Source organism: Desmodus rotundus, chromosome 3 (assembly GCF_022682495.2).
Source record: "Desmodus rotundus isolate HL8 chromosome 3, HLdesRot8A.1, whole genome shotgun sequence".
Lineage (NCBI taxonomy): Eukaryota > Metazoa > Chordata > Mammalia > Chiroptera > Phyllostomidae > Desmodus > Desmodus rotundus.
Window position 1 is genome coordinate 14,053,179 of NC_071389.1, and position 55,208 is coordinate 14,108,386.

Here is a 55,208-nt window from a genome sequence, read left to right on the forward strand (position 1 = left end):
AAGCCCTAGGTAAGCCCTTCTAGACCCAAGTGTCTGCAGTTACTTAGCATTGCCTTTTTAAGAACTGCTTTCAACTTTTGGCTTGGAGGAGGCCTAGGTGTGACTTTCTTCTGTCATCAGAATCCAGGTTCATCCCACGCCAGTAGCCTCCACCACACACTGGCGGTGACATGTCTGCCCTAGCCCCCAAGATCGGCCCCCTGGGCCTGTCTCCAAAAAATGCTGGGGATGACATCACCAAAGCCACTGGTGACTGGAAGGGTCTGAGGATCCCAGTGAAACTGGCCATTGGGAACAGAGAGCCCCAAACTGAGGCCATGCCTTCTGCCCCTGCCCTGATGGTCTGAGCCCTCACAGGATGGCCACGGGGCAGAAAGAAGCAACAAAACAAAAAAACAAAACACCATGGAGGTGTAGGCAGATACACTGTGCCTCCTCACACAACCAAAAGAACAACAGCAACAATTTAAAAACAAAAAACAACCAGAACTGACAGAAAATCGAACTGTATGGAAGTCTGACAACCAGGGAGATAAAGAAGAAACATTCACCCAGACCAATAGGAGGGGCGGAGACAGGCAGCCAGGGTGGAGAGGACTCACGGTGGGACAGCGGGGCGGTGGCTGGCAGACCCAGAGAGGTGGTGGATTGTGGCTGGATGTCTGGCTAGCGAGGCAGCAGCTGGTGGACTGAGTGACAGACCTCCCAACCAGGAGTTCCAATGTGGGGAAATAAATCCTCAAACCACTGAGTGAAAACACCTGTGGGGTTGAGGCGGCAGCAGGAGAAACTCCCAGCCTCACAGGAGAGTTCATTGGAGAGACCCACAGGGGCCTAGAACGTGCACAACCCACCCACTCGGGAATCAGCACCAGAAGGGCCCACTTTGCTTGTGGGTAGTGGAGGGAGTGACTGAAATCCGGCAGAGAGTGGAGCAGGCGCCAGTTGCTCCCTCTCAGCCCCTCCCCCACGTAGGCATCACAGTGCAGTGAGGAGCGTTACCCCGCCCTGGTGAATTCCTAAGATTCCGCCCCTTTACATAACAGGTGTGTCAAGACAAAAAAAATGGCCCAAATGAAAGAACAGATCAAAGCTCCAGAAAAAATACAACTAAGCGATGAAGAGATAGCCAACCTATCAGATGCACAGTTCAAAACACTGGTAATCAGGATGCTTACAGAATTGGTTGAATTTGGTCACAAATTAGAAGAAAAAATGAAGACTATGCTAAGAGAAACTAAGGAAAATGTACAGGGAACCAATAGTGATGGGAAGGAAACTGGGACTCAAATCAACAGTATGGACCAGAAGGAAGAAAGAAACATCCAACCAGAAAAGAATGAAGAAACAAGAATTCAAAAAATGAGGAGGAGAGGCTTAGGAACCTCCAGGGCATCTTTAAACATTCCAACATCAGAATCATAGGGGTGCCAGAAGGAGAAGAGGTAAAGCAAAAAATTGAAATCTTATTTGAACAAATAACGAAGGAGAACTTCCCTAATCTGGCAAAGGAAATAGACTTCTGGGAAGTCCAGGAAGCTCAGAGAGTCCCAAAGAAGTTGGACCCAAGGAGGAACACACCAAGGCACATCATAATTACATTAGCCAAGATGAAAGAGAAGGAGAGAATCTTAGAAGCAGCAAGAGAAAAGGACACAGTTACCTACAAAGGAGTTCCCATAAGACTGTCAGCTGATTTCTCAAAAGAGACCTTCCAGGCAAGAAGGGGCTGGAAAGAAGTATTCCAAGTCATGACAGGCAAGGACCTACACCCAAGATTGCTCTATCCAGCAAAGCTATCATTTAGAATGGAAGGGAAGATAAAGTGCTTCTCAGATAATGTCAAGTTAAAGGAGTTCATCATCACCCAGGCCTAATTATATGAAATGTTAAGGGGATTTATCTAACAAAAAGAAGATAAAAAATATGAACAGTAAAAATGACAGCAAACTCACAGTTATTAACAACCACACCTAAAATAAAAACAAAAGCAAACTAAGCAGAACCACAGAAATGGAGATCACATGGAGGGTTATCAACAGGGGAGTGGGAAGGGGAGAGAGTGGGGAAAGGTACAGAGAATCAGTAGCATAAATTGCAGGTAGAAAATAGACAGGGGGAGGGTAAGAATAGTATAGGAAATGTAAAAGCCAAAGAACTTATAAGTATGACCCATGGACATGAACTATAGGGGGGGAATGTGGGAGGGAGGGGGTGTGCAAGATGGAGTGGAGTGAAGGGAGTGAATTGGGACAACCGTAATAGCATAATCAATAAAATATATTAAAAGAAAGAAAGAAACAAACAAACAAACAAATTTTGCAGGCTAGAAGGGATTGTAAAAAATATTCACAAAAAGCAGGGACCTATAGCCAAGATTGCTCTACCCAGCAAAGCTATCATTTAGAATCAAAGGGCAGATAAAGAGCTTGTCAGACAAGAAAAAACTAAAGGAGTTCACCATCACCAAACCATTATTATATGAAATGTTGAAGGGATTTTTTAAAGAAAAAGAAGATCAAAACTATGGTATAGTATAGTATAGTATAGTAAACTATAGTATAGTGGTAAAAATATATATCTATCAACAATTGAATCTGAAAAACAAACTAAGCAAACAAGATCAGAGACAGAATTATGGATACAAAGAGTGTTTTGATGGTTGCCAGATGGGGGGGGTGGGGAGAAGGGGAGGAAGACGTGAGAGAATTAGGAAGTACAAATAGGTAGTTACAGAATAGCCACGGGAATGTAGAGTACAGTCTAGGAAATGTGGTAGTCAAAGAACTTATACACATGACCCATGGACATGAACGATGGTGTGGGGTTTTCCCGGGGGAATGGGGGTTGCTGGGTGGAGGAGAAAGGGGGAAAATCAGGATGACTGTAAGAGTATAATCAATAAAATATAATTAAAATAAGAAGAAAAAACCAGAAAAACAAAAACACCATTAAGCGCAGGGGAAATACCACTTTTAATGAAATTGTTGACATTGCCCAACAGTTGTGTCGCCCATCTTTAGCTAGATAACCCTCTGGAAGGATTAAAGGGATCCTGGGGACTGCCCAGTCTGTGGGCTGCGACCCTGATGGCCACCACCCTCACGACGTCACCGATGACGTCCGCAGTGGCACTGTGGGTTTCCCGGCTAGTGAACAGATACAGAGGGAAATATTTCACTTAGAGGTCATTTGATAATAAATAAACATATTTGGTTTTCCTCACACTTTCACCCAGTTCCCATTTTGAGATGTATGACAATAAAAGAAGGCAAGACCCCTGCATTACCAGGGCTCAAAGGACCCCAGGGAAATGAGTCCAACCCCTTCATGGCACTGATGGGAAGACCGAGGCCCAGAGAGGCCCAGGCTTGCCTTGTTCAACTGTTTCAGAAACTGTTGGCACCCATGCATGTTCCCTCTGCCTACCTGCCCTCCCTGGAGGTCACCTGCAGGCAGTTCCTGGACGGCTTCTGACATCTCCCCACCTCTCTGCCTGAGGGCTTCCAGACATGCTGGAAGAGCTTGGGAATTGACACCCCCAGTAAGGACCTTCCCCACCAACAAGAGACCTGCCCTAACCAGTGTGGCTCAGTTGGTGGTTGGGTGCCGTCCCACAAAATGAAGCGTCGCTGGTTCGATTCCTGGTTGGGACATAAGCCGGGATTAGAGGTTCAGTCACCAGCCCAGGTGTGTATGAGAGGCAACCAATCGGTTTCCCTCTCACATCGATGTTTCTCTCCCTCTTTCTCCCTCCCTTCCCCTCCTCTAAAAATAAATAAAATCTTAAAAATAAATAGACCAGAGTTGGTGGTAAAGACACCGATTTCTTCACTCAATGGGACAACTTGAAGGCATGTTCTAATCTATCCGCTCGCTCTCTCAAAGGTCTCCAGTAAGGTAAGCCCTGATCCACAGGCAGAAAGCGCCTCCTTGACACACCCTTTCCTGCTTCTTAATCTTCTGTTTAGCTTCCCTACTCCCTCCTATGCTTCCTGGGATCACTTCGCAAAATAAACTGCTTGACCCCAAACATCTGCTTCAGGGAAAATCAAATTGAGACTAGAGACCTGAGCGGAGCTAAACTGCAGGTCTCCGCGCTCCTGGACCAGTGCTCTCTCCTCCACTCCAGGGTTTCTCCTCAGTGGCACTGTTAACATTCTGGACCAGAAAACCCATTGCTGTGCGGGGCTGACCTGTGTATTGCTGCGTGTTTAGCAGCACCCCTGCCCTCTAGGCACTAGAGGTCAGTAGCACCATCCCATTGTGTCCCTTGAGGCACAATTGTCCCAGGCTATGTCCCTTACAGGGTCCAGATAAAGATTTCCAAGCCCTAAGGTTCTCTCTGCTTCCCTATTACTTTTCAGATCATGTAAATAAAACACTGGGATGTACCAAAAAAAGAAAAAGGAAAAAGGAAAAGAAAAGGCATTTTTTTATTAGACATGAGTGGAAGAACAAGTATAGACACTGGGGGCTCAGAAGACAGCTCTGTCCCCGTTGAGCGCAGAGCAATTGGGTCTCCTGGGTAAACAGCCCGGCCTCGGGGCCAGGGTGTGGTGCTGACCACTGCCACCCTCTGGCCTCCCCTCGATGGCCTGGCCCATTGGCCACTACAAAGCAGGGGAGTTAGACCCTGATGAGGGCTTCGTGGGTGTGTTTTCTAATATGCGGCTGAAGGCCTGGGTGGAACTCCAAACACTGGGAAGCAGAACCATTAAGTCTCCGTCTTCCCATTCCTATCAGTGTCCTTTCACCCTTCGTGACCCTTTCCTTCCCCGAGACTGGAAGGCTCCTGAGTCAACCAAGAGAAAGAGGAGAGAAGTAAGAAGCCATCACCCAGGATGTGTCCTGCTCAGTCAAGGAGACTGGACAACGGGGGTGAGTCCTACTCCGCTTCTTGGCTGGGAATACAGTAGAGGTCCTGGGAAGGCTGTACTGCCCTTCAAAAGGAGTGATACTCAGAATATTTAGTTAACAGGCAGTAAGTGCGGCAAGGACACGGACCGAGCAGAATGGATACGGGCTGTAGACAGCCGCAATGTCATGTCAGCCTGCCCCGACCCCCAAACCATCTGCCCTGCCCACTCCCTAGCTCAGCCCCTAGGGCCAGCTTCCCAGTGAGGGACCACATCTGCAGGACCCTTGTCTTGTCCATGTGGCATCTGCAGTGCCTGGCACAGGTCTGGACATAGAGCCAGAACCCAGGGAAGGAATTCTAATGAATGGACAAGGAGATGGTCCCTGGTCTGGCAGAATCCCTGGTCTGGAGGGTGATGAAGGCAGGCTGGCCCTATTCTTGGGAAGTCCCGGACTGAAGGAGGAAACAGAGCCTTGGTCCTATGGGGGGCTGAGGGTCTGCAGTGGAAGCTAGCTCAGGGGCGCTCAGATCCAGCCAAAGGGCCCCCAGTGGGGGGCACGGTTAATGAGATAGGGGGAAAGAACCACCATCAGCCCTAACGTATTGTCCTCGGCAGGGGCAGGGGCCCATGGCAGGGAGGAAGGCCAGCCGCAGAGGCACAGGGACAGAGAGAGCAAGCCCCAAAGAAATGAACACCTCGGCTCCCCAGTCTCGTGGGCTCAAGTCCTAGCTCTGATCGTCGGGGTCCAGCAAGATGGTGGTTCACACAGGCAAGGGCTGGCCGGGAGCTAGTCTTGCGAAAGCTGCACAGAACTCGCTGCGAGAACCCCGGTTCTTAAGCCCTCTCCTTCAGTGAGGCCAACCTGGGGAGAGAAGGATGAAAATTGGCATTTTTCTAAGCACTTATTATATACTAGCTGTTTATCTCACTCGGTTTCACAACGGCCCTATGGTGATGAAATTACTTCCTAATATGGGGGTAGAGAAAAGCATCCCCATTTTACAGACTACAAAACTGAGGCTTGAAGAAGGGAAGCCACTTGCCCAAGTCTCCTCACTCTGGAGCTAGGGCTCTTATTATCATACATGCTTCAATAAGAGGCATCAGTGAAATGCTGGGAGATGGATACCTGGTTGGGGACACCGATTTGTGTTTGGTGCCTGACTTTGATGGACCGAGGATGACAATTCCCCAGAGAGACCCAGCTCCTGCCCCTCCCTTCCCCCACTCCTCACACAGGCCACCCATGCCACCCCTGAGGAATTCCCAGGGGAACAAGGATCAGAGGAGGCTTCCTTCCCAATGCTACTGGCTCTGTCCTTTGCCATTGGCAGGTTCAGCTAAATAGACGCACATCCTCTCTGCCTGAGAGCTGGCAGGCTCAGCAGATTGCAGGAGACTCCCGCACTAGGGGAGAGTTTAGGCAGACCGAGGGGTGGTACACAGCCACCCTAATCCTGCCTCGACTGCGGGGGAGTGATTCCTTCTCTCTGAGCAGCCAGCCTGGCTGACAGAGCTTGCCCATCCTCTCCTGGGGAGTGCTGGAGCTTGGGCCGCATCACCTCTGCCACCCCTCAAGGCCTGGGCTCTCCCCTGCTTCACCCAGCCTGGGCTGGAGTGGGATAAGAGGAGCCCCAGGACAGGGGATGGCCCAACTGTGGCCACCTCGGCCCATGTGTGCCCTGATCCTGGGGAGAGGTCTCCCAAGCTAATACACACCCTCTTGACCGACTCTGCCTCCCAGATACTCTGCCATCTCCCCTCAAACCACAGTACTGAGCTCCTACCTACTGGCATGCTCCTTCTGGGTAGGGGCTGCCTGGCTGAGGGGCAGTCTTCCAGGTTCTGGCGCCCCCCCGCCGATAGGAGCGAGTGCTCTCGGAGCTGGAAAGCAGGGAAAGGCCAGTGTGACCCCGATGCCCACAGAGCTCCCCCGTCCCCAGAGTTGAAAGGGCTCAGGTGCAGAACGAGGCTGGGGGGCTTAGGATGGGTGGGTAGAGTCCACGAGGCCCCCCAACTGGGTCTATCACAGGCCCCAGAGACTTGGAAATGACCTCTAGAGAGTAGGAAATTTCTGCTGTCTACTCCCCACACTCCACACTGAAAGGGTTTGTAAGGAAGAGAGGACTGCATCCTGGGTTGAAGGGGAAGACAGTGAAGACCCCACTGACAGCCTCTAGAACAAGCCACACTGATGGGACTCAGTCCTCTCTACTCCAGCTTCAGCTTTCTGGGTCCCAGATTCTTAACATTCCTGGCCAGACTCGGGAGCAAGTGTGTAAAGGGGAAAGAGGCCCAATCACCCTCCACTCAGGGTCTAGTATATCTGTACTAGTCATGGGCTTCAGGGCTGGAAGGTATCCCAGTCTTCAGGCAAACACAGTTTCGAGGTGGGGAAATAAATGGATGCTCAGAGAGGTCAGGACACTTGCCCAGGTTGCACAGCTGGGCTCTCACCAACCTGAACCTGACAGGGGGGTACATCTCCACAGGGGTGGTTCCAGATGTCAGGCTGGGTCGGGAGGTGCTCGGAGCTTCCAAGAGGCCCTCTTCAGAGCTGGGTGGAGTTTGGTTGCCACCCCCAAGTTCCACAGCACTCGTCAGGCTAGAGGAGGAGGACGCTGGACTGCCCTGGCCCTCAGGGACCCCAGGAGGCTCTGAGCTCAGGCCGGGGACTTCGGAATGATCTGGAATCAGAAATGGTAAAGTCTGTCTTTATCTTGTATTCTGCTCAATTTCAAAGTGATCTTTGGTCTCTAGGTAATCTCCCCACTCCCCACTCCTCATCTACCTGTCCAGGGCTCTCCTTCAGCTCTTCCTCATCACACTGTAGTCTTATCCACCCATGGCATTCATTCACAACAGCCAGGGCCACAGTGGTACACTGCTTGGCTTCTGCTTATACGCTCTCCTCAGTCTGGGCTCTCCCGCTCATCCCTTAGGCTCAGCTCGGAGGCCGTCCCCACCACCAGGAAGCCTTCCCAAACTACCCTGCAGTCCCAAGAGGACAAGCTCTCTCCCTCTCCTGAAATCTCAGAGCAAGCCAGTTCATTCATTCGTTCAACACATAGTTCTTGGAACAGCCAGGCAGCCGGGCACCGTGCTGGGTGCTGGAGAAGGGGTGGTCAACAGAACACTGAAAGTTCCTGTCCCCTTGGGATTCATGCTCCCTATACCGCATTCCGGTGTTTGCCTCCCCTGCTTGACTACAGCTCAGTAGCCCTCAACGGCCTCAAGACGTAGTAGGTGCTCAATGAATGCTTCTCTCTCTAAGTGAAGCATTGACAAGTTGGGAATAAAACAGACCTGGGTTTGAATCCCACATAGGGGACTTATGTAAGTTACTTAACATCTCTGTTCCTGTACTTGTAAGGGGGAGATGATAACCCCCACCAGTGAGTGATATGGACTAACATATGTACTCTGAGCTCAGTGCCCAAGCACACAGTAGGCCCTCAATGAATGGCACAATGAGCAGTTTTCTGGGAAGCCAACCATACCTCCACTGGTATGTCCCGCACGGCCTTGGACCATGGCCCGAGAAGGGTTTTTGACCGGTAAGGGTGGAGGGCAATCCTCACTCTGGCTCTGAGGGGCAGCTGATCCCAGGCTGGCGATGGCCTCATAGGTCTTGTTGCTGATGTCCATCCTCCCGCTGGCACAATGGCCCTGGGCCGGGGCCTTCAGAGGGCAGCCCTGCTGGGGCAGAAGTGTGGGAGGGAGGACAGCCTGGTTCCCCAGCTCAGCCCCACCCCTCCCCACAACAGGCCCAATCTGGTTCTTTCCTTCTACTGTCTAGAAGCCTGAGAGGCAGGGACTGGGACCCACCTTCTCTTCCTCCTCCTCCTCACTGTCAGAGGCAGGCTCTGTAGAAATTCCCCAGGAGTAGTCCACATGCAGAGGGAAGATGAGGGTCCCTGCCTGGGCCTGTTCCAGCTGCCAAAAAGAAAGCCTGGACAGTTCAGAGGGTCAGGGCTCAGAGGAGAGAAGGTCAGGGTACCCCTCCTTCCCTAGACCTCACCAGCTCCACACACTCCTTGTGCTGCTTCCTCCTGGCGATGTCCAGAGCTGTCTCTCCATCATCGTTCACTGCCAGGGGTAAAGGCAGGAGTCATAGTCAGGGTCAAAGCCGCATTAGAGCTTAGAGATTAAGATGGGCCTCTGGAATCAAACTGATTGGGTTTGAATCCTGGCTGTGCTACTTCCTGGCTGTGTGAGCTTGGGACTTAATTTTCTCATCTATAAAATGGGTATGATGGCCCTGGCTACTGTGGTTCAGTGGATTCAGCACTGGCTTGTGCACCAAAGGGCTGCAGTTTCGATTCCCAGTCAGGGCACATGCCTGGGTTGCCAGCCAGGTCCCCAGTAGGGGGCACATGAGATGCCACCACACACTGATGTTTCTCTCCCTCTCTTTCTCCCTCCCTTCCCCACCTCTCTAAAAATAAATAAATAAATAAATAAATAAAATCTTTAAAAAAAATGAGTACGATACTTGTAACTACCGACCAGGTTGCTATGAAAAATGAATGAGTGAATATGCGCAGAGCACTGGGCGCATTACCAGGCACATGTTACACAGTAAGTGGCGGCTATTATACTCACTACCATTCAGGTTCAGCTCATGTTTATTTGGTTAGGTACTTTCAGCAGCAATATTTTCTTTTACCCTCTTAGCAGGCCTTAGCAGGATCAGTGGTATTATTCCCGTTTTACAGAGGAGGAGGCTGAGGGTCAAGAGCTGAATGGACAGACCCCACAGTCTCACACAGGTGGTCAGAGGCAAGCCAGGATTAGGACCCACGTCTGACTGTGAAGTGTGTGCTGGTGACCAGCGCTGTGTCTGAGAGAAAGGCAGGCCCCCCCCTTCCCGGCCCCCGAGGGGCAGTCAGGTGTGGGAATCTGACGGAGGAGGCCTTGGGCCCCACCTGTGCCAGCGGAAGCTCTTCCTTTCAGCAGCAGCTTGAGGCAGTCGGGTTGGTCGTGGAGAGCGGCACAGTGCAGAGCGCTGTTCCCATCGGCAGCTGTGGCGTCCAGGTGACCCCTGGGGACGTGTGGTCAGGGAGGAAGGAGAGGAATAGAGAGGTGAGGGGTCAATGTCAGGGTAGGAAGAGGAGAGGAGAGGAGGGAGGGGGAGTGGGAGAGGAGCAAGGCAAGGGGTCAGTGTGAGGACACGAACAGACAGGCAGGGAGGTTCTCACCCATTTTGAATGATGAAATCCACCAGGGGCAGGGAGGCCTGGGTGGCGACTCTGACAGCCAAGTGCAGGGCGAGCTCTCCGGGTGCCTGAATACACGTCCACACCTCTGAGTTTCCCCCAGTTCACTCTCCCCCAACCCAACACTACCCGCTGGAACCCCTGCTGCCTTCCGACACCTCCAGATAAGAAGCTGCCAGAATCCCTGCGAGGTGAGACTGAATGGACAGACCTCATGTTTGAAAGGAGGTGAAAGCCCATCCCTTCATCTCTTCCTTCAGCGGCTCTGGTTCCTCTTGCCCCCAATCGAAGGTGTTTCCCAAACTTGGATCTTAGCCCTGGGCCCCTCTCTCTGCTCCTCTCCCTGCTGCCCAAGGCCTCAGCTAACCTCATGCTTTCAGCTGTCACTCAGTAGGCTATTCCAAGTTCTTACCTCACCTTCATGCTGCCCGCTCACTGCCCACTGACAGCCCCACAAAGATATCAGACAGCTCGCAGACATGCCACCCCATTTTTGATGTCAAATCAGTCAGCAACTCCTGTTGATTTTATCTTTCAAATGTCTCTGATCGCTCGCCCCCTTCGCATAATGTTTGTTCCTGGAAAAGCCATACACGGGCCTTCCTGCTCCAATCTGACCCACCTTTCTCCCCTTCTAAGGGTGTTCAAGAAAAAAATGATACTAATGATCTGTTGCACACCTATTGTGCACCAGGCCCTGCACATACAGGGCTTGACTCTCATTTCAACGCTGTGGGCACTATCACAGACCTGTTTGACAGGTGAGAAAAAACTCAGAGAAGTGACCTGCCGTGGACCGCACAGCGAGGAGCGGCCAGAGCCAGAACTCTAGCTCAGGTCCGCGTGACTGAGCCTGCGCTGTTCCCCATCTGCCCCTCTGATGGGTGGGGCTCCAGCAGATGTCCGAGGTGGGCAGCAGGGAGTAATAGCTGGTCCCGGGGACCGGGGAGTATGTGAGTGTGGGTGGGTAAGTGGTCCGTGGAGGGGTTCTCACCTGCCCCTCGGGCCCCAGCAGCAGCTGTCCGAAGTCCTGCCCATTAGCGAACGCCTCCAGGACAGACAGGAGGTCCCGGTTACAAATGGCCATCCAGAGTCTCTGAGGCTCGGGTGTGGACCGCCGGGCAAACCTGTGTTCCACATACTTGGCCACAATATAGTCCCTGCGGGCACTCCTGCCAAAGACAACCATGGGATCTCAGAGCAAAAGCAGTTTCCACCCAGCTGAGCCCTGGAACCATTCCACAGGAGACAAGAGATCTCCTCTCCCATGAATCAGTCCTGGACCCTTACAGATCTCCCCTGACTTCTGGTCCAAGATGCTTCTGGGACTTTGGGAGCTGGAGGGGCAGAATCCCCAGCCAGGACGCCCTCCATCTGAGAATCCCCTTACATGTCACTGTCAGCTGAGGGCTTAGGGCCTCCGTGTGAGGGCAGCTGGGCCTCCATGACCTCATTGAAGCGTGCGTTTCCGATGTTCAAGGCCAGCTGGAGTCACAGGAAAGTAAGACAAAGTGGTTAAAACAGTGCCCCCTGGAGGATGAGCCCCCAGAGATACCCACTCCCCAACTGTCCCCTTTTCTGGCAGGTCGCGATCCTGCCTCACCTCACCTCAGCCACACCCCTCCTCAAGCTCTGGCTGAGCCAGTCTGCCCAAGCCCGCCCCCTGCTCTAGCCACACCCCGAAACCCCTCTGTCCCGCCCCACCCTCACCAACAATTCCGAGGGGCACAGCAGGTCCAAGGTGAGGGACTGCATGCGTGAGAATCGGACGCCCAGCTCTCGGTGGACGCCAGAGCACTGGATGCAGGTGAGCACGCCCAGGTTGGTGCTGAGCCACGTGGGGTCTGCAAGGGAGGGCAGGTCCTTCCTGGAGCTGTGGGCCCCTCCCCTCCCCTGCCGCCGCCCTCTTCCGAGGCCCCAGTCCCGGACCTGCAGCCCCGCAGTCGCAGCACTGGCAGTTCCCGGGCCTGTTCTTCACCTCCTCGATGAGCAGCTTGGTGAGATCCTGGAGCTCCCCGTCCAGCCCAGCGCCCCCCCAGGGCCCCGGGCTGCCGCTGGGCTCCCCGAGGAAGGCACTGCTCAGAGCTTCGTCCTTGCTGTTCTGCAGCACCGACACCCACCTGTGGAGAGTGTGCCCGGTGGTGTGGGGAGAGTCTGGGCCCTGGGGTCCTGCCCCTCAGGCTCCCTGGCTCCACCCGCCCCACCCAAGCTGGTGGTGGGGAAGCACTCACGCCTCACACTCATGTTCATCCTCCGCCTGGAAGTGGTAGGTCCTGTTGTCTGTGGGGAGAGGAGTTGTCTGGGCCACAGAAGTCCTGCCGGCCTTCCCAGAGCCGGTGGAGCCCACACCCAAACCACTGGATCCAGGCGGAGCCCTAGACCCTGTGGGCCGAGGCTCAGCCAGCTAGGAGTGGGCCGGTAATGGCAGTGGCCAGCAGAGGGGGCAGTGCCTCAGCAGTGACCTACAAACACCTACAAAGTAGATCCCAACAAGGCTCTCTGTGTGCCGCCGGGGTTCCAGGGTCAGGGAGCTCTTCTAGGGCACAGGACCCCACCCAGCTTAGAGGCAGTGTCTCCTCTGAACCCACTGCCACCACCCCACCTGGTCCCACAGCCCCCTGTCTGGGCTCCCTGCTCTTCATCTCGTCCCCTCGCCCAGCCTGCACCGGCTGCCAGATTGTTGCAGCGGAAGGTTCTCCTCTCCCCTGCTCCAAGACCCGCCTTGGCTCCCTACTGCCAGGAAATAAGGTCCATACCTTTAAGAGGCATTCCTAGGCTTCATCTCCTACTACTCCTAGGTGAAGCCAAACTGGCCAGACTTACGCTCCTGTTTTATGCGTGTCCTCATGCCAATCCTGTCTCCTGAAACGCCCTCCCCAAACTCTCCTCCTGTGTCCTTCAAGGCTCATGCCCCATGCTCTCTCCTCCAGGCAGCTTTCCTGACTCCCTGCAGCAGGACAGGCGCAGGCCTTCCCCCCTTTCATCTTCGACAGTGCTGTGTCCATCTGCACCTCTCTTCTGCACACCCCCTCCCGGGCCTCCAGTCACACCCCTGCCAGACAGGGCTCCCTAAGGGTGAGACCTAGGCTGTTCTCAGCCCCCGCCTGCCCCAGCAAGGGCTTGCCCTGAACTCCAAAGGATGAAAAGTAAACATGTTGAAGTAATAATAATTGCAGAAGCCAAGTTACCCAAATCCATCTGACTGTGCTTCACTGAGTGTCCGTAGCAGCTGTTAGATAAACAGGTGTGGAATTGGACACAGGCCCCTAATCGCTGCTGCCTGGTTGCTAACAGGTCTCTTAGAGAAGCCTTGGGCTGTGGGGAGGGGCCAGGGACTACTCACGAGTCACCAGGTCAAAGCACTTTTTCTCCTCGGGGTTTGGCCTCACTTGGCACGTCAGCAGGGTCAGCTTCACCGGGGGCCGGTTTATCTGTGGGAAGTCAAGGGTGGAGGGCATACACGTCACCCTCTGGGCCTCCCAAACTCTTGAGGCCTCTGTTTCTCAATCTGTTAAATGGGTATAATCCAGTTCCAGTTTCATGTCTTCCCTCTCCCAGCACCCCAGGGTTGTAGAATGGGGGCCAAGACGAGGCTGGGAGCTTTGGGTCCTATCTTTCCCTTCACAGGGGTCTCCAGCAACCTGGATCCAGGTTTGGGGGCTGGTCTTAGAGGAGAAGGCTTGACACTTGTCCGCTCAGAACACCAGGAAGAGAAAGGACCTAGGGTGCTCCGAGACCGCCCTCCCCCCACCCCCGGGCCTCACCATGCTGTGTGAGATGGTCAGGCAGCCATACTTGACTCCGCACTTCCTTTTCTGCCAGACTCTTCGAATTCTAGGGCCCAGAGGGAGAGAGAGACTCAGTGACCCGAGGCTTACACCAGATTCCTCTGTGTCAGAAAAGAGTCCTGGACCAGTTCTCCAGCCCCAGCCACACCTCTTCACCTCTTCTGTCCCCCGACTCCTAAACCCCTCCCTTTTGGGGGCCCCCTTCTGGAGGAGAAGATGCAGCTCTGCCCAGAAGTGGCTCCCATCCTGATGGGGGAAACAGCCTCGCTCTCTGGGAATCCTCATTCTGAAGGGGACCATGTGACCTTGACTGCCTGAGAGCTTCTAGTCTGATGGAGGAGACACAGCCCCCAAATTAGCGCACTCCTCGTCTGAGTGGAGGCACGGGCGCTGGACCACAACAGACGGATTATGGTTAAAGACAAAGTGAGATAAATATTGGGACCCCAGAGACACAAAGAACAAATCCATGCTCCAAAGCTACGTAACACTACTGTGAATATTAATTGGTTTAACAGTTATTCTTCTCTGATAAAAACTGATTAGAAAGCAGAAACATGAACACATCCCATAGAGGACTTTGCATTTCACAGACTGGTTTTTTTACACCAGGGAGCAAGGCACAGGCGACACTTTCATTTCCAGGTATGTTCAGTATACAGTAGAGGTTGAGAGTGAGGTCATGGAGACTGTCTCAGGGGTGTCCAACCTGTGGCCCATGGGCCACATGTGGCTCAGATTGGCTAGGAATGCGGCCAGACACAAAATCATAAATTTACTTAAAACATGATGAGATTCTTTTTGTGTGTGTGATTACACGTTGCAATGCATTTACCGTGTGGCCCAAGACAATCTTCTTCCAGTGCAGCCCCGAGGCGCCAAAAGGTTGGACACCCCTGGCTAGGACATAGGAAGTGCTCAGAAAGTGTTAGCTGCTGCTATGGTTCTTCTTTTAGAACAATCAGTAACTTTTAGACGTTCCTGTGCCCAGGACTGTGATGGTTTTGCATTGCTGCAGTGGAGGGTCTGGGAATCCTCAGGGTTTACACAAATGATAAGAACAGTCTTTTTGGTCAGCAACTCCAACCCTGACACTTACTGTCTGTGTGGCTTTGGGCAAGTTACTTACGCTCTCCAGGTCACTTACCCATCACTTTTCTTGTATAGAAAGCCCACCTTCTCCGTCCCAAATTGCTTGTTGCCTTGGTGCTGGTGGATGCTGTAGCCACACCCTGAGTTCTTCCGGCTCATATTCTCCTGTTCCTCAGACATGCAAAGGTGACCTCAGGTTGGAAAGAGCACCATCCTGCAGGAGTCTCCCGCAAGGAGACTTAAGGGGACTCTGAAAAGTCTCCCTACTCTCCCCAACCCCCCACATGGTGTGCCTTGGGGGAAAGCATTCCTTTTGGGATGAATCAGGGGCTGACCTCTCTGTTTTCAAGCTGCAGCATCCCTCGGAGGGAGTCCCGGAGCTGGGTCAGCTTCTGTAGCTCCTCCTCTTGGGCTTGACGCAGCTATGGGACAGAGGACAGGACCCCATCATCAGCCAGCAGATGTGCCAGGTGCAGGGCCCAGGGCGGGAGCCTCTCTCTCTGGGCCAGGGACAGCTCTTCCACACCCACAGATTCTTCCGGAAGGACAGGGGGCTCGACCACGTGCCAAAGGGTGAGGCCCAACTTACTGCATGTACCGAGGCTGCCAGCTTCTCGATGAAAGGGGACAGGCTCTGAGCAGCCTTCCAGCCATCTTGGAAAAAGCTAAGAGGTGCGAGGCCAAACAAGGGACCAGAGGGAAATGAAAATGAGAGATAAAGCACAAGGTATGGGGCAAGGGCTCTAAGGGTTACCAGCCAGTACAGCCTGATGATCAGGAACAGGAGCCCTGGAGTTAGAGAGCCTGGGTCCAGATCCCACTTCCTATGTGTGTGAGCTTAGTAAACCTGAGCCTCAGTTTTCTCATCTGCACAGTGGGGATAATAACACTACCTGCTCACAGGGGTGCTGGGGGATTGAGTGAGATCAAGTGACATGTGGAGAGCGCTCAATGGAGAAGAGCTGTAACAAACATTACCCACAAGGGACAGACACACGGAGTCCTTGAGGGGCTGCCAGACCCTGGGCATGGGCCGTGTTCTGTGTTGCCTGACGGGTTTAGGGGCGAGGAGCGTCGGGGTAGGGCCGGGGACATGGGAAGAAACCTACTTGTGCTGGGCGTGGAAGAACTTGATGAGGCTCTGCAGGAAGTCAGGACCTTGCTTCATCTGGCTCTCCCCGGCTTTGAGCAGATACTGGGGGGAGGGCAGGATGTGCCACGTGAGCGGAAATTAAGTCCTTGGGACAAGGGGCTGTAGTCCCCTTCCCAGGCTACTCCTCTTGGCCATGAGTGAAGCTTGATGACATCACAAGGGCCACCTGACCAGGGCCTGAGCTGAGCCTGTGACTGGGCCCCTAGAGATTCAGGAGAGGCAGATAGGAAGACACATCCCTCCCTCCCCTCCCCTGAAGCAGCCGTTACCTCGCACATGTGCAGCTGGAAGACACGCCGCTCTCTGTGTGTGTCCTGGGCCACCTCCCCAGGGTTCCCTCCTGTCACCCTGGCCCGGTCCCTTTCCTTCTCCAGCCTGGTCCTAGGCCCCAAGGAAAGAGAGGTCTGAACATCTCTCCCCGGTCCCTTTCACATCTCACCATCCCTACATCCTCCTCTCTGCCATAGGCACACGACAGTGAGGGGGCCCTCCTGTGTGCCAGCTGCGTGGTAGGAAGGGGTACACAGTGAAAAAGGCACATTCAGGGAACCCACAGGCTCAAGGGGGAAAAAGACATGAATCAAATCACAGCCTTGAGGAGAGCGGTGAGGGATAAAATGGGGCACTCAACCTTTTCCGGCTGCTCAGGAATTGATGTTTGAGCTGGGATCTGAAGTCTGAGAAGTTGTCTTGGAGGAATCTAGGGCTGGGTAGGAGGACCAGAGCATGTGGCGGCCGGAGGCAGGAGGGATCAGGAGCCCAGATGGAGAGGGAGGTGGTTCCAGGTGAGCTAAAGAGGGGCCAGACCATGCAGGGCTAACTCAGACCCTGTCAAGGTTCTCGGTCTTTATCCCAAGAGCAACGGGAACAACTTCAGGGTTTTATGCAGGGAGGCGATGGGCTCAGATAAGGGCCAGGAGGGGAGCTGGGCCCCTTCTGTCTGATTTCACTAAAAGGGAGTTAGCACCATGTGGGCTAGAAGACGACTAATACCTCATTCTTCTGAGCGGGAGGAGCTTCCCATGTAAAGCTTAGAAAACCTTTGTTCTTTTCTTTGTAAGTGAAGATAGAAAGTGCTTCCTATCCTAGTAACTGAAAGTAACCTGGGCCTTCTCCCTGCAGATCACAAGGGTTGACTGTTTTTTCTCTTGGGAGGTGGGCGGAACTGTGTGTACATGGTTTCCTGGAAATCCCACACCTGTCAGACCACCCACCCCCAGCCAGGAGAGTATTTCCATCTCCCAGGCCGGGCGTGTGTGACCACGAATCCTGTAGAGAGGAGACATCTCACTTAACAGTTCTATGCCCGAGTGGGGGCCAGCCCTGGGCACAAAAGACAGACATGGGACACAGTACGAGCTGCATTACTTTTCCTCTTTGAGCCTCAGTCTTCTCATCTGGAAAGTGGGGACCCTTACCTGTACCCAGATGAGAAAAAGTGTGCAACAACCTTAGCCCATAGAATATACAACAGCTATTATTACTACAGGCCCCTCTTCGCCTCAGTTTCCCATCTGTAGGCTGAGGAAGCAATGGCCTACAATGGTCCCTCCTGGCACTAAAGCGCCAGGCCTTACTGGGGTCTGACCTCTGGGATCGTGTTTACAGGCGGAATCTGTACCCAGAGCAGCGCCTCAACCTTGGACCTAAAGACATTTTGACCACACAAGTCTTTGTTGTGGGGGCTGGCCTGTGGACGTAGGATTCTTAGCAGCATCCGTGACCTCTACCCACCAGATGTCAATCTCCCCAGTGGTGACAACCAGAAATGTCCCCTGGGGTGAGGGCAGGGGTGCAGTATCACCCTTGGGTGAGAACCCCTGCTCTAGGGCGGGGTTCTGCAGGCTTTAAATTTTTTATTTAAATTTTCTTATAAGTGGTTATTTTTCATTCCAAATGGGAGTTTGTGGCCGGGCGTGGAGTTGGGGGTAAGCGGCAGCTCTGTGACACGGGCCTGAGGATCGGGGCAGATGCTTCCCTTTGGATCTGAAGGTGAGCAGGAGAGAGAGAGGCAATGGCTGGGCCTGCAGTGTGTCAGAGACAGTAAACCCGGTAAGTCCGGCAGCTTGTCAAGCAGGCCAGGAGACTGAGTGGGCAGAGTGTCCGGGAGGGGGCAGGGGACTCTCCCAAGCATACATTGTTACTATTTCTTTCAGTAGTAAAAAATGAAAAATAAGTTAAATGTCTAGCAATAGGAAGGGGTTAAATCAAGTATGCTATGTCCCCACATAGGAATACCATGCAGCTCTTAAAAAGGAGGAGGAGGCTCTACATATACTGGCGTGGAGAGGTGTCTGCTCCGGAGCAAGGGGGCAGAAGGGAAGTCTCAATGTGATACAGTGGCTAGAAATGTGGATTCTGGGTCTGAGCGGCAGCTCCCTCCCTTACTTAATCTTCCTAAATCTTCCTAATCTTCCTAAACTTCAGTTTCTCCTTTCAAACAAGAGACGAATACTGCCGCGTTCTCAGATGACGTGATCACACGGGAAGCATTTACGGCCATTCCTGGCATAGAGTATACCCTGCAGGAAATGGCAGGAGCATGCTGATGCTCATGATGCTGATGGTTATAATAATAACTTCTGGTGATTCCTTTGGATGACTGGTTTACTATAGGGCACTTATTTATTTATCCAATATTTTAAACACAGGGTCTAGTGGAGATTAAAGGATGGGGCTGGCTAGCTCAGAATGAAGGTAAGCTGTGAAGTGTGATCCACGACTCCGTGAATTGCCAGAGCTCTGTCCCTCAGCCTCAGCTCTGAGGATTTGGAGACTCACCCTACAACATCTGACATAGCCACCTAAGATGACCTGAGACACCTCAAACTAATAGCTGGGAGTCGTTTTTACTCCACCTCCCCTGCCCCCCATCCACCCATAAAACAGCAACTCCTGTCCCTTTCCTGTCCTCAAAGGATCACCAACGTTTGTACATATGTCACATGATAGGAAGGTTTGTCTTTCCTTTGAAGGGAGCAGCAGCAGAAGGAGTGAAACGAAACAGCGAGTGAAAAGCGCTGGAATGCTGGGTACCGGGAAGACTGAGGTACCTGGAGAGGGGGGTGCCAGCAACTACACTGAGGAGATGCGGAACAGGCACTACGGGGGAGGGAGGAGCGAAGGAATCACAACAGATCACGCACCCGCCAGCCTGACCTTGAACTATCTCTCCTGTGATGCCTGTTCTGACCACCCCTCCCTTCATCCAAACAAAACCCCCTTCCTTTTCCACCACCCCTGTGCTGGTACTGTCCTTAAGGCTCTGTCACTTCGTGCTTTCCTTGCTTACTGAGCTACCTCTCCTCTTGCTTATAAATCAGGTGGATCCACCAAGGCGGGGATTGTGGTGGGTTTTCCCTCACTACTTACCTGCAGGCTGGGCATAACAGCACCTTTCCCTGCTAAGGGGACTAAACTGGTAACAGACGTAAAGGCCTGATCACAGTATCTGGTACAAAGGAAGCTCTTAAGTATAAGGATTAGCTGCTACTATTACTGATTTTTTAAGCACTCAAGCAATAGCTCCATTTTCCAGATGAGGAGCCTGAGATGATAAGTCACTTGTTCAAGTCACACAGCTGATAGGTGGTAGAGCAGGATTTGAACCCATGCCTGTCTGGTGCTAGAGCCCTGGGGATGGCCCTGGTCACCAGCGCTGTGCTCAGACTTGTGCCATCCCTCCTGCCCTGCTGCCTGGTTCCCCCAGCCGGTGATAGTCACAGTGCCATTTTTGATAGGTCATGGTCAGGAGCTATTTTCCAGAGGAGGAAGCTGAGACCCAGACGAGGGAGGTGACTGCCTGCGATCCCGAGCTGGTCAGGGGAAATGCTGGGAGCGGAGGTCTGGGCTCCTGCCTCTCAGCCCCTTGCCGTGTTATTCTGGTCCCAGTTCTGGCTCAAAAAGATGGCCAATAAGTACCTGTTGAACTGTGGTGCCCAGTGCTTTATATGCACTGCACTTATTTCTTCCCCACGTCAACCCTGCAAGGAATCCCTGGCTCTGTTTTGCAGATGGGGCAACAGACCCTCACATGGAACAGCCTTGGCTCCTGCTCAGGGCCTGGGCTTCCCTTCTCAGCAGCTCTGGGTGGAGAGGGAAACCTCCCTCCTATATGAAAAACCCAGGGACGAGACACCTGGGGGTGTCAGATACCTGCTGTCAGGGCCCTGGGCCCTTCCAGCTGCTACCCAGACTGGTTTGGTGAGAATGGAGTGGAATCCCTCATCGACTCATGGCTCATCAATGCCTCGCTGTACCTGGAGTGCTCCTGAAGGGAAACGGACACAGTCGTCTGTGCCAGGACAGGTAGCTCAGTCAATGTAACACGCATGTCAGGAGCCTGGAGACCATGTGTATGGCAAGAAGAATGCTGGGCTCAGAAGCTTTGGGTTCTAGATCAGGCCCTATTGATAACCCACTAAATGATCTCAGCCAGGCCCCTTTCTCCATCCATCACACAGAATCTTTTCTTTAAACGAAACCTTGTAGGCAAGTTCAATATATAAACCTGGTAAAAGCAGAGCTTGTTGGGGAAGGTCAGCAGGGTAGGGTTTATTCTTCCCATTTGGTACATGATGTCCCGAAAGGCCAAGGCCTTATTCCAGATAACTAAGGAAGGCCATGTGACCCACATGAAGTTATACAGAGAAAGCCTGTGTTGTCCACACCCTTCTCTAGGCCTGTGATGAGGGCAGATGGCCACGCCCATCACAGCTCCCACACCCATCACCGCAGGATCTACACCCACAGCTGGAGGGTAGATGAAGATGCCGGGAGGGAGAAGTCATGACTTTCATTCAGCCTGGGGGAGGTCCCCATGGCTCTGGGAGCTGGAGGAACAATAAAGCTCCAGGATCTACTTCGTGGCTTTGAACCTACAGAAATAATGCGTGAGAGCAAAGATTTCGTTCTGAGGATGCTTCTCCAGTGGCAGGGAGATGAAATACACTGTGGGTCATGCAGATGCCGGCACACCCTGCATCGTGTAAGGGATGTACAAGAATAGGGGATGATGTAGAGAGATGGTCACGATGCCCTTTTTCTCTTTTTAAGTTCATGCGTGTGCCCTGACCGGGATTGAACTTACAACCGTGGCAAATCTGGACGATGTTCTAACCCGCTGAATTTACCTGGCAGGGCCACGATGCATCTTTAACTACGAAAAAGATGACATAACTATTATGATGTCAGCTTTGTAAATATCTTTCTTTATATAGAGAAAAACAGCTAGAAAGATGGTAATACTTTAGCCTTGGAAATTAAGGATTTTCCTCCTAGTTTTTTTGGTAGTTCCTCCTCCCCCCACTCTTTTTAAGTGATAAAATTACTGTGCTACCCACAGCATGTAAAAAAATTCAAAGGACAGAGAAGTACTAGATACTTCCCACATGACCCTAATCCTCTCCTCAGGATAACTAAGCTTTTTTCTTCTTTTATTTCATATTTTCTAAGTTATTCATAATGAACACGTATAGCTTTTGCAAAAAGTAAGAGAAACAAATGTACAAAGAAGAGCAAACAGTGCCCTGAGGTATGGCGGGCCGGCTGGGCCCTGGCGGAGGGCTGGGCTAGGACCCGCACAGATTCCAGAAGGCAGAGCCCGAGGCATCTCCACTCAGAGGGAGTTGGTCACTGGGTGCCCGAGGCTCCTGTCCCCATGATGTCATCGGTGGTGCACATAAGAAGCCAGGGTATGACATCAACTCCCTTTTCTCTTCTATGTCCAACTAAATATTTATAGATACTACCTGGTGTTGCAGAAAGGGGATCAAGGAACACGAACCCAAGCCCTGCCTCTGCCTAGCTGTGTGGCCTTGGGAAAGTGACTTAACATCTCTGAGCCTCCAGGTCCTCTGTTAATGAGGACACTAATATCTCCCTCACAGGGCTGGGCGATTGTGAGGGTTAAATGACTAGCATATGGAGGTGTTTGGTAAAGGGTAGCTCTTGTCTCTGCCACTTCCAATGCCACCCAGCACGTGGGTCTCCACTAGCAGCATTCTGAGGTTACTTCGCAGTAGCTCCCCTTTGGTGGTCTTGTGGTGCGGCCCCCAGACTCCTATAGGCCTGGCATAAACCACCACCACCACGATGAACCCCACCTCCAGAAAGCAGGATGTCACACGCTTTTGGGCGTCACGTCCTGGCAGTGTTTAGGTTCTTCCCAAATCCAGCCTCCTGCTGCAACACAAGCGTCACTCTCCTGGACAAACCACCCTGGCTGCAACCACTTACATTTTGGCTTCAAAGTCCTTCCACGCCTTCTCCAGCTGTTTTTTGGAATCCTGTGGTTTAAAAAGAACAATTTGACCAAAGGGGCACTTGGGGTGTAACAGTACACTTTGCTACCTTTAGGGGAACCCTGCACCTGATCTCTTCCCATAGTTGCCAAGAATCAATTGGGTTTGGAGGGCCCAGGCCCAGGATGTGGGGAGATCTGGGGGGTCTGCCTGAATTTGCTTCCTTAGAAGATGGAGATTACCATGAGGATGAGGATTGGGGGCGGGGGTGAAGTTCAGAGGCCCCTCCTCCAGCTTCATCCTGCCATTTTCTCCTCCCTGGTCCTAGATCACCCTCTCAATAAGAAGGATACAGGTAGAAGAACATAAGCACAGAGAGGCTAAGAAATCTACCCAAGGCCATACAGCAAGCCAGGGTGACCTGGCTGATCCCTGGCCTAGTTTGCCTGGGCCTGGCTGCTCACACCCTCAGAACAGCCCTCACTTCCGGGTGCCCCAGTCAGCCAGGTGAAAAAGCTGCCAGTCTGGTTTGGGTGGTTCCCAATCTAGTGTCTAGCCTAGGGTCAGGAGGGAAGCCTCTGGGGGGAGGACAGCTCCTCCCCTGGGTCTTCTGGGGCAGCCTTTCCAGGGAGATTATTGTCACCTTCTTTGAGCTCCTCTCTGCCTCAAGCCAGTAGCTGCCAGGTGCAGAGAGGGCAGCCAAGCATGGGAGTCAAGAGTCCAGATCCCACACTGGCTCCTCCTGGCACTGACTGTGTAAACCCCGAGCAGGTGGCCAAACTCCTTGGGCCCCCACTTCCTCCACTGGGAATGATGGTACCTACAGAACCCACTTCATAGGGTTGTAGGAATTCCATGATCTACTTCACATAGGGCCCTGGCAGACAGTAGATCAGCCATCCTAGGCTCACCCCAGCACCAGGTCCTCCTGTCCTGAGGGTCAGTAATATGGGGTCACCACTTGCACTGTGACAGCCTCCCTTGGCCTCCCCTAAGGTTTCCTGCCCACTCCTGTCTTGCTCCATCCCACACCCTCTGGGTATCTCCCACCCCACCCCCCATTCCCACATTGAAACTCACCTGCCGCCCATCCCTCAGTTGCCCCTTCAACAGACTGTCCAGTGGGAAAGAGACAATGTTGTTCAAGTTCTGAACCTGGAAAAAGCAGACACCCCCATGCCCCACCTCAGGTGACCACCTGTCCAGCCCCAGGGCTCGAGTACAGGGAAGCAGCACGAGGCAAAGGACATCGCTGGGGGTCAAGGAAGCAGAGGAGAGAAAGGTCAGAAGGTGGGGGTGGGGAGCAGGGGATGGCGGAGTTAGCTTTCCGTAAAAGCTGTTACACCTGCCCTGGCCGAACAGCCTCAGCAGCTCACTGCCCCAGGAACATCCATGGTCAGCCCCATCTCTGTTCTTCTGCCAGGAGCACCTTCCTGCCCCTCTCTGACTCTCTGAAGTCCCCGTCATGACCACATGTGGTTTTTGTCTGGCTAGTTCCTCGCCTCCCCTTGAATGTGGGGAACCTTTTCCCTTGCTCACATGGGGTAAATACAGGAGTCAGAACTGACCAGAGCGTACCCCATCTTTAGGCCATAGTGGTTGTAACAAGAACAGGCATGTGACCCAAGCCAGCCAATCAGATCCTTTCTGGGACTTTCCTGCCCAAATCAAGGGAGAAAGACTGTGCCTTTCTCCAGGTAAGAGATGAACTGGGCCTGCTGGGCCATTTTGCCCACTGAGCAGAGACAGAGAAACTAAGAGAAAGAAGGAGCCTAAAGCCGGCTGCACTCCTGGACTTTCCATTGCAGGGGCCAACGAATTCCCCTTTTAAAAATTAACCTAGTTTGGGTCGAGTTTCTGTCATTTGGCAACCTCAGATGGCCTGTCTAATATTTCAGCCCACCTTTCAGAGTACAGCCCAGGTCTCCCCTCCTCCAGGAAGCCTTCCTGACCATGGCGTTCGTGGCCTACAGTGACCTCCCCTTGTCTGAGTTTGTGCCATGCTGTTGGTATTGCTTGGTATCATCCTGCATCTTAGTTCCTGTCTCTCCCACTAGACTGTGGCTCTCTGAGGCAGAGGCTGACTGTTTTCTGTGTTGCCAGCCCTACAATGCCTGGCAAACACCGGCTTGAGTGACACAGGGACAGAGAGGTAGACAAAGGAGGTCACTAATTCAGTTGAACTCAAACACTGTGAGACCTGTGTGTGTAGGTTGGTGCGTAAGGCACGGCTACACAGAGATATAATGACATATTACTCTGGAGTAGGCACTCAGCTTGTGTGGTCTTCATTACAACTCTGTGAGGCGGGTCCCCTTACTATCCCAGTTTTACAGAGAGAGACAGGGGGCTCGGGCAGATTGAGGGGCTCACCCAGGGTCACACACCTAGTGAGCAGCAGAGTGGGGATTCGAAGCCCCAGCCTAAGTCCAAAGTCCGGGTACTTAACCACGGAGCAAACCAATTCTTAGAGATGATGCAACCCTGTCAGCCCTGGAGGGCACTGGTGGGACTTGAGCCACCAGAGCTGAGAGCCAGTCCCAGGAAGCCTGGAAGGAGAGGGGCTTTCCTGGGGAGGGTACCACAAGGTTTGTGCTTGGGGCCAGACCACCTGGGTTCAAATCCAGCTGTCTGACCTCAGGCAAGTTGCTTAACCTCGTGTCCTAGTTTTCCAGCCTGTGACGTGGGGGCAATAGTAGAACCAACCCCACCAAGCTGTGCTCCAGGACTCAGTCAGTCAGTACACAAGGTCCTGGGGCCAGGCCTGTGCACGGGGAGAGCTCAGGAAGAGGCCTGAGGCCACTGGGTGCTGTGCAGAGCTGAGAGGCTGTTGAGACAGGGCAGGTTCTAGGCTTTGAGGACGAAGCAGATGTGGTTGGGAACGCAGAGGACAAAGAAGGTTGAGGAGAGGTGATGGCATAAAAACAGGAACCGCAGAGTCTGCGCTCTCTTCTCCCCAACCTGCTCCAGGGAGCCCTCCCTCGTGTGGGGTTCTTCCCCACTGCTGAGACCCCTCTGCTCCTGGACAGTCACCACAGAAGACAAAGAAGAGGACAGAGAGGGAGGAAGAAAGAGAGACGACAGGGGTGAGGAGCCACAGAGGAAGAAGAATGCAAGGGTAGGTCAGAACTAGAAAGGGACCTTAGGTCATGGGTCAAGAGACACTAGAGATCAATGACAACCTAGGAGAAGGGTGGAAACTAACTCTTTCCTAGCCAGGTTCTTAAGCCCCCTAGATTTGCCCTGAGCCTGGGCTAGAGGCTGGCTAAGAAAGGACCAGGGTCCTCACCAGGTTCTTGAAGAGTGCGGCCACCTCTCGGGTGAACACGGCCAAGTTCAGGAAGCCGGTGGACAGCTCATGACTGTTTTGGGACAGGTGGCTATTGCCTAAGGATTCCACGGCCTCTCGGTACTGCTCCTCGTTCTCCACGTGGCCTACGGAGATAGGGAAAAGAACTCAGAGTTGGCTTCAGGCTGGGGCTGGGGAAGGGGCTGCCTGCCCAGGCTGGGCATCAAGCAGGCTGACTCACCAAGGCCAGAGCTGTGGATTGCCCGCACTGCCTTCTTTACCCTCTGCAGGATGGCCTGGTCTCCTTCCAGGACCTGGAAGCAAACATGGACAGAAGTTTCAGAGATGCCCAGCTGGGAGGGGTGCCTGACTCCACAATCCCATCATCCAAACACAAAAATAGAGTTCCCTCCATAGGGTCCCCTTGCACCCTCTGACAAACATAAACAGACCCCACAGGAGCCCACAGACCGGTCACACCACTCCAGACTTGTCCCCAAGTCCAATGCAGGCTAAGTAAATGTGGTGATCCCGAGGTATGGGTGTCATGGGATATGCCAGACCTGGCTTGGATCTCGGCTCTGGCACTAACCAGTGTGTCAACCTAGACAAACCTGTCAACTTCTCTGAGCCTTGAATGCTCTGTCTGCAAACTGTGGACTCAAGGAGTTGCTGAGGGAATGCATGACTTTACGAGTACGTGCAAAATGCTTAGCGAAGACCAGGGAGAGAACGTGGACACCGCTACATTCTCAAAAGACACAGATGGGGGCAATCTTGTTCTCCAAATCCCAGGCTCAATAAGCAGCCATGTGAGGATGAAGGGACAGAGGCAGGATACCATGGGTGGGCGGTGAGATCAGAGAGGGAAGAGGGCACACACTTAGCACCCCACTGGAAAGGACTGGTGGGACAACATCGGGCAGCCTCAACGTGCAGGGGCGGTAGAACAAACAGCAGACCGGGGAAGGCCAGTTGTGATGGCAAGAAGCAGGCCTCACAGGCCCCTGGTGGGTTCACCCCATATGGAAACCACCCGTCTTCTGCTGGGGTGTGGAGGCTGCCGATCTCATGAAACCCTTATGAAATACATAGTTGAGTTGGAATGTGAGGGCTGCAAAGGGCCCACAGAACTACAGAGGACGAATGTGAGGCCAAGAGCAGGGAGGGCCGTGCCTAGTCACACGGTGGGCAGGCTGCATAACTGGGCCCAGGATAGTGCTCCATCCACACAGCCCCACCCTGACCCCAGCCCCACCTGTTTTGTCCAGTGACTAAAATGGGATCAGAGTTTCCTCTCCAAAGAGTTACTACACCGTGACAAGAGTTAGCAAACACATTGGAATGGCATCTCCAAAGATTCTAAACAATGCTCACGGAGGACGTGCACAGGGCAGAACTCAGGGGAGCGTTCTCAGAGCCTCGGACATGTGGGAATCGTCTGGAGGAGGGGGTCTGGTTTTGAAGCCCAGCTCTGCAGCCCCGATGCTGCGGGACCTTGGGCAAGTTGCCGATTCTCTCTGAGCTTTCTGATCTGGAAAGGAGGGAAAATAATGCCTCCCTCTCAGGCTGGTTATGAAGATCAGTGTGTATGAGATGATGCGCAGAAAGGGTTTACATGGTGCTAAGTGGAGTATGTCCTCCTTGAATGGTACCTGTGATCCTTATCAGCAGCTGCTGCTGATGATAAAAACGTCCATCAAATTCTGGATACTTTAACTATACAGATTAGAAACCTAATATTTTCCTCCTTGAGTATGAACTTGAGACACTTTCATGTTTGGAACCAGGGGAAGCCCATTGGTTCCGAACAGGGTTGAAGGACAAAAGTCAAGGACTTAGGGAGAATGGGGAGAGGGGCCATAATTGAATCAGCTAAAGAACTAAGACCTTTCTTCCTGGAGGGACAAAGACAGGAGGAGAGAATACAGACATCTCCATAGCTCCCAAAGACATGGCCACAAAAACCCTTGATCCCCACCTTGAAACTTGAAAAGGAAAAGCTAGGAGGTGATTAACCTAAGGAGCTGTGACTTCACTCCAAAAGTCAGTATGAACAAAGAAGATATGAACAAATTCCAGAGAGATCTAGAAAACTCCCTACAAGGTCGATCTGTGTGCCTAGCATACAGAAAGTGCTCAAAATGGTTTACCTAAATGAATGATAATCGGCAAAGTCCTGGGACACGGACAGGGAGGTCTACTAATTCCATGCTCTGGATACCTTTTAGGGATTTTCCTATCCCATGAGGCCCCTTCTCTGGAAACTGCCTTCCTCTGCTCTGGCGGTGAACCCTTGCTGCCTTGTTTGTTCTAGTCAGGGTTCACTGGGCCAGGGTGGACAGCTGCCCCAGGGTGGGCCAATCAGATTCTATCTCCAAGGAATTTGGAATTGGGCTCGGGGAAGCTAGCTAACTGATTGTAAGTGCTCAAGCTGGGACGTCTTACCCACCATGTGCATGAAAAAAGAATAAAGCAGGTATGTAGAAAGAAGCATAGGACACCTGCTGCTGCAGAAAGGCTGAAGGGCTGAAGGAAAGAGCTGCCCTGGTTTCTGGTAACTTGCCAGCTCTTGTTATATTGAGTATTCTGTCACTTGGAGCTGAATCTGGCTGTAAGTGGTACAGACAGGTAAGTCACCCTAATCACCCACAAACTGTCCCCTGATGGCCTTGTCAGACATGTATAGGAAACAGCCTCCCAGAAAGATACTGTTCCTGTCCCTATTGCTCTTAATAATCAAGGTTCACACAGCTATTCGTTCATTCAACTAGTTATTGAGTGCCTGCTGTGCGTCCAAACCCTGTGTAAAAGACACAGTCTCAGCTCTCAGCACATTTCCATCTAAGATGAGAAGGAGCCAATTCAATAGATACTTGTAAAGCAATGTGACTAGGGCACAATGTCAGATGGACAAGGTACCTGGGAGCCCAGGGGAAGCAGAGACACGTCTGCTTAGGAAGAGCAGGGAAGGCTTCCCTTACGCTACGATGCTCAACCCTAGGACGGGACAGGGAGAAAAGAAACTAAGAGACTGCACTGTGAGGCGGGCAGCACGGGGAGCACTGGCTATAATGGTGGGATTGCTAGAGGAGGGAGGCTTGCTCTGGGAAGAATGGGCAAGGGGATTAACATAGTTTGCTTGTTGGTTTGTTCGTTCGTTCATTCATTTATTCATTCCAACAAGCATCTATGGGTGCCTCTTTCAGCCAAGCATGGCCCCTTCCTTCAAGAGGCTTGTAGACATATAAACACACAAGTGCCTGAAGGGGGCACAAGATGGGAGAATTCTAATCACCCCCTTCTCAAGAAAGTATCTGAAAATCATTCACACAAGGGTATAAATGATAATACCTACCCTCTATGATACAATGGGCAAAGATTTAAGCTAAGGAACTATAGTTTTTTTATGCTTCTATTGTTCTTTTTTAAAAAATTTATTTCATTTTCTTAAAAGATTGTGTTTATTTATTTTTAGAGAGAGGAAGGGAGGGAGAAAGAGAGAGAGAGAAATCAGTGTGTGGTTGCCTCCCGCACACCCCACACTGGGGACCCAGCCTGCCACCTAGGCATGTGCCCTGACTGGGAATCAAACCTATGACCCTCTGGTTCACGGACCGGCACTCAATCCAGCCAGGGCAGAACTATAGTTTTAAGGAGGAAATTCTGATCAGAGCATGGGGATGGGAAGGTATCTGGGGAAAGGCACAGGGGTGTCCAGCAGTGATGATTCACAAGCTGAGATGCTAGCCGCAGTCTCCCCTAAACGCTTTCTCTGGGAGATACTAGCCCAGCCACTTCTCCAAACCTCCTCTTCTTTCAAATGGGAGAAAAATAATGTGACTCGGGGGAGAAAATTCCATTTTCCACCTAACTGGGAGTTACTGTGAGACTTACATGAGATCGCAGATAGGTGCCAAGGCTTGAGGCTTTCGGAAACATGAGTCCGGTTCTCACTGTGCTTTGTGTTCTGCCCCTGCGTGAGATCAACCCTTGCTTCCCGGGCCTGAGCCTGGATGGGCCAGGGCAAAACCCACGTCTGGAAGTAGGTGGCTGCGTGTAATCCCCAATAGTCAGTCATTCTCAAAGTGGGGTCCCTGGACCAGCAGCACCTCCATCACCTGGGAACATGGTGGAAATGCACAATCTCTGGCTGAATCAGAAAATCTGGGGTGGGGCTCATCGATTAGTGGGTTTTAAGAAAATTTTAAATATGGCCCCGACTGGTTTGGCTCTCTCAGTTGGACGTCATCCCTCAACCCCAGGTTGTGGGCCAGGTCCCTGGTTGGGGACGTGTGAGAGGCAACCAATTGATGTTTCTTTCATGCATTGCTGTTTCTCTCCCTGTCTTTCTCCCTCCCTTCCCCTCTCTCTAAAAATAAATAAATAAAATCTTAATTTTTTTACATGTGTTTGTTGATTTGAGAGAGAGAGAAAAAAAACATCTCTTGGTTGCCTCCCATATGTGCCCTGGCCGAGAATTGAAACTGCAACCTAGATACATGCCCTGACTGGGAACTGAACCCGCAACCTTTTGGTGTATGGGATGAGGCTCCAACGACTGAGCCACACTGGCCAGGGCTCGTTTTCTGTTTTAATGAGCCCTCTGGGTGATTCTGATGCACACTAAAGTTTGGGAATCACTGATCTAATTCTATCCTTTTGAGGTGCAGTAATTCATCATTGCTGAAAGCATGGGGCTGGCCCCAAATCACCTGGCTTTAAATATCTGCTCTGTTAGGTACTTGCTCTGACCTCTCTGTGCCTCAGTTTCCCCACTCATAAAATGAGGATGATAATAGTTCCTACTACATAGGGTTGTTGGGGAGATTAAATGAGTTCACATAGGTAAAGCATGCATAACACTATTATTTGCAAGCTAAAAATATTACCTATTTCAAAATTAAATTTAGTTTGGTTTAGGAATTTCTCAACCTTCCCTGAGCTAATTAAAGAAACCCCGCCCCCAGATGATCCTGCTCAGAAGATGTGGGAACCACAGGTGCAGAGGGGCCAAGTGAAACCTCTACCACTGGGCAGCCACAGAGCGCAAGATGTCACGTGTGCTGGCTCTGTGCCAGTGCGTCACTTGTCACTCTCCCAGCCACGCTTTACACTTTAGAGACGGAGCTGCCAGGGGAAGGAACATGCCCAGGTATGCCCAGGCCAGAGAATGCTGAAGAATGGCAGAGTCATAATTTAAACTGAGGTCCAGCCAATCCAGGGCCAGTATTTTTTCCATACTGACAAGCTGCCCCACAAAGGTTAGGGCACATGCTTCTTTGATCCTAGAACTAGATCTGACTCTGAACCCCAACTCCACCACCTCTGCCATATCCTCTTACCATCTTCTCAAGCTCTGGGGAGGGAGGAAGGAGAGAGAGAGAGGGAGAGGAGATCCATCCAAAGAAAGCGAGGTTGACAGCAGTGGTGGGGCCCCAGCTACAAATGCTCCAAGGGCTTTCCTGCTGAAGAGAAATGGAATTGTTCAGGGGGACCTTGGAGAGCATTCCCAGGACCACGAGGTGGAAGTTACGGAGATAAAATCAGAGTTCAGCTCAACCAGAGGAAGAAATTGCTAAGGAAGAATAAAGGATCCCTGGAGGGAGTGAGCTTCCTGTTGCTTGAAGTATTCAAGGAATTCAGATGCTAGACAGTGGTGCAGGCACTGGATTTGGGGTTAGTATTAATGATCACTTAGATTTCTCTCAAAGCTGAGTCAATGGCTCCATGCAGGGGCCTGTGCAGGCCCTGGAGAAAGGCAGGTAGAACGCAGAGCATCAGGGACATGTCTGAACTTGGAAACCAATTGGAGGCCTTCAGATAGCCTTGCCTGTCCTGTCCTAGACCAAGCCTGAATTCCAGCTGGTGGCACTGCCCCACCCCACCCAAATCTCTCTCTCTCTCACACACACACACACACACACACACACATACACACGTGCCCTGGCTCTCTGGTTTGTCTTCTCTGTAGCCAAAAGCACCACAGATGGCAGCACTAGGTCCGTGCCCAGCTGTCCTGTTTGGAAGGGCCTTCTGCATGGGCCTCCTCCTGGGTCAGGATTCATCAATAGGACTCATTCTTCATTCCTGTGATCTCTCAGAGCCAGCTGTGGTTACCATGGAGACTCTGCCAAAGGGGCAGAGCTGCTAAAGCTAAGGCCTTGGGAGCTGTAGATTAAATTTCACCATTAGACATTCACTCCTTTGGACTATGATAAGGCATAGGCACCACGTTTGTGGCATCATTAGTCAATCATACAAACAGAAAGTGGCGGGGAAGAACCCGGGACCCAAACTGCCTATAACTCCCTTGCTCATTCCCGTCTGTGGGCCCCAGGCCCTGGCCGTCCATGGAGTTCCACCAGGGCCCTAAGAAGCTGCACTTACATGAGCACTAAAGATCAAGAGAGAAAGTCTCACAAACCTGTATGACCACGCACATATGCAGGTGTTATGATCAATAAGACCCAGAAATTTTTAAAAGCATTCTTGGATTCATGGTAGCTTTTGGTCCTTTTCTATTTCTTGATCAATCAATTCTAAAAGTACAACTGCTGAGGAAAAGTCAATGAGACCTTGACATTAAAACGGGGTCCTCCCGCGAGGTGGCTGAGTCCCGGATCTTTGACTCCGATGTCCACAAAAGATTAAGTGTTTTATATATATCAAACGTGAAAATTAAAACATGATATTTTAATGAGAAAACTAAACGTTAGACTTAAAACATTTAATAAAATGGTATATAAAATGCAAAGAAAACAGCCCTGGTTGGTGTGGCTTGGTAGGATTGAGTACCACCCTGTGAACCAAAGGGTCACCAGTTCGATTCCCAGTCAGGGCATATCCCTGAGTTTCGGTCCATGTCCCTAGTTGGGGGGGGGTGTGAGAGGCAACTGATCGATGTTTTTCTCGTAGATGTTTCTCTCTCTCTTTCTCCTTCCCTTCCCCTCTCTCTAAAAAGAGAGAGAGAGAGAGAGAAAGAAAGAAAGAGAGTTAGGATGATTCTGAGACAACTGGAAATCTGAAAACAAGGTAATTGATGATTTAGGAAGTATTGTTAATATGTTAGGGTACAATAATGGTACTGTAGTTATGTAAACTAAACAGAAGTCTTCACTGTTTACAGGTACATATTGAAATATTTAAGTGTTATGATGTTTGGAATTCGCTTCAAAATAAGATGAGAGTCAGGGAAGTAGGTGGGGGTGTGGGGAGGGCAGGATGGGGTTACAGGTAAATGGGGGGTGCGGTTCATCATTCCGCTCATGCTGTTCTGAATACTCGAAGTTTTCCATTATCAGAAAAAAATGAGGGCTAGTAGATGAAAAGATTAAACTGGCAAAATATTAACCATTGAAGTTATGTGAATCTACTTTTGTATATGTTTAAAAATGTCTAAATACTAAGTTAATAAAAGAAGACAGGAGCCCCTTATATTCAGGAAAGTTGGGAACCATGGCACTAAGTTACCTGAAACTCATCCTTGACACCTTAGTATGTTGATCTGGCCCTTTTCAGTGGACAGCTGTCTGGGCATGGCTTTCAACAGAGGAGCGGGTGGGGAAGAGTGGGTTTTGGAGAAGATGGCCTGAGGGCTTGTAGCCCATGACCAATGCGGGGGCAAGGGCCAGGTGGGAGGGTCCTTGCGGGGGAGGCAGAGCAGGGTTTAGCTGACCTGCTGGCTAAAGGTGGCTGCCAAGTGCTGTGGCCTAAATATTTACAAAGAGGACACACTGTAGGGAGAGCACAGGATGTAGAGTGGAGACCTGGGTTCAATGCCGGACCCAATTCCTTACTAGCTCTGAGACCCTGAGCAAGCCCCTGCCTCTCTGAGCAAATTTGTACCTGCAAAATGGGAATGTGCTCCAGCCCCCTCCCACTGCAAATCAAATCACCATGCAGACATGAGCTGTCCTACTCATGTCACGCTGAGCCTGCTTCTTCTCATCCACCTGCCCAAACACCAGATCCACAGCAAGGCAGGGAGCCCCACGGGGCCCTTCCTGGGTGGCCAGCAAGGAGGGGAAAGGGTGGGACTGAGAAGTATTTGCTTCTGGGCAATCCCAGCTCAGCTCCACTCCCTTAACAGCGTCTACTCCAGGATCTCAAATCTGCAAACCTGCTCCTCCCCACCCAATGTCAGGGGAGCCGCTGGGGTAACGTCTCTAACAGAGTCACTGGCACATAGTAGGAGCTCATTCAAACATACTGAGTGCCTGGCTGTACTCACAGGGGCTGGGAGAGAGAGATGTCGGGCTCAGGCGCTGCCCTGAAGGTGCTCACAAGGCGACAAGGATACACTTGCTAAGCGCTGAGGAGGCCTTGGTGAGCCCGGAGCAGGAGAGAAACCTGTGTGGGGGCACAGACAAGGAGCACCCACCCCACCCTAGGATGAAGTGATGCTACACCAGAGCCTCGAAAAAAAGGAGACACTGATGAAGCAAAGTAGGACGGGGAAGATGACTCAGAGAGGAGAGGCGCCTCTGCTAAGTCCCTGGTAGGAGTGCTGGGCACATTTGGGGACCAGCCAGGACTTACTGGAGCAGGCGCTTACCAGCAGGACCAGAGGGGAAACGGTGAGCAGCAGGGGCGGGACTGACCTGCTGGGAGACCATGCTCACAAAGAAAGCTGCACAGATGCTCCTGTATCACACCTACCATGTGCCAGGCTCATTCTAAATACACGGCATACTTTACATTATTGCATGTAATCCTGTCAACACCCCCGGGAGGCTTCACAGATGAGGAAACAGGCCCAGGGAAGTTACGGCATTTGCCCAGGCTCCATCTGTACACAAACTAGCAAGGGGTGGAACCTAGACTCAGGCCCAGGTGTCACGCTCCAGAGTCTGTGCTTTTAGTCCAAACCTCTACATGTTATCCCATAAGTGATGGGGAGCTCCTGGAGGGTTCTCAACAGGAGAGGAGTGACTCGATCAACTCTGGTGGTAGAAAGGTCAGCACTGGGACTCAGCAGCAGACTCCTGTCCAGGTGGGAGAAAGGGGTTGTGCCTTGTCTACTAGGCATGACAGGGTGATGGTGATGGCCAGTCCGGCCTAGAGCATATCACCCAACAGGAAGGACTCGATTCCGAGCTCTGAGGATGAGCCCATTTACTAACAGGAATCCGACCTCCGCCCACTTACTGAGTACTGGCTTTGGGGCAGGCACCTGGTTTATTGCTCCCAGCTTTCCTGGGAGGTAGTTATTATCCTCCCCCTTTTACAGATGAGGGAACTGAGGCTGGGGCAGGTTAGGCAACTGGCTCAAGCTCATGGAGGTGGTTCTAGGAAGCGTAGAGCCGTCTGCCTCCAGAGCCCTCTCTCACTGTCACACGAGAGCAAACCACAAGGTAAATGCCCCCTTGCCAAGCCCCAGTTATCTCTGTAAGGATTGCTGTGAAGATTGAATTAGGCCACATTTTGTCTAATAGTGGATGCTGGGCATTGAGAGGCAATGCGGAAATACTTCGAGGGAGGGAAGGTGCTGAATTTTAGACCTGCACCTGCCATTAGCCCCTCTGAGAAGTTCCTTTCTCCTGTGCCTCAGTTTCTCCATCTGTACAATTTAGAGCTGATGGACATGAACTCTAAACACCCTTTGAGGTCAAGGCTCTGAGACTCAAAATCAAGGTTAATCATACCTGCAAGGCTACTCCAACCTCAGCCACCAGCAGGAGCAAAAGTCTCCAAATGGTTTTCGTCTGGATAAGCCCCCAGCCCCAGCACCTGAGAGTCCACGCTGGGCCGGTCAGGTGTCAGGTGAGCAGGGCTCTTCCCAGCTGCCCTTTGCACACCCATGTGGAAGGGGCAGCCCCTCCCAGCCCTGCCTGCCTGCCCACAGGCCCTGCAGCAGCTATACTGCAGGCCTGGGAGCTGGGACCTGAGGCCAGCCCCAGCCTTTGGTGTGACCTTGCTAAGTCTCCATCCCTCCCTGGCCCGACTCCTCATCTGGACTGAAGAGGTTAGGTGGTGACGTGGCAGGCTCCTGCCAGCTCTGACATTTGTTATTTCAGGATCCCTCAGCCTCTCACTCTTTTCCTTCCTGCACTGCTGGAGCCCGTGACTGGCCGTGTGCCCCTCTGCGGGGCCCCCACAGACTTCTCCCCAGCCTTGCCAGCTCAGCCTCACCAGCCGCTCCTTGCAGGGTGGTGGGAAGTGGAGAGGAAGAGGGGTTGCAGGAAGGGAGCCTCACCCTCACCATATGCTGAGGCCTCTGCAAACCCCAAGTTTCCTGGCCGGAACTTTCCTCAGGAGACTGCTCAGCAGGGATGAGCTAAGAGAGCAAGAACTCTGCAGACAGACAGCCGAAGATTCCGGTCTGACCCCAGCCTGGCCCCAAGCCCTGAATTCCACCCAACTGTGGGGAGAGCTCAGCCTGCCCTCCTAGACTGAGTGGCAAAGGGTCCCATGCCTTCCCATCCTCGGGGCCACCTTGCAGGCCTGGACGAATCCCTCCCTGCCCCCACTTGGACTTGATATCCATCACTAATCCCTTAAACCCCAGCCCTGTTCAACTTTGTGCAATTTCCTCAATTTGCCAGACCTTTATTCACATTGCTCCCACTGCCTGGAGAGGCCTCCCTGTTCTGCCTAGTAAACACTTCATCTTTCCTGACTCAGCTTAAAGGTCACCCCTGTATCTACCACACAGAACTGACCCCTCCAGAGCTCACCTCTCTCACCTATATGCCTTCCTGTGCCCATTTTAATCAGGGCACTCGTGGCCCTTATTTACCCGACATGCCCGAGTTCTGAACACTCCAAAAGGGCAGGGATTGGCTCATTCACTTTTGCATCCATAGCCTCCAGCATAAGGAACGGCACATGAGCAGCAATAAATGTTTGTGGAATGAATGAATGAGTAAATGAATGAATGGATATTAGCGAGGCCCTATGGAAACACAGAAAAGACAGCAGGAGTTAAGGACTCCAGCTTTTACATCACACTGTTATGAGGTCCAAATTCTGGTTGCAATTCTTAGTTGTGTGACTTGGGGCAAGTGACTTAGTTTCTCTGAGCCTTCTTTTCCCCATCTGTCAAATGGGACAATAAGAGCACCTATCTTATAAGACCGAATGTGAGCAAGCACTGAAGCACCTAGCCCAGTGCTGGGCGTACAGGGCAGCTATCCTGTCTGGGAGACATCTCTGTATTCCCGGGCCTGAGTCACACACCCCCAGGCCGCCGAGTGGAATCACCTGAACACTTAAAAAAGCAAGGGTGCCAGAGACTCATGTGAGACCCGTTAAATCAAAGACTGTGAGGGGGGGAAGGGACAACCGGGTGTCACCAGTGGAGTGAGGAGAAGCACCCCCAGAGCTTGGACTGCCCAAGTCCAAATCCTGGCTCTGCCACTTACTGCTACTAGAGTTGCCATATTTAGCAAAAATAAACACAGGACATACAGCCATAGTTGCATTTCAGATGATCAATGAGTAAGTTTTCAGTATAAGTGTGCCCCAGATTTTGCATGGGCTCCTGTAGGTTACCCGGCAACCCTGTTTACTTTGTTATTTTCTCTCTCTGTGCCCTTGCTTCCTTAAGGGGATTATATGAATCAATATATCGGAAATGCGTATAACACTGCCTGGTGTTTGCCATCCCTACTTTTATTGCCTTTAAGGCAACCCAGATGACATGGAAGAACCTTGAAAACATCACGCTAACTGAGAGAAGCCAGATACGAAAGGCCACATATTGCAGGATTCCATTGACATGACACGTCCAGAACAGGCAAGTCCACAGAGACGTTTTGTTGCCAGGGGCTGGGAGAGTGGGGAGTAACTGCTATTGAACACAGTTTCCCTTTTGGGGCTGATGGAAATGTTCTGGAATTAGTGTGATGACTGCACAACACTGTGAATAAAAGCCACTGAGTTGTATCTTTAAAACAGTTGAAATAGCAAATTTCACCTCCGTTTTTGAAAATCTCCCTAAAAGCAACCCAGGGAATTACAATGAATGACAGCTGGACTGAGGACTGGGTAGGCTCTCAAATGTCTGATGAAGAAGTGAATGGATCGGAGAGAGGCAGGGCTGAGCGGAGGGAAGAACCTGCCTTGTCCAGAACTAGGTTCAGTCACTCGTTCCTGGACACCCCCGAGGTTGGCAAGAGTTCTCCTTCTGCTCTGGCGCCAGGGCTGCACGGACAATTTTAGGGCTCACTTGTGGTAATTACGTCATCCCCGTCATGGGCATCTCCCCTTTTCTCTGTGTGCTTCCTGATCCCTTTAACTACCCCGTGTGCAGGTCTACTTGTGTTTTCAGTAAAAGGGAATTTTAAAAAAATTATTCAATGTCTATTACGTGCCAGGTATATACTAGGTATTTTATATATAACCCCTCAAAAAACCCCATAAGACTGTTATTATGACTCCTGATTTACAGATGGGGAAACTGACATTCCAGAAGGTTGAGTCATTTGCCCGAGGTCTCACAACCAACAGGAATTGAAACCCAGGTCTACCTGATTTCAGTCACTGTACTGTACAGACCTCAGGCGCGAGCCCATAGGCTGTGGGCTGACAATCATTTTTTTCATGAACTTGAGTCTTTCTTCCCAGACGAAGAAGGGGATTATATGAATCAATATATGAGAAATGCTTATAACCTACCATCTCCAACTCTCAGAACTTACCATCCCCATGCTCTCAGAACCATGCTCTGAGAACCTCCCATCCCAACACAGGGGGCATTCAACAGGAGGAGCTGAATGGCTTACTAATCTTGAGTGGGCCTGAAGTAGCTCACCACAACTGTTTTCACCCTGACTGCTCCTCAGAGTCACGGGGGAACTGCCGGACTGCTCACTGGTCCAGGCCTCGCACCTCAGAGATTTTGATTCAGTAGGTCTGGGTGGAGCCTGAAGTTCTTAAAAACGCGGTCAAGGTCAAAACCCAGCTGAGTTAGAGAACGTTTAGCAGCTATTCCCAGCTCGGCCTTCCATACCTCCACATTGAGGCCCAATCACAATGTTCCCCAGATACACAGAGCCCGGAACCTTGCCCCAGAGTCGTGGGGAACCCGCTGTGCCGCCACGGGCCTCACTAACTCCCGTGCTCCAGGCCTGAGCACTGAGCGCATGGAAGGGCATGCCTAGCTCTGTCTCCGGACTAACCCAGCGCACGTGGCTTCACTGTGCTTCACTTTACTGTGTGCTCCACAGATGTTGCATTCTTTACAAGTTAAAGGCAAGACCCTCCACCAGCAAAAAGATTATAATTCACTTTATTGCCAGACTCGCTCTATTGCGGTGGTCTGGAAGCAAACCCTGAATATCTCGCAGGTATGCCTGTACTACCAAATTACCTTTGAGGGAAAGCATTTTCCTTCTGCTTTGACCTAAAGTTCCCAAACCTCCCTACGTCACCTCGTTGGCCAGAAACAGCTGAACACAAGGGAAGAAATTAAGCACAGAAGACTGAAATTTGAGGAGGGGGAGAGACTCTGGGAGACTGGACTCAAGGCTGACAACTCTGGGAAGACCCTCCACCCTTGCACAGAGCCAGCTGGTATGGGAAGAGGCTGGGCTCAGCGGAGCTGGATACTAAGTCCATCCTGGAAAATTCCCTTGATCCTGGTCTCTGCTCCCCTACATGAGGGAGAACTTCTCATCTGCCTCCTCCTGAAATCAGTCCAGGCCAGTGTGGAGGGGAAAATAGCACTAAATCGATTCTTAAGGGCATCAATGACTTCTCTATATTGTCAAAGCCAGGGGTCATGGCTGCCATTTTTTAATTTTATTTCTGGACATGTAGGCAGCATGTGACAGAGCTCCCTCATCGAAACATTCCTTTCCTGGCTTCTGAGGCACGGTGCTCTCTCAATTTCCCTCCTTCCTCCCTGGCAGCCCCTTCTCAGTCTGCTTTACTAACTCCTCTTCCCATCCTAATCTCTCAACACTGAACTCCCCAGAGCTTGTGCCTGGGCCCTCTTCATTCCTCCCCTTGGGTGACCTCATCCACTCCCACAGCTTTAAATACCAGCTAATGCAATGTATGCATATGTGGTTCATGGACCTTTTTTTTTTTTTTTAAGATTTTATTTATTTATTTATTTTAGAGAGAAGAAGGGAGGGAGAAAGAGAGGGAGAGAAACATCAATGTGAGCCTCCTGGGGACCTGGCCCACAACCCAGCTGTGCGTCCTGACTGGGAATTGAACCGGCGACCCTTCGGTTCGCAGGCCAGCACTCAATCCACTGAACCACACCAGCCAGGGCTTGGCATTCTTGTTAAAATGAAGATTCCCAGATACCCTCCTGCATGCTGGCAAACCTGCTAAGGATATTTGGCTTCTTTTCTTTCTTTCTTTCTTTTTTTTGTTAGTCTGGGAAATTACTTGCTGCACAAGTCTTGGAAGACTTTGCCTCCTATAAAAGCTGATAAGACCAAATTCTTGCTTTTCTAAGCCTCCCTTGCAGCTAAGGTCCAGGTGTATGAGCTAGGCTTGGCCAATGAGAGGCACTCACTGGAAACTCTGAATCAGGAGCAGAGAGAGTAGAACATCCATTCTTACGCTGCTGGCAACAGCACTGAAGGTGCCCAGTCTCCAGGGCACGGTGGCGGTGCAAGCTATGATATTTAGTATGTAGTAGCAGTATCCTTGCCAAACTGGCTCAGTGGGGTGATTTTGGCTGACATCCTGCCTGATGCCTCACCCCAGTCTCCGGCTTCCCAGAAATTCTGTGAACTGCTGAGTATTCCCTTTCAGTGAACTCCTTTTCGGTTTAAATCACCTCAGGATGGTCTCTGTTACTTGCAATAAGAAGCCCAAGTAAGATACAGCTAGTGAATGGGACTCTCTGGGAACGATGCCAGGTGACTCTGACACAGATGCAAGCTTGAAACCCAGTATCTCGATGCCGACAACTCCCAAATGTGTATTTCCAACCCACTCCTTTGATCTCCAAACTCATACATCCGAACGCCTTCTTGACATCCCCCCTTGGACGTCTCACAGGCCTGTAAGATGCACAGTCAGAATTCTTGACTTTCCCCCAAACCTGTCCTTCTCCCAGATTCCCCCTTCCTGAGAAGGGAAAATGGCACTCCCCCATTAGGGATTTGGGAACCATCCTTGACCACTTCTCACATGCGCTCCATCAACACATCTTGATGTGACTCGTCACGCATCACCTGACAACGGGTCCACACTCTGAGAACAGAGTCGTTCGATGATTCTGCCATTGTGCAAACCTCAGAGAGGGCACTTACACGAACCTGGATGGTAGAGCCTACGCACCTAGGCTCTATGGTCCAGCCTACCGCTCCCAGGCTACAGGCCTATGCAGCGTGTTACTGTACTGAATACTGCAGGCAATTGTGAACCGCTGCGCTGTGAGCCACTACAACGGCCACGATGTCACCAGGGAGTGGGAATTTTTCAGCTCCATTATCATCTTATGGGACCTCCATCATACACAGTCCACCACTGACGGAAATGCCGTTAGGCAGTGCGGGGTTGCACAGCTGACCCTTGAACAACATGGGGGTTAGAGGCGCAAACCCCTGCATCCCTGCACGGTCGAAAATCCACATAAAACTTTGGAATCCCCCAAAACTGAACTAATAATCGCCTACTGTTGCCTGGAAGCCTAACTGATAACATAAACAGTCAATTCACACATATTGTATATGTTATATGTATTACATACTATAGTCTTATAATAAACTAAGCTAGAGAAAATGTTATTAAGAAAAATCAGAAGGAAGAGGAAAATACATTTACAGTATTTATTGAAAAAAATCCACGTAAAAATCCACCCACGCAGTTCAAACTCGTGTTGTTCAAGGGTCAAGTGTACCTATAGAATACCTGTAGAATCTGCCCCCTCTCTCCCCCAGCCATGGCCCTATCCACACCACCATCATCTCTTCCATGAACAACTGCAACAGCCTCCTTGGGCCCTCTCCTGCCCCCTCCAGTCTAGCCTCTACACAGCCGCTGCTATGGCTTTCTAAAATATAATTTGGATCCTGTTGCTTGCCTGCAAAATAAATAAAATCCAAATTTGCTATCAGGGCTTCGAAGGTTGAACATAACACATCCCCCCCACTTAGATTCCCAAACTCACCTGGCGCCGCCCTTCCCTTTGCCCATCGCCATGCTCCTGCTGCTCTGGACCGCTTCCAGTGTCACAAATACTGTAGGCTCTTCACTGCCTCAGGGCCTTTGCTTACGCTGTCCCTCCCTCTGCAGCACCCTCACATTATTCTCTACGAATGCTCCTTTTTAGTTTTCTTCTTTTATTTACTTTTTATTCAACCAGTGTGTTCTGGGAACCTACTATGGTGCCATGGTGAGATACATTCTATTCTCCCGGAAGTCAAATAACTAGTAGCATCAGGTTTTTAAGAAAGGAGTTATACAAATAAGTGTAAAGTTTACCTATGATGTGTGCTGCAAAGGAGAGAGATGCAGAGCTTTTAGGGAGAACTGAGCTAGAGTAAAAGTAGAGCCAAGTTAGGAGGCCACGCAGTTGTTCAGGGGAGAGGTGATGGTGGGTTGGACTAGGGCAGAGTGCAGAGAAGTGGGTAGACCGCAGCGATGCTTAGAATGTGAAACTGATGACCCTCCACGGTGAAATGCGCATGGGGAGTGCCAGACTTCTGCACTGTGTAACAGAATAGAGGGAGGTAGCGCTCAGTGAGAAGGGAACACTGGGAGGGCCAGCCTGGGGGAACTTAGTCAAGAGTGTGGTTTTGGACAGGTTGAGACGTCTCAGTGGAATAGCCAAATGAGCAGTTGGACATGAGGGTCTGGGCTGGAGGTACAAATGAGTGAGTCATCTAAAGGCGGGAGGGAGAGGACTGGAGCCGTGGATGTGGGTGAGATTGCCCGGGGTGAGGTTCCTTCTGCATCTCTAGCGTGCAAAGAGATGTGGACACAGGACCAAACCTCAGGGGAGGCCTTGGCCAGGAGGATGAGCCTTCATGCCACTTATCATAACGTGCAATTACTGACTTGTGTGTTTACTTGTTTACTACCCGTCTTCTCCAGATGACTGTAAGCTCAATGCAGCATCTCTTTTAAAGGGCTATGTGTTACTCACTGCTGAAAACAGGGCCTGGCACAGAACAGTCCCCGGACACCATGCTGGCTGCTGCGTCTCTCACAGGACTAGCCTTAGCCATTCCAATGTGATTGCGTCTACGGGTCCCTACTGCCCAGCAAAAAGCCCAAATACCTAATTAGCATTCAAGGCCCTCCACGTTGTGCTGTATCCACTGAGCTCTCCAGTCCATTTTTTAAATTCTCTTACACCTGAGGTTTCCAAACTGGGGTTCATCTATACCTGGATAACTAGGTGGTCACAAAACAGGATGAGCACGGTGCCTCTCCCCAGATCCTAGATCGTGCCAAATGAAGCAGAACTGCCGTGGACACATGCGGGGATCTTTCTAGGCCCTCTTCTCTGAGAAGTGCACCCCTGCAACCCCTCCACAGTGTAGATCTCTATACCACGTTTCCCCTGCCTGCATCTACCTCTCCATGACCTCTGCGGATGAAACCAGGGTGGGGACAGGCCTTCTGGAGCCAAACCAGAACTGGGCCAGGCCATTAGCCTCTCTGCCAAGAACTTGGATGTGGCACACAAGACTGGCTTGATTACCTTTAGGGGCTGGACCAGTGTGGTTATGTGAACGTGGGGGCTAAAGGTGCCTGTCTTCCCCAGAATATTGTGTTATGCCCTTTGGGGTCTGTGTGATGACAAGTGATTAATAGCGCCATTCAGATAAGCAGAAAGAAATAGAGGCAAGAGACGGAGAGAAGGATGAAGCAGCTGCCTTTGTTTCTGACCGCCTTCCCAGCCTCCGCTGAGGCCCTGGAGAGGTCTACTGTTACTGACGGCTCCTCAGCCCCCTGCGGCACCTCTGGTTCCTTAAAACAAATTTCCCTTCCGTGTAAGCCAGCTTGAGAGGGGTTCTAGGTTTCGTACACACAACCTCTAAGATTACATAATTTCTATTCTTTCCTTGTAAAACAAATATAGACAAAGCAGAATGTAAAATTCACAAGAATAGGAAGAATTAAGAATAAAATCCTTTCTAAACAAGACTCAAAAAAGCAAAAGTCACAAAGGGAAAGATGGATTTGACTCCGATAAAATTGAAACCTGTGGATTTTAAGACAGGATGCCAACGTAGGCAAATCTTCCTCCTAACTACCACTCCCTCCTGGGTTGTGTATTTTTCTCTGAGGGCACACACTGGGGCACACGCACACCCCCCAGCAAGTGCCTCTGGGGAGAGTATAGGGATTGTGAGACACAGTCAGAGGTGACTTTAGACCTTTCAGTTAGGTTTTTAAATTTTTTAATGAAAAATTATTATCTTTTGTGCAATTAAAGCTTCATTAAATCTCAAAATATATATATAAAACACAAGCCTCTGAAGAGCACCTACTGATGGTGGGACTGGTTCACTCGAGACCCACAAGGAGACAGAAGCTGACTAGCGGCGTGAGACGCATGACACAGCGTGAATTCTCAGCACTGGTCAAAATGGCTTACTTGGTTCCCAAATATGCTTTTTTCCCACCATTCTCAAAATTCACTCACTTATGTTCTTCACTTAATAAAGTTCTTCCTGCCCTGGATGGTGTGGCTCAGTGGATTGATCACCAGCCTGAGAACCAAAGGCTCGCTGGTTCGATTCCCAGCCAGGGCACATGCCTGGGTTGTGGGCCAGATTCCCTGTTGGGGGCATGCGAGAAGCAACTGGTTGATGTATCTCTCACACACTGATGTTTCTCTCACTCTCTTTCTCCCTCCCTTCCCATCATTCTAAAAATAAATAAATAAAATCTTGAAAAAAAGTAAACTTCTTCCCTCTTTCAATACCCATACCCATCTAGAAGTGTCACTTCCTCCAGGAAGCTCTCCCTGATTGTACCAATCCTCACTGCTCTCTCCCTGCCCTGCTTGTTGGCCTTCTATGGTACTGACTGTACCTTTCTCTGGGCACTCAGGACAGATTCCTAGGGTTCCTACTTATCTCTCTAAGATAGGCTACATCTCCCCAGCCAGCCAGCAGGAGAGAGCAGCATCTTAATGTCCTTGGGACCTAGCATAGAGATGGCACGGAGAAAGGGACAGGACTTAGAGTCAGACAGACCCACTAGGTGACACAAGGCAACTGCCTTCCCCTCCCCGGGCCCATTTTCACTTGTGTTATTGTAACCATCAATTAGATGATGGATGTAAAGGGGCCAGGACAGGAAAAAGGTGGTTGCCAGAATGATGATCTGTCTTCTTAAGACTCCCTCATATTCTACAGAGTTGCACAATTAAAAACAAAAAACTTTAACAACCCAGAGAGGTAAGCAAGGAGGGACGAGCAAACCCATTTTGAGGTTAAAATAACTGAGGTTCAGAGAAGTGGCATAGGGAAGCCAGGCAGCTGGACTTTAGAAGGAAAGAGAATAGGACCAGAGGCTAGAACATTTGGGTAGAAATGCCAGTTCTTCCCCTACCCAGCTGTGGGAACTTGGACTATTTTTTGTACTCTTGGCACATCAGTTCCCCATCTCAAAGAAGAGCCTTCCTAGGCTGTCTCTATCTTAAAGGATTCCTCAGCACTGATATTCTAGATTCCTGTGACCTGCTCAGGATCTTTCCCAGCAGGACTGCAAAAGAGGGTTGCAAGTCCCAGGACAGAGACCCCCAGGAAACCAGCTGGGGTTGGAAGACTTGATTTAAGAATCAGTTGCATTTTTATTCAGCCAGATTCACCCCCCTTCAAGCCTGGGGGTGGGTTAGTCATGCCCAGAAAAGGGGAGGGGAAATGCCAGCTTCAAACTACCTGTAAATATAAACACAAATGCAAAACCAAACAGGAAACCTCAGGAAAGTCCAATCCAAAGGTCAGATTCTAACTTGGGGCAGTGACATGCTGGAGAGTAAAGCTGTGTTTGGATGCCACAGGCTTTCTGTTGTAAAAATGAACCTTGTGCGCACCACACCAAAGTCCCAAAGGCAAAGGGGACCCGGCTCTGTCGGGACTGAATTGGGGCTGAGCTGAGCCCTGACCTGAGCCTGCTTCGGCCCCCAGGCCCATCCAAGGGCTCCCCCCCACCCGCCTCCAGGCACACACAACTGCTTACACGCACCAAGCCGGGCAAGGCCAGATGCACGGGCATAAATGACCATTTCTGTCCCTGATGAAGGGTTCATAGTACAGCCCCTTCTCCTACTCTGGTTCTGATGTAACATTTTAATGAACAACCCAGAGAGGAGGGTGAACTGTGACAACCCTAAGGGTAGAGATGGCACTTCCGGGTCATGAAATGTGAGACTATGGGGAAACCTCAGAGCGCTGTCCCCTCAGGATGAGGCTCTGTGGCAGTTTCCCTGTTAGCCTCCCAGTAAAATACTATTCATATTCTTAGGTGGTGGACTCCAAGCTACTGGTTTTGCCCAAGGAGGAAGCCCAAGATCATTGGCTGCTATTTAAATTAAAACCTGTACCCTACTATGTGCAAAGCGCTAGGCCGGCCTCTGTGAGAGAAACGGACAAAAGAGACCCAGTCACTGTCTAAAGAGGTCCATCGGTTCACTTGATCATCATTCCATTTATCGAGACGCATGCCTTAAATGCATTGCCCCATATAATACCACAGCCCTGTAAGGTAAATATTATTATCTCCATTTTACAGATGCCAAAAGCAGGGCTCAAACAAACCAGGTCACATGCCCAAGCGCACACAGCTGGCCAACCGCAGAGCCAGAATCTGAACACAGTCTGCCTCCCCCAGAGTTGATGCTCTTTCCCCAGTCCTCCATCACCCACGACAAAGGGACAGACACAGATCTGAGAAGGGGGTTCAGCCTGCCAGAGGAAAGGAGGAAGAGAAATTTTCCAAGAGACTGATTCAGGGTATCATGAACTACTGAGCTCTGTGTGAGCCACACAGTAGGTGCTCAATCCTCTTCTGGTGAAGGGTGGAAGGTGAGAGGCATGGCTGACGTCCAAAACATCACCCCAATTCAGGGCATCCTCTGGAAGGGAGCTGCAAAGACACATTTTTCTCCTTTGGCCCAGAGCTGCAGGGTGTCTGTCCTAGAATATTCCCTGCAGGGGAAGCCCGGGAGAGTGCAGCAGGTCGGAGAGGAATGAACTCCAAAGAGTAGGGGAACGGGGTGGGGCAACCGGTAGGGGTGAAAGAAAAGGCCTGGGACTCGCTGCTGGGAGAGACAAAGAGGAGAGGGGAGGGAGGTGGAGACTAGAAACTTGCCAACAGCCAGGCCAAGGTGAACCCTGTCTCCTGGAGCCTTCTCATTCGCATTCATTCCACAAACCCCGGCCAAATCTCAGAGCCAGCAGCCAGGGGGAGAGGGCCTCCCTGCAGCCGGGGAGAAGTAAGTTCATGACTGAGGCGGGAAGGCCTGCTTCCCAGAAGGGGAGTAACTTGGGAGCCAAACTTGTGGGGCTCCGAGGATGAAAATCCAGACAGATGTAGTGAGGAGCTGAGCAAACACATGCGATGGTGCAGGGCACCAAGATCATGGGGGTACGTCCCCCGATCTGTGAAGTCTGTCACCGAGGTGACCTCGAGGCCCCCCACAAACAGTCCCTCCAGCCCTCCCCAAGGCCTCGACGGTGAGTGAAGACGCGGGTGTTGGAGATGCACTCGGTTCTCACAGATCTAGGGAGGGAGCAGGTTTCTGGGAAGCGGTAAGGGCCAACACAGCTCCGGTCACGCCAACGAACTTCAAGGCGAGGCCCTGCCGGGACCCCGGACCCTTCCCTCCTCTGCCCCCTCACCTCCTCCCGCGCCAGTGCTGCCCCCCGGCACCGGGACATCCTGGCGGCGAAGGCGGCGGCCCCGGCCGGGGAGCTGAGGTCCTCCGCGGTGACGGCCAGGAACTCGGCGACGCTGAGCTGCTCCGGCATGGTGGGCGCGGGGCGGGGGCTCCGGGGCTGCTGGAGTGGGGTGCAGGGCGCAGAGAGCGCTCGCTACACAGAGCTGGGCTGGCCTCCCTGCACTCCGCGGGCGCCGTCAAGGCCTCCGCACGCCCCACCCACTTCGCGGCGCCCCGCCCCCGAGTGCACTAGCCGCGTTCCGCCAAGTCCTCTCACGTCCCGGGAGCCCGGAGCTTCCCCACCCAGTCCTCTTCTCGGCCCCGCCCCAGCCTTCGAGCCTCTCTTCCCAGCGTTGCCGGAGCAGCCGTCGCAGGCCCGACTCCGGCTCCTCAGCCCGCCCCCTGGTATCCCAGCCCCGGAGAGCTCCGCCCCTGGCTCATTGCCCCGCCCCCGGCCTCCCACTGGGCTCCTTCGCCCCGCCCCTTGCCTGTCGGCCCCGCCCCACCCTCTCTTTTGAAGCTCCTCTGATCCGCAGCGGCTCTCCGGGACCCTCCAGGCTCCGTTCCCTTTCTTTCCGCCCCTTGGCCTCCCAAGTTCTTCTCTTCCCATTCGCCTCCCTTCGTTTCCATCCCCCATGGCCACGTCCCTTAAGCCTCCACCCCCACCACCACCCCCAAGACCTGACGGCATCCTTGTCCCGTTCTACCCGGAATTGTCCCACTTCTCCCTGGGTCCGCACACCCAGCTGTCAGCCTCCGGTTCCCTGCGCCATCTGGGCCGCCCACCCTCCCCTCGGCTCGGCCCCCAGCCGAGTGCCCCGCCTCCAGGTTCTGTGTAGCTAGGCGTCCCGGGGTAACTGTGTGATTTGGGGAAAATGACATCCCTTCCTGGAACCTCTTTCCTTCTTTGCAGAATGGGAAGTCTGATAGCCACTCTGTTATAATGTTGCGAAGAAAAAATCTAACAAGTGCGTGTACCCAGCAGATGCTGGATAATCCTCTCCTTCTTACCTGGCCTTCTCCCCCTTCTTTCTTCCTGGCCTTAGTCCGGTGCCTTTCACCCCTCGACTCCCCCTCACTGTCTCTACCAGGCTAAAGACTGTCACTCCTAGTCATGCGCTAATTTCTTCCTCTTGGGAACCACCTGTATCTTTGGGCGGATGGCAGATGGGGTCAGAACAGAAATCTACTTTGACTTAGTTCTGGACCCTGAGGCCCTCTTGAAAAGCTTCCTTCAGGTAAATTACCAGGGAAGCACCGCGGTGAGGAACATTGGCCGTGAAGTGTGATATACCTACGTTCCGATCGTGGGGCTGCTGTCGACCAGCTCTGGGCAGCTGGGGAAACCACTTGCTTCTCTAAGGCTGAGTTTCTTCTTAGAATGGCCGAATTGTATTTTACCCCATAAGGTGACTGAGAGAATTGTATAGTTCGCATAAAAAAAGAAAACTTGAAAAGATATACACTAAAATATCACCATCTGAGGACATTATGAGTAATTTATTTTTCTTTTGGCTAATTGTGTATCTTAACTTTTTTGTAAGGAACGTAATATTACTTGTGTAATAGAATTAAAAGTTGAAAAATATGTACAGTCTGGGGGAGGAGACAGGACAAATAGGCCATGAAATATAACTCTGCTTCACCCCTCAGTCACCTTTCAACCCACTCCAGTCTGTTTTCAACCCCAACTACCCAGAATTATCTCAAGGTCAGCTAGGATCTCCTTTTACAATGCAACAAGCACTTACTTCTCTTGCTTGACTTCGTTCTTCCTCTGTATTTTTTTTAAGATTTTATTTATTTTTAGAGGGAAAGGCGGGAAGAAAGAGAGGGAGAGAAATCAATGTGTGGTTGCCTCTCATGCACCTCCTACTGGGGACCTGGCCCACAACCCAGGCATGTACCCTGACTGGGAATCCAACCAGTGACCCTTTGGTTAGCTAGCGGGCACTCAATCCACTGAGCCACACCAGCCAGGGCTGTATGTATCTTAAATGCTGGCATCGCTGGGAGCCCTCTGCTGGTCACTTTGCTCTTCTCACTCTACACAGGCTTCCTAGACACCATCCAATGCCACCAGCTTCCTTTACACTGTTAATGTTGATGTTTTCTGTATCAGTTTCCTATTGCTGCTATAACAAATTACCGCAAATTTGGTGGCTTAAAACAACACATTTATTCTCTTAACGGTGCTGGAGGTCAGAAGTCTGAAATGTGTTTCACTGTGTTGAAATCAAGGTATCAGCAGGGCCGCACTCCCTCCAGAGGCTCTAGGGGAGCAGCCATTTCCTTCACCTTTTCTAGCTTCTAGAACTGCATTCCTCGCATTCTTTGGCCTGTGGCCACCTTCCTCTCTCTTCAAGGGTATCTTGCTTCTGCGAAGGCATCATATTGCCTTCTTTTGTGTGGTCAAATCTCCCTCAGCCTTGGTCTTACAAGCACATTTGTGATTACATGTAGGGTCCACCTGGATAATCCAGGATAATCTCCCCATCTTGAGATCCTTAAATTAATCACATCTGCAAAATGCCTTTTGTCATATGGGATAACATTCATAGGTTCCAGGGATTAGGCCCTGGATAACTTTGGGGGCCCTTATTGAGCCGACCACACCATCCAAGTCTCCGTTTCCAGCCTGGCCCTTTCTCTGGCTTGAGCTCTGTGTATCCAACTGCCTGTGGGATGATTTCACGTGGCTATCTCACAGACAGACACCTCAAACTCTATGTCCAAAACTGAACTCGACATCTTATACCCCGTCTCTGGCCCCAGCTTCTTCGTCTGTGTCCTGGCAGAAGGCACCCCATATACCACCTGAGAGTCATCCTCTCCATCTCCTTCCACCAGCCTCCACTCAGTCATCGACTTATCGTTGCCTCCTAAACGTCTCACCTATGTGACCACCTTCCCCATCTCCATGCCAGCCCTAATCCAGGCCACACTACCTGCTCACTGGTCTCCCTGTCCCCAGGTTTGCATATCTGATCTATTGCTCTCTTGCTTAGAACTCTTCAAAAGTCCCCATTACTCTCTGGATGAAACATTCACTTTTTTTCATGGCTACCTGGTCCTGCATGATCTGAATGCTCCTGCCATTTACAGCTTTATCTCTCACTCTTCCCTCCCTGCTGTGATCTGTGCCCTCTCACCGTTCTTCCCTCTGCCTGTAACACCCCCCCACCTCCTTCAACTGGGCTAATCGGATGTCAACTCCTCCAGAAAGCCTTCCTCAATACCCTTCTAGCAACCTAGTATCCCCTGCCACAGCTCTCTCTTTTCAAAGATTTTATTTATTTATTTCTAGAGAAAGGGGAAGGAAAGGAGAAAGAGAGGGGGAGAAACATCAATGTGTGGTTGCCTCTCATGCATCCCTTGCTGGGGACCTGGCCTGCAACCCAGGCATGTGCCCTGACTGGGAATCGAGCCTTGACCTTTTGGTTCGCAGGCCCACGATCAATCCACTGAGCTACACCAGCCAGGACTTTCTCTCTTTTTTAAAAAATATTTTTTTATTTATTTAATTTTAGAGAGAGGGAAAGGGAGAGAAACATCAATTTGAAACAGCAATCTGTTACCTCTTATTTGCGCCCCAAACAGGGACTGAATGAACTCTCACTGACAAGCCCTAAATCCAGGCATGTGCCCTGACCAGAAATCAAACCAGCAACACCTTGCGGACCGATGGCCAGTCAACCAAGCCACACTAGTCAGGGTGCCACAGCACTTCTCATTGTGGACGGTGTTCCCCTGTTTGCTGGTCTGGGTCTCCGGCCCACTTGTTTATTGAGCGAGCACTTGCTATGTGCCAGTCACAGTGCCAAGGGCTACACAAGCAATAGCTCACTCAGCTGTGGCTGGTGCAGCTATTGAGCTCCGGCCTGTGAACCAAAAGGTCCCCGGTTCAATTTCCAGTCAGGGCATATGTCTGGGTCGTGGGCCAGGTCCCCAGCAGGGGGCGTGTGAGAGGCATTGAGAGGCAGCTGATGGATGTGCCTCTTGCACATGGATGTTTCTCTCCCTCTTTCTCCCTCCCTTCCCCTCTTTCTGTAGGTAAATAAATAAAATCTTAAAAAAACAAGCAATGGCTCACTCAGTACCTGCAACAACCCAACGAAGCAGGTAATACTCTCCCCTCTCCGTTTTGTAGGTGGAAAAAGTAAAGCTTAGAGAGGATGACGTGTATGAAGTCAGAATGAACAAGCAGTATAACCAAGATTCCAACCCAGGTCTGCACGGCTCCAAAGCCTTTGTTTCATTTTGTTTTGTTTAATTATCAGTCACTGAACTAGCTTCCTAATTAGAAAATATTGCCTCTTCTAAATTAAGTAGATAGAACTCTTCCATATAGTCTCTCCTATAACAAAATATGACACCCACCAGAGGCAGAATTCGGTCATCATATCTTGCAGGCTAATTCCTACACAGTCCTTAATATTTTGTAAAGCAACTACTTCAGTGTCAACTCCCATATCAGTTACTCAGACCGAGACACACACACTGCTGATGGTGAGTCCTTTTCTGAAGCATAAGTCTTATCTCAAGATTTTTGGGAGAAAATGGGAAAACAAATGGTATATCAATTACAGTATTATATGGAAATAAGATAAACCCAGGTCAATATCACAGTAGGTTACAAATTTTTTAGGAGTTTTCAGAGAAAATGTGTATCTTCAAGGAAATTTCCAGTTGCTTCAAGCTGTTTTCCCTATGTAAACATTCACTTAATTTTTAAAATTGATTTTAAAAAGAGGGGAAGGGAGAGAGAGAGAATTATTGATTTGTTGTTCCAATATGCATTTATTGGTTGGTTCTTGTAAGTGCCCTGACCAGGGATCAAACCTATAACCTTGGCATAGTGGGATGATGTTCTAACCAACTGAGCTACCCAGCCAGAGGCTGTAAACATTTGCTTTACTAGGGCTATTTCAAGGAAAGAGTTTGAGACCGACTACATATACAATAGGTGGTTTTTAGGCCCCTGGAAGAGCCTATACAAATCTGGCTTTCTGGAATTTAATTGTTCATGCAACAAACACTTATCAAGCAGTTCCTGAGTGGACAATGAGGAGTGGGGAGGCTGTGGATACAAAGATGGGCAAGATACGGAGCACTTAGTTCCCAAGGACTCTGTACTCAAATAATCACAAGATGGAAATTGCAAATGCCCTTAAAGAACACCTACGCCATAGGTGCCTATGCAGGGGTGTCCAACTCATTTTCACCAGGGGCCACATCAGCCTCGCGGTTGCCTTCAAAGGGCTGGATGTAATTTTAGGACTGTATACACGTAACTACTCTTTAAGTAGGGGCAAGGAGCTCGGCAGCTGCCGACGAGTAGAAATGCAGGCAGGGACGAAACAAGGTGGAGGGCCGGATTCGGCCCGTGGGCTTTGTGTTTGCCACCTGTGAGTCCTGTGGGAATCAGGGGTGGAGAGAGAGAACAGAGAGCCCTTTCAGTGCCTGGTTCAGGAAAGCTGGGAGGCTTCAGAGAAGAGGCACCTGAGCGGAGCCCTGAAGAATCTGAGGGAGCTGGGGACAGAGTGAGCAAATACACAATATACACAATAATGACATTATACAGTATATCACAATAATCACATTATACACAATAATCACGTGTATCATGACAAGGGACAGCAGATCAACTATGTCATGAGCTCATGGTCATTTATCCAAGAAATGTTTCCCCAGCACCTCCAAGGAGCTTGCCTGCTGCTGACTGCATGCCTCAGGGGATGCACTGCCTGGGGAAGGAGACTCCCTACGGCTGGAGCTCTGCCTTCAGTCTTCCCTGAGACCAGTTCCCTTAGGACACCACGCGCGCGCGTACACACACACACACTGCTTCCTTTGCTGCTCCTGGAGCAAGCAGTCTCCTCACAATTACATGTGCAGGACATAAGTTATGCTCTTCCTGGATAAAGGGGTGTACCTTTGTTTCCCCAGCATCTAGCATTGTACACACAAAGGAAACGCCCAAAGTCAGAAGGGACCCCCCTCAGTGCCAATTAGGAGGTTGGGCTGCATGGTGGTTAAGACCGTAAGCCTTGGGGTTCGGCTGGCCCAGTCCCAGGACCCGTCCATCACCAAGGCTGGGACTAGGGGGAGGCAGGCGGGGTGCCGCTCTTGCCTCACGCTACTGCTTCACTCTGTTCATGATGCTGTCCACCGCTTCCAGCTGTGTGACCTTAGGAAGGTAACTCCTCCTCTCTGATCCTCAGTGAGAACAATAACAGCTCTTCCATAAGGTTTTTGGGAGATTAAAAAAAAATAAATCCTGATCCTTAACGATCCTTAACAGGCTCAATAAAGGATAGTTTCCCCCCCCAGTTTCAGCGTTTGTCAGAGCGACCACCAGAGGGCAGTGGTCTCCCTGACAGGAAAATAACCTGCCTGGTAATCAGCGATCCCTTTGAAGAAAACCCGAGTGTGTGTATGTGTGTGTGTGTGTGTGCGGGCGCGCGCGCATGTGCCAGCAGGGTTGTATGGCCTAGACTGAGTCAGCACAGCAACTGGCCAGCAGATACACAGGGCATCCTATCCTGCTGGTCACTTTCCCACTGTCCACTGTAGTCGCGTGAGGATTGGCACGAGTCTGAGACCAGTAAACTGGGATTTACTGGGTCACTCTGTTCTATAGACTGTCACCATGGAAACCCCTGGCCTTCTCCAGAGGGGTTCCTTCTGCCTGCTGCACAGCCTTCTCCCGCCCTTTCCTCTGGCCAATGTGCCTTTCAGGTCTCTTCCCAACGTGACCTCTCTGAGTTCTTTCTTCCACAGATGGAGTCCTGGGCTCCCAGGTCAACCTATTCTTTCCTTGATGGTAGCATTCACAACGCATCATTAAATCACTCATTTAGGTGCAGTTTACCTAGAGGTTAAGAGTAGGGACTCTTGGGGGACCCTGAGCTTGGGTTCTGTCACTTCCTTGTAACCACATGTACATCACCTAAACTCTCTTGAGTTTTAGTTTCCTTGTTTGCAAAAATGGGGCCCTATAACAATATCCAGCTCACGGGGTTCCCTGAAAACCGATGACATTGTGCACGCATAGTCCTGTTTTGTTGACTGAATGCCTGTCAAAAGCCACTGAGCTGTAAGGTCCTCAGGGGTCAGGGCTGTTTCTTTCTTGTTCACAGTGTAGAACGCCTGAATCTCAGTGTGGGCACACGGCTAGTGCAGGGTGCTGAAAGTAGGGCGCCCATGACCAGCAGCCTCAGGAGCCTGTCAGAAATGCACATTTTCAGGCCCCGCCCCTGACCCACTGAAACAGAAACTGTGGGGATGGCGCCCCACACCTTGTTTTTAACCAGCTCTTGCGGTGATTCTGCTGAGTGCTGAGGTTTGAGATCCACTGGCCTAGTACGGAGGCTGTAAAGTATTTGTTTAAATGAATGTACCAATCTGTAGAATATGTGATCTGACTTAGAAGAGGCTGTAAGCTGCAGGAAGGTGGCCAGGGCTATGGTTTCCCCAGCACCTAGCAGAAGCAGGCTCATTGTAGGGGCTTAAAAAATATTTGTAAAACAAATGAGTGAAGACCCCTTCCGGGGTTTTTTTGTGGCTCTTAAACTTCCCCAGCTTTACTACCTGTTCTCTCTCCCGGGATTGATGGAAGGATCAAGAGGCAAACAAAATATACGCGTCTATGTAATGAAATAGTACTGTCATCTGCCGAGCCCTGTGAGAAACTCTCCTCTAGACCCTCGGACAGGCCTGGTCTTCCCTTCCTGTCACAGTCCAGAACTT

The 55,208-nt window shown here is 51.2% G+C and overlaps 1 protein-coding gene across 1 annotated transcript; it reads right to left on the reverse strand.

The window, feature by feature from the left end:
• Nucleotides 1-4,419: 4,419 nt before the first annotated feature.
• On the reverse strand, nt 4,420-47,757 carry ASAP3 (ArfGAP with SH3 domain, ankyrin repeat and PH domain 3). The gene is given in 26 exon segments (XM_024554366.3): nt 4,420-5,724; nt 6,654-6,703; nt 6,706-6,746; nt 7,324-7,549; nt 8,363-8,558; nt 8,691-8,798; nt 8,884-8,951; nt 9,791-9,906; nt 10,064-10,149; nt 11,076-11,253; nt 11,472-11,566; nt 11,792-11,925; nt 12,011-12,201; nt 12,313-12,361; nt 13,425-13,512; nt 13,846-13,915; nt 15,017-15,126; nt 15,297-15,383; nt 15,551-15,626; nt 16,071-16,156; nt 16,384-16,495; nt 22,352-22,401; nt 23,437-23,511; nt 25,646-25,791; nt 25,887-25,959; nt 47,419-47,757. Coding segments are annotated over 26 exon segments (2,715 nt in total). The 5' UTR covers nt 47,548-47,757; the 3' UTR covers nt 4,420-5,649.
• Between the last annotated feature and the right edge of the window lie 7,451 nt (nt 47,758-55,208).